Raw genomic sequence first — 72,089 nt, forward strand, 5'->3', positions numbered from 1 at the left:
TGTTTCATTATCATATGTTAGAACAAAGTTTTAAAAAGATTTCAGTGTATGGGTGACATTTTAAGTTGACGCAACCCTTCTTTTTCAAAGGAACTTAACTAAATAGAACAAGAAAAATAAGATGCTGATGTCCTCTGAAAAATTTCTCTTTTGGGTACAAAAGAATGTAATTTTTTTCTTATTTACAGCAGCATTTTTCTGACCATGTGCCAGACTGTCAACAACCTAAACGTCAGTATTTGAACATTAAATAAATTGAGAAAGAATATAAGCGCCACGTGCCTTTAGAAGTAAAAAGGAATCATGCCTAGAAAGTAGTATTAGTGCGGAAAAACAAAGTACAAGACCCCACTCTTGTACAACTCCCTAAAATACATTAAAAAAAAAAAAACTGTCCACATTATGATAATGAGATTTCCTCTAAATTTTCTTTATTGTTGTTAGTGTCAAAAATTGAAAGACAAGTGAAATTTAAGAATCAAACAATACACCTTTACCTTACTGTGTATTGTATACTGACAAAGATTAAAAACCAGTATCAATAAGGCAAAGAGCTACCGTTACGATCCGCCTCCGGTCCTCTGTAGAGGTATGAAAACAAAAAAATCTACCCACGTTGCTCACCGCCCGCAAACTGAAGCGGACCTCCGCGGTGGAGGCAGACATGACTGGGCCGGCCCTGCCTCCAGAAACGCCTCCTGACGTTTGCGACGCGGCCGGAAGTGACGTCAAGGCTGCGACGCCGCGCCCGCCGCTCCGCGCTGCCGCAGACTTTCGGTGGATCCACATACGGCGGGCTTTCCCCGGATGGTTGCCGCAGAGGGATCATGACGGGGAAGAAGTCTTCCCGGGAGAAGCGGCGCAAACGGAGCGGTCAGGAGGCGGCGGCGGCGGCGGCGCTGGCGGCGCCGGACCTGGTCCCTGCCGTCGCCAGCAGCGGTAGTGGAAGCGCCAGCGGCTGCGGGAGCGCCAGCGGCTGCGGGAGCGTCACCTGCTGTGGGAACACTAGCTTGAGTGGAAGTGTCACCGGCGGCGGGAGCGGCGGCAGCTGCTGGGGTGGGAGCAGCGTGGAGCGCAGCGAACGCCGGAAGCGGAGGAGCACTGACTCATCCTCCAGCGTCTCTGGGTCCTTGCAGCAGGTGCGTGCGCGCCCTTCTCGCCGCTTCTCCGAGCGGCTGCGTTTTCGGAAGAAGGCGGGCGAGGAGCAGAATGTGGCAGCGGGGTGCGGAGCCGGCTGTAGCTCGTGTTAGCGCTGCGATCCTAAAGGGTCCCGTGTGTGAAGTTCATGTTCCTGAGTTCCCTTGAACCCCACACTCCCGCGTCCTGAACTTAAAGTTTCTGGATTTGCTGATCGTCTGACTCATTGCATTTGGCTTCTTGCACTGTTGCGGTCTCCTCAGTCTCCCTGCAAAGTATGGGTCAGGAACTAGCCTTCAGTGCCCTTGCGAGCCACGCTTTATTTCCCTCTTCACCCACGTTACGAGAAAATTGAGGCACAAAAAGGTTAAGGAAGTTCAGCCACAGTCATAGTTTGTTAATAACGCCTACATTCGAATCCAATATCTGATTATAAAAAGCCATGTTTTTTATGCTCCATCGACCTGGCAAGATATTGCCGTTTTTTAAAAAAAGTTTGTTTACATTATAAAACAAAAGCATGAATACATACTTTAAATATATACAACACAGAAATGAAGAGGAAAACGTGGAAATCTCTCTTTATGCTTCCCCATTAATAGTTTGATACGCAGCCTCTTCATTTACTCTTGTCAGCCCTGATATTTCTTATTGTTTTTTTGCATTATCTAAGACTTCTTTTTTCTTTTTCTTTCCTTTCTTTTTAATCTAAGGCTTTTAGTATAGTGTTGAACACAAGCATTCATAGTAGGCATTCTTTTTCCATTCCTTTTTGTAGTGGAAACATTTCTAATTTTATACCAGAAAGTGTATTTGCCATAGGTTCTGAAAAATACCTTTGATCAAGTTAAGGAAATTTTCTTTATTCCTGGTTTTCTGATGGTTGTAGAGTTTTATCAAATGCCTTTAGGGCATTCTGTTGAGGTGATCAAGTAGTTTTCCTTCTTTAATCTGATAATGTAATTTTATTGATAAATTAACTTGAATTGTTCTTGCATTCTTGGGATAAAAACTGATTTGTTAATTGGGTTGTTGTATTCAGCTCGTTTACTTTGGTGTCTGTGTTCTTAAGTTAAATCAGCTGATGGTTTTTATTTTTGTAGTTATCCTGTCTTGTTTTAACATCAAGGTTATGCTAGCCTTGTGGATGGAGCTGGGAAAGCTGCGCTTTTTTTTTTTTTTGGTGTGTTCCAGAGTAGGTTATATCTTTTTCTTAAAGATATGCCGGAACTTGACTGTTGGACCATACAGCTATCTTGGTCTGGTGGGTTTTCCTAGGGGTAGTTTTTTTCCCTTAAATGCCCCCGCACATCTCTCCCCCGCCAAATCTTTGATACTTATAGATCAGTTTTTCCACCCCTTCTGGATTCAGTTTTCTTATCTTAAATAGTTTCCATATCTTTAGTACTCTTTATTATTATGGGGAGACCAATGATAAGGATTGTGTGAGCATTTGCATACAGAACTAAACTGTACTTCTAATGAGAAGTGTGTTTGTGAAAGAAAAGAAGTCATTATATATTAGGCATATAGATAACATCTCAAAATTCCAATAGTACCATTATATCTGTTGTGTATTTCATTCCCTGTTGTTGTTAACAGCTTTATAGAGATATAATTCACATACCATACAGTTCACTGATTTCAGGTATACAGTTCACTGGGTTTTGAGTATATTGACAGAGGGGTGCAACCATCGCTCTAGCCAATTTTAAAATATTTTCATCATTCTGAAAAGAAACCCTGTGTGTAATTTTTAGCTATCATCCATACTACCCCTATCCCATTCCATCCCTAGGCAATCACTAATCTACTTTCTATCTATAGACTTATATATATCCCTAATTCTGGGCATTTTATGTGAATAGAATCATGTGTGATCTTTTGTGCCTGGCTTCTCTCACCTAACATCGTTTTTTTTTTTTCCAGAGTCTGCCCATGTTGTAACACATATCAGTACTTGATTTCTTTTTATAACTAAATAATATTTAATTGTATGGCTAATACTACAGTTGATTTTTTCATTTATCAATTGATGGACATTTGGATTGTTTCCAGCTTTTGGCTACTATGAATAACGCTGCTATGAGCATTTGTGTACAAGTTTTTGTGCATACATTATGGTTACATTTCTTTAGGATATATATCCAGGAATGAAATTTCTGGGTCATATGACAGCTTTATAAGAAACTGCCAAACAGTTTTCCAAAACATCTGCACTATTTTATATTCCTACTAGCATTGTATGAGAGTTCCAGTTTCTCTGATTCCTTGTTAACTCCAGAATTGTTTCGTGAGCCATTAGAACAAGAGCTAACCTTTACTTTTTCAGTTTAATTACCATAGTACTCTTTAAAATTAGCCTGTTTTTAAACTGCTTTTTAAACAATTGCATTAGAAAATATAAAAAGGAAACCTCGGATTATATAGTTAGGGAAGATTTTCCTGAGGAAATGACTTTTAAATTGATACCTGAGTTTGTTGATCTTCAGAGTATAGAGTGATAAGGGAAACGGGGAAGAAAGACTCTCCTAGACAGAACAGTGCGTGTAAAAGCCTGTATGAAATGAAGGGAGAACACCTTAAGTTCAAGTAGTTCAAACAAGGTCCTTGTTTTGGAACACAACGGGCATGAAGGACCTAATAGGCTATATCACCTTAAGAACAGTGGGAAGTCATTGAAAGCTTATATCAGTAAACAGGGAGGATGAGTATATGTGCATTTTATAAAATCCATTTTGGTGATAGTATACAAAACAGATTGGTGAGGCCTCAGATTAGATGTAGGGAGTCTAGTTAAGTGCTATTGAGGTAATCTAGGGAAAAAGAGGATGGTACCTTGGATCAGGATTATGGCAGTAGATTTGGAGAGACTAGATAGATTTGGGAGCTAGGAGGTAAAATTGATTGAAATGTCTTAAATTACTTGCCTACTTTGAATATTATTAGATATGTAACAGTTTTAAAAATGATAATAGCTCCTGGTTAGCAGTGATACTTTGTTATATAGTATTCATGATTTGCAGCATTTTTGCTACTGTCCCATTTCATTTTATGAATTAAGAAGAATGACAATGCATACATAAAATTCTTGGGTGAAGGGTCTACTGGAGGGATACCGTACTCTTCGGAAGTCTAAAATTGTAGGAAATCATTCAATATTGAGTATATTTTCATTTGTGTGTCCTAAGATATTATCTCTTTACTTTTTATCATTTTATTGATAGTCACAGCATGGAGAGTAACATCAAAGAATACTGAGCAATTAAATAGCCTTTCCTATGGTTTTAAATAAATAATTTATGTAAACAAAGAATTTGGAAATGTTTAATGGAGATTTTATTAAATGAAAATGAATGACATTGCAAACATATTTCTATTGTTTAATGGTTCTTTATCTCTCTTAATTTTAGGAAGTCAAATATCTTTTGCCAACTCTGGAAAAAGAGTTATTCTTGGCAGAGCACAGTGACCTTGAAGAAGGTGGATTAGACCTGACTGTGGCATTAAAACCAGTTAGTTTCTATATATCAGACAAAAAAGAAATGCTTCAGCAGTGTTTCTGTATCATAGGAGAGAAGAAGTTACAGAAGATGCTTCCTGATGTGTTAAAGGTACTTCATTACGTACATTATCAGGCTATCCACGTATGTAGAAATATACAAAAACTTTTTTTGTAGCAGTCATTTTACTTAATGGAAATTATAATTTGATGTTTTCAACTAAGACAAGCTACTTCAAAATAAAACAAAGGGATTTTGTAGCACCATAAATAGCTTTGTATATTGAAAAATTTGCCAGGAAGAAATGGGGCACTTTCCTATATTTAGGTGAGCAAGTTTTTGACCTTCTGGAAATAATTCTATTAAATACAGGCAATTTAAATAGCTAAATTAGAAGTATACTGATTCTTTCTGGTGCTTTAAGAAGTAGTGTATTGCTGTGTAACAATATGCAATGATAGTTGTTAATAGCCTGTATTTCATTTAATTCATAAATGTTTTCATATATTTATTTATGAGAATTATTCAGAGAAATACATGGTATTCTAATTTTACAGATGTGGAAAAAAGCCTTGGACAAGTTAAACCCAACATCATATATATCTAAGATGTATGGAGCCAGGACTTGAAAATTTAAGCCTTTAGAGGTATTACCCAACATAAATAGGCTGCTATTAAGAATATTTGGGTGCCTGACTTACTCTTTAGTTTGTTCTTTCATAATAAACATGACTTTATATATTCCAATTAAAACTATAAATTATAATGTTTACATGTTAACTGGCAGGTCTTCAGATTTTATCCCATAAAAAGGTTTATGTGGCTTTTAATTTATTTTACTCTAGGATTTTGTTAAGCAGACTTTTTTTTTTTAATGATTGCTCTTTTCTAGTTTACATTGGTGCTATTATGTAAATACATTTTTTTTTTAACATCATTTTCTTTAGAACTGTTCAATAGAAGAAATTAAAAAACTGTGCCAGGAACAGTTAGAGCTCCTGTCTGAAAAAAAAATCTTGAAGATTCTTGAGGGTAAGAATGAGTATTTCTACCTCTGGTAACTTAGTAGTTAATACTATATTTATCATAAATCCTGAGGGTTTTTTTTTTTTTTTAAACTTGGCTGTTACTTTAATTTTATTGTTGGGTAATCACTGAGTATTTTTACATCTATTTGTGCAGAAATATAGTTTACATATCAGAGTAGCATCTCAGGAATGGACTTTTTGATGTATGTGTGGTTTTTCCAAATCAACTGTGTAGGTAAGAACATTAAGTTTGTGCACAATAAAAAAATGAAATAAAAAATGTTTACCCAAAGTGGTGTAAAAAATTAATTATTGAGAAGGCAAAGACTTCTCTTAAAATATTTTTAAAATTTCTGCTTTATATTCTTTCTGCTTTTAATTATCTGTTGAATACCATTTCTGCTCTAATAAGACCCAAATGCAGAGTTTGAAGAATTTCTTGCAAATTGCCAATATTTATCTGTCTGCCTGAAGTAAGACTCTTTTTTGTGATACATTACTTGTAGAATTTTGGATTTTTAAGCTTTTTTTTTTTTCCTTGTTTGGGACTCCAAGGATTTTAGCATTAGCATTACAAGAGAAGGAATTAAAAAAATGGAGACTTTAAATTTCCAGAGATAACATCTTTTTAAAATATAAAGTGGTAATAGATGTATACATATGGGTGTAGTCTGTATTAGATATACACACATTTTTGCTTATATATGTTTTGTACTTTTATAAAATAGATAAGAGGAAGGCAATGACAAATGCCTAGTAAGGCATTTTAAATATAAGCAATTAAAAATGTCATCTTTCAACAACTGAAGTTTTTTAATCTGTCACTTTATAGATGACACTTTCTGTCTAATGATTAAATCATTCTGACATTTTATGAGCGTGCTTTCAGTTTTTTTTATGTCATTCATAAGGTGACAATGGTATGGACTCTGATATGGAAGAAGAGGCAGATGATGGCTCTAAGATGGGATCTGATTTAGTTAGTCAGTAAGTTAAAAACTTTCTTATTTTTATTTCAGAATTTCTTTGTTATCTCTTTGGTGATTTCTTACCTCAAGAGTATGATTGTTCTTCTGTATTATATTTATATAAAGTGATTGAACAATGTTGAATTGATTTTTTACTTAATGATTGGTCCTTTTGGTATGGATGGACGGAGTTAATTGCTTTCAGGATTAAGATGATTTTCTTAAACTACTACTCAGATATAGGACTGCAGCAATGCCAACCTGAAGCAGAATCACATCTCTCATTTGGAATTTGCACATATACATACTACTAATGATACCCACTATTTATTAAGTACTATACTTACTCTATCAAACATTATGATAGTAGTTTAGAAGACTTTATCTCATTGAATTCTTCTACATATCTATTAATGTTTGGTAATAATAGCTTCTTTTCACAGATGAGATAGTAAGGTGGTTCATTTTATATAGGTACATTTAATTTGATTATTGTGATGATGAAAAATACCTGCTGTTTTGGGATGCTGACTAATCAAGAAGCAACATGCTAATTTCTTTTTCTATATTATTCTGCTCTGTCATGGGCTCATCAAATTTTCACCCACTAATTTTATCATCTATTGGTGATTTTTGACTAAAACAATTTTTTTTGGTAGTTGCCAAAGACTAACTTGTATCTCTGTTTGCAAAGTTTGGCTGTAGGCAGTAGCACAAATAAAAACAGATAACCAGAGGCAGTAGTGTAAATAAGTAGCACATATTTAACCTGAAACCTTGAGTATATTTTCATTTCTAATACAATGCTGTTGGGTAAGTATCACTGAAAAAAGACAATTTAATTTCATGTTATAACGATAGAGAGCATCAGGTAATCTACTTGTACTGAAGCATTGAAGAACTCATTATATCTTGGCTGCCTCATAATCAGTAGATTTTTGGTCATCACATACATCTTGCCTAGGAATGTCACAGGATGATTTATACTTACCCACAGAGTAGAAAATGTACACATTTCTAAAGTCTTGCTGTTGACTTTCCTTCAAAATACTTAGCTTTAAGTCTACGTAGTGTGCTAATCAAGTTTAGATAGTTTAAGCTTTTACAAGGCTTGTTCCTCTTTAGTACTTTTTAGTTTCTTAAATTACCTAAATTAACCATCTTGCTTTTTTTTTTTTTAATTATTTTTGGCTGCTTTGGGTCTTCATTGCTGCACGTGGGCTTTCTCTAGTTGTGGCGAGTGGGGGCTTCTCTTGTTGTGGAGCACAGGCTCTAGGCACGCGGGCTTCAGTAGTTGTGGCACAAGGGCTCTAGAGCGCAGGCTCTGTAGTTGTGACTCACAGGCTTAGTTGCTCTACAGCATGTGGGCTCTTCCCAGACCAGGGATTGACAGGCAGACTCTTAACCACTGCGCCACCAGGGAAGTCCCACCATCTTGCTTCTTGATGCTTCTTACTGAGCATCAACTTTTGCTTGATTACATTTGTTTTGCCTCTGTTTAAATCTGTTTATTTTTCCCAGTTTTTGAGGTGTAGTCAAGGTTAAGTCCTTTATTGTTCACACCTGAACACTAATGCTACCTTTTTTAAAATTAAAAAAAATTTTTGTAAGCTCTTTATTGGAATATAATTGCTTTACACTGTTGTGCCAGTTTCCAGTGTACAACAAAGTGAATCAGCTATATTTACACGTACATCCCCATATCCCTTCCCTTCCCTGACTCCTTCCCACCCTCCCTATCCCAGCCCTCTAAGTCATCACCCATCATCAAGTTGATCTCCCTGTGTTATGCAGCAGCTTCCCACTAGCTATCTCTATTACATTTGGTAGTGTATACATGTCAGTGCTACTCTCACTTCCTCGCAGCTTCCCCCCTCCACCCCCGTGTCCTCAAGTCCGTTCTCTACATCTACATCTCCATTCTTGCCCTGTCACTGGGTTCATCGGTACCATTTCTTTAGATTCCATATGTATGAGTTTAATGCTACCTTTTCTACTGTAAGAAGCCATTTAATGGATAGCCAATTAGATTAGAAATTTAATTCTTTTAAAAAAATACAATAAAAATACATATTTGACTTCTGAACTTTTCTAATGAAAAAAATGGTGATTGGATTCAAAGTGACCATTGTGAAAAACCCTCTTTTACAGTGTTACTGTAAGACAGGTCATGTTAGCTTTTAAATGCTGCAGTGAGCAGGTTAAGCAATCACAAATATTACCTAAAACTGTCATAGTAGCCACTTGTGGACCTGATGAGTGCCAGATTATTGGGATTCTTTTGAATTATTTGAGAATATAGGCTTTAAAAAAAAAAATCACATTTCTAAGCTACAAGATGCCAAATAAATAATACTACTAAAGTTAACACTTACTGAGCACTGTATGCCAGACACTATTCTAATCACTTTATATGCCTCATTCTCTCATTGGGTTTGTACAACAACCTTGTGAGGTAGATGGTACTAGCGTCATCATATTACAAATGGAAAGATAAGGCCCAGAACTATTTGTGTGCCTGAGGTCACACAAATGAACATGGAAGTAGGAGGAGTGTTAGTTCTGAAGAGACTGTATAAGCATGCACATAAATGGACCTGGCTCTAAAACACTTAACCTTCCCTAAAATCACTGTATACATTTGTGAAATGTGGGTTATCCTTGCTTCAATAGGATTATTGGGATTAAATGAGCTAATGTGACTTGTTTGTTATTTTTTTTTTACTATTTTATTATTAATAATCTTAGTTATGAATAGGGAGGTATACTGCAATGTGAAACAATCAAGGTGGGACAGGGAGATAATGTGGGAAAATATCGGCCCTTGTTCCTGACATGACACCTTCCTATTTGTGCTTAAAGGGGCAATTCAGTCCTATTAATCTCTATAAAGGAGAACTGAACCTGGTGGGCAGACTCATAAAAACTTCATTCCCGTGCTTCAACAGAGGGTTAAGTGAGTTAACATGTTTGGCACTTGGTGCTGAAAATGTTTTTTATTACCTGCTGGTTTTTTACTCTCTAATAGACAACAGTAGTCTGACCTGTCTGGGTGCTGAGGGAACAGTTATAAGTAGGCAAGGACCGATTAAAGGAATTCAGTAATTTGAGAGAGGAAAATAAAGCTGAATAAGCTGAGTAGGTAGCTTCCGTGGAACACAGAATTAATAGACTATAGGAAAGAAAACTTTAGCAAAGTAAATAATGAAAACTCTCAAAGAAGTACAATTAGAGCACAAATGTACTTTCAGGAACTAAAATAAAAAATTCTGAATTCCTAAATTTGGGAGACAAACTGATAAAGAGATTAGCTATGAGTGGGAGTTACGTCATTGTCCTAAACTATCAAGTTGAATAAATAAATACAGAATAATAAAGAAAAACCACACACACAAAGTGTAAATCCTTATGTGTGGCTACCTGGCAGACAGTTTTAGACCTATCCTGAATGTATTAGAAATTCTAGAACGAGAAACAAACAGCTAGAAAAGTACTGAAGAAATGATAGAATTAAAATTTTTGGTTTAAAGACTTAAGACTGTAAGGACAAGGATAACTAAAAAAGACCTGGTTATGGGCTGAATTACATCCCTTCAAAATTCGTATGTGGAAGTCCCTAGCCCTTAGCATCTCAGAATGTAATCTCATTTGGAGATAAGGTCTTTAAAGAGGTGATTAAATTAATCCAATCTGGTTGGTGTCCTTATAAGAAAAGGAAATTTGAGTACACTGAGAAACACCAGGGCTGGGCACACACAGAGAAAAGGCATGTGAGGACACAGCCGTAAGGCAGGCATCTGCAAGACAAGGAGAAGCCTCAGAAGAAACCAAACCTGCAGACACCTCTTCGACTTCTGCCTTGTGGAACTGTGAGAAATACATTTTTGTCGTTCAAGCCAGGCAGTCTTTGGTATTTTGTTATGGCAGCTTTAGCAAACAAATACCAATTTATATGTAAATGTATATGTGTGTGTGTTTGTATAAATTTCCTGGTTTCCCCAAACTTTTTATTTTGAAAAACTTCAAACTTACATAAAAGTTGAAAGAGTGATATAATGAACATCCATATACCCCCTACCTAGATCCCAGCAACAGTAACATTTTGCCATTTTTGCTTTCTCTCTCCTTATATTTATCCTTTTTCCCCAAGAGCTAGAGCTCGAGCTGCCATAGCAGAATACCACAGAATGGCTGGCTTAACCAACAGAAATTAATTTTTTTACAGTTCTGGAGGCTGTAAGTCCAAGATGAGGGTACTGGCAGGGTTGTTTTCTCTGAGGCCTCTCTCCTTGGCTTGCATCTAGATGGCCACCCTCTTGCTGCCTTTTCACTTGGTTGTCTTTCTCTGTATGTGTCCCCCGTTGTCTCTCTCTGTGTCCTAATCTCCCCTTATAAGGACACTAGTCAGATTGGATCAGGACCCACCATAATAGCCTTATTTTAACTTGATTAGCTCTTTAAGAGGCCCTTTCTCCAAAACAGTCACGTTCGCAGGTACTGGGGAAACAGTTCAGCTCATAACCTATTAAAAAAGTTTCAGATGTCATAACATTTCATGCCTAAACAATTCAGTATGCACTTCCTAAAAATAAGATAAGTCTTACAGCCACAATACCATCATCACTCTTCAGAAATAAATAGTAATTCAAATAATATCATCTAATATATTGCACATATAAAATTTCCCCAATTACTAAAACAATTTATAGTTTATTTTTAATTAATTAACTGATTGATTCTGATCCAGGATCCAGTTGGAATTCATATGTTCTGTTTGATTGGCAGTATTACAAAACTGAATTTAAAGAGAAGATTTAGATATGAGCAATAAAAGCTTAATGAGTAGCCCAGGAATTTAGTTCACATCTTAAAGGAATTTAAAAAATAACAAAATAAACCAAAAGAAAGTTGGAAAAATGAAACAACAAAAAATTGAAACTAAAGAAATAGAAAACAAAAGCAGAAATAAATTTATAAACTTGATTTTTGTAAAGACAGGAAAATAAGATAAACTCTTCTTTGGTCTGATTAAGGAAATAAGCAGAGAGCAATTAAAATTGAGATTAGTGAGGAAGGAGGAGGCAGAAAGAATCATAGGGCATGTATGAGTTTAAAAGAATAATGGGAATCCACATGCAGCCTTGTATAAACAAACTTGAAGCAGCAAATGGATGGTATTCTATCAAAATACAAATTAACCAAATTAGCTTTTCCCAAAAGTGGAAAACTTGAAGAGATTAACAAAGAAGAAATTAGAAAGGTGATTAGAGATCTGTTGAAAAAGACAAGGTGAATTCACAACTGAATTATTACTTACATGAGTCGATACGTGTAATGTATTTACAGCTAATAAAACATTCAGTAATGCCATCTGTTATTATTTTCAAGCAGATTACACCTGTGTTATTTAAATTAGTCCAAGCCCTAGAAAAAGATGAAAAGATATGCAATTTACTTTGTGATTTCTGCATAGCTTTAATATCCCAAATTTCATAAATAGTGCCCAAAAAGTGTGTGGGGGATTATAGGCCTTCTCACCTGTGAATGTAGATGTAAAAATTATAAATACAACATTAGCATATAGAATCCAGCAGTGTATCAGTGAGTAATTATACTACTAACCAAGTAGGATTTACTCCAGGAATTTACAGAAGACTTAATTAGAAAGTCTGTTAGCATAATTCATTTCAACAAATTAAAGAAGAAAAATTACATGGTCAGATAAATAGATGCTAAAAAGGCCTTTGCTAATATTCAGCAGTCATTTCTTTTATTTATTTATTTATTTATTTATTATTTTTTGGGGGGGTACACCAAGTTAATCATGTTTTTATACCCATATCCCCATATTCCCTCCCTTCCTTGACTCCCCCCCCTCGAGTCCCCCCCACCCTCCCCGCCCCAGTCCTCTAAGGCATCTTCCATCCTCGAATTGGACTCCCTTTGTTATACAACAACTTCCCACTGACTATCTATTTTACAGTTGGTAGTATATATATGTCTCAGCAGTCATTTCTAATATAAGCTGTAGGTAAAAAAGATATAGTAGAAAACTATTCAGATATGATAATGACCATTTGACCAAACTTAACTACCCACTTGGGTAGTTAAAATGAGAATTAAAATGAGTCAGACAGGAGCATTAATTTTCAGTGTTTCTTGGAGGTTCTAGCAAACTCAGACCAAAAAACAAAAACAAAAAAACCCCACATGTGTGCATGCAACATGGGTGGTAGGGAGTAATTAACTAGTCAAAGGCAGCTAAAAGAGATGGGATGATGGAAGTAGAGATTGGAGTGACGTACTTTGAAGATGGAAAAAGGAGCCACAAGCTAAGGAATGCAGGTGATCTTTCAGAAGCTGGAAAAGGCAAGGAAATGGATTCTCCCCTGGAAACTCCAGAAGAAATGCAGCACTACCTACACCTTGATTCTAGTGTCCTAACACTGATTTGGGATTTCTGACCTCCAGAACTGTAAGATAATAAATTCGTTGTTTTAAGCCATTAAATTTGTGGTAATTTGTTACAGTGGCAATAGAAAACTAATGCAAGGTATTTGATTAAAACCTAGACATAAGCCAGAGTTACACATTGTTGCCTGTAGCTATAGAGATGTTTTGCTCAATTTAAATTCTTTAAAAATTTTCAAATGGTTCCAGCAGTTCAAAATCAAGTGATAGCATACCAAAATTTGGATTTCTGAGTTGCTTGAAAATCAGATCAAGCAACCTTTCCTGAGAGGGCAAAAAAAGAGTTTGGAGCTGAGTGTAAGTACTCTCTTTTTTTGTGGCATGTATATGTTCCACTTTGCACGTATTACTTATTTGCCTATATGCTTAATGTACAGAACGTCTAGAAAATGAAACTGATTCAAGGGAAAATACGTAAAGGCCGAAGGTTTGCCTTAGAACCAGTTCTATCAGTTTGTCAGTGTCTTATCAACAGGGACATACACCTTTACCTTTTTATTCCAATTTTGATGAACAAAAAGAATTTTAAATAGGTCTAGATAAAGCAATCTCTGTTATTAAAAACACATGAAAATTTTGATATTTTCTTTTAATGGGCAACCTGTGCACTTTTATTATAGTGTTTATGGGAACGGACATAACATTAATAGCTTCTTAGAATTGTCTAAGAATCTGTAAAGTGACAACTTTCAATATGAGGTATATGTATGTGTATCTGTATATATATGGTATTTAATATGCCCTATGTAAATTAATTTTCTCATAAACCATTAAAGGTTTGAAAATACAGAAGTACACACAAATGTTTATGCACAGGTAAAAAATCTAAAATTATATTTTCAGTTTTGTAGGCTCTCCTCACATTGCCAGCTTTATAGGTTTAAGTTACATTTATCTTCTAAGGTCAGCTTTCAAATACATGTTTTTTTCCCCAAACTCTTTTGATTTCTACTGCTTTTTAAAATTTTGATTGCTTACTCGTACTTACTGTACAACAGTTCTTTTTTTTACTACCAAAGTAACAAGAAAGTAGTAGTTATAAGAAATTTTTGACAGTGTACTACTTTGAAACTTGAAATTAGTGCGTTGTTAACTTATAACAGTTTTAATAGGAATGAGATATAGGGACTATGACCATTCGTAGTTTCTAAATGCCTTCATTTTTAAAAAGTTGAGGGATGGGATTGACACTTTAGTTCACCTAGGTAAGTAAATGAGCAACTTTATATTGTATTGAGATAGTCTAAAATCTTTAGCATTTATAATTTTGCAGTGTCTTAAAACTTAGATATTGTGACAAGATTTGCACGTTACAGGTTACAAGTTGCTTAACAAGAACAACAATTTTAAGTAAATAAGGTAATATGCCTGGAATCAGAACACTCTCTTCATTTGGAAAAGCTTTATTGTAGCTAAAGTTGCACTAAAATTGAGAACAGGTATTAGCTTGGCCTATAATGTGAGATGATTACACTCTAAAGAATATGTTTTTAATGAAATTTAAGTCTTAAATAGTGCAATAAAATAATCAGGATTGAGGTTTTAAATGAAGAATAAAAATACAAACACTAGGGAAATCTTAGCAATGTTTTAAAATTGCTCTAATGAATACCTTTATGAATTTCAAATTAATATGCTTTTAGTGAATGATATTGAGGGAGATGTCAGTGGAAATGAAGCTGTATTTCTCCTATGGATAATAAGCAGTGTTGAGATAATATTAATCCCAGTTCTAGGAGGCAAAGAAATTTAAAAATCCAGATTCTCAAACTAAGGTATACTGCAAAGTAGGTTCTTTGGGCCTATTCTTGAACTATTGTTCCTAGTCATTGCTCCTTAACAGAGGATGCACATGTTCTTAAGTTAGTTATTATGAAATTCTGGTTTTGGATGATTAACTTTTTGAAAAAGTAAGATTTTCCTGAACAGGCATTGAAACTTTTAGGTAATACATATAATTTGAACAACAACTAGAATTGTGTTTATGAACACTTTATATTGCTGAACCCTGATAGTGATATGTGGTAGAACTCTGATGCTGTTTATTAGTGGAAAGTGTTAGTTTTTCTTTTGTTTTTAGTAAGGGAAAAGCATCCATGTCCTTTTTGATGAATTATAGCTGTCTTGGTGGGTTCAGCTTAACTGTCATTAGAGTACTAAGAGTTTGATTTGTTCCAGTTCAGGTAACACATTCCTTGAATGTGTATGTATAAAGTAACTTTCAAAGGGGCAGTAGTACTCAGCAAAATGCTGAACTCTCGATAAGTGTCAATAAAACTAAACTTGTTGGAAATAAAAGAGTCCTTCATAAACTGCTGTTATAAAGCTTCAATGGAATAAAGCATTTGAGTAAAATTTACAGTTCTCTGGAGCATTGAGTTAATGGGCAGCATAAATCTACAGTACATAATTAGGCATTTTTATCAATGGATACAAAAATGGGCCTCCAGTAGACCCTAGACCCAGACTTCTTAGGAATAATACCTTCAGAAATTGACCTGTGATTCATCCAACTCACATAACCCACTCTGGAATGTATGAGGTTGTTTTGTAACAGTTATTTGTTTGTTTAATTCTGTTATGGAAAATGTCAGTGTACAATGAACCCTTGAATACCTGCCACCCACTATGTTCCCTCCCATATTATTTTAAACCCCCTCCATTTAACTTCTTCCAACTGGGTAACTTTGAAGCAAATCTTGACCCACTTCTTTTTAAATATTTAGCAGATAGGCACCTCTCTAGAGAGGGCCTGAGCTTCTCAGAGTTCTCAGATAGGCTCTTCATTTGAATTGCAACTGTGTTTTCTGTTGGGGAATTTTGAGGGTCTTAGGAAACATTTTCTGGTTTTGTAACTGTGTACACAGAAAAAATTTGTTTCTTTGTGTTACAGAAACCTGATTTTTAAACTGTATCTGTTGTTGTTTTCCGGTCAGTCATTTTAATGCCTTATCTTGCTGCTCAAGCACTGGATTAGATGTAAGCTGGTAGTTTTCCTTTTCTCTGGTCTTCCCTTATCACTTTTTTAAAAATATAAGACTTTCTTAATCACTTACCTGATTCTTTGTATTAATTATCTTTTCCATTTCACTTGAAAAATAAATTAACTAATGTTCAGTGGACTAAACTGGTTATTAATGACTATTCTTTAATATGCTGGTGCACTTCTCCCACCATTTGAAGTTTTTGCTTACCAAAAGTCACTGTTTGTTTCCAGTGCAGTTACTGTAGTTTTATATATAGTTAAATACAGAAACAGATGAAATATCAGTATGAAAAGATTAGTTGATCACGTTGAATGCTTTGGAAAAGCTCGAAGTGCGCTTGTTAGCTGTGGGGTAACAACAGTAAAAGTTTGGGCAACATTGTATAAATATAAAGGGTTATTTTTTTCTGCACTCAAATTTTTGTTTTAAATAAGCCAAAAGTAGAGATGTAGACAGTGGCTTATGTGAGTAGGATGAGCCTGAACTCTTTTCCATGGATTCATATCAAAGATAAGGCCTCATTGGTGAATGAAGATTGATGAATGAAGATACATTTTTGTTTTATGTTAACCTAAAATGCTTAAATTATATATGTAAGTTTTAAAAGTGTTTCCCTGTGTTATTGAAATATTTTTTTCTTTTTTGGTTAAGTGATACCATCTGTCTGAGTTAGGTAAAAGGGATTTCACAGAATTAGGTTGTTTTTGTTTTTATTTTTTTATTATGAAAAGTGTCAAGTATATAGAAGAGTAGAGAGAATAGTATGATGAAACCCCCAATAACTATTGCCTAGACCTAACAATTATTACAGTTTTCCATATTTGTTTCACTTATTTTCTTGAAGTATTTTAAATTGATTCTAAATGTTTGTTTGAATTTTCAGAAAATAACGACATTTTCCCACATGGCCATGTAACTTGTGTCTGTTATTTAACAGCTTATTTATTTGAATGGTAGATACATGCACATAGTATAAAGTTTTTAAAAGTATATAGTGAAGATAAGTCTCACTCTTTTTACTGTTTCCCATTCTGAATCCCCTCCTCTAGGCAACCACAGTAAACCAGTTTCTTGCGTATCCTCTCAGAGATATTCTATACCTTATCAAATGTATAAGTGTGTGTATATTTTTTTCTTCTCACACTAATGGTAGCATACTGTGCAAACTGTTCTGTACCTTTTTTGTTTAATTTTTTCCATTTAATAGTAAATGGAAAAGAAATAGTCTCTTCTTGGATTTTGTTCTACCTAGAGCACATAAGGCTTCATATCCACATACCTGTAATCCTACCTGTATACTATGTTGAATATAGCAAAAGTCTGTTGATGGACATTTAAGTGATTACTATCTTTTGTTACTACATATGATATGAATGTCTCTGTATATAAGTAATCTTGTTCTTCTGTGATTATATAAATACTTATAAGTTAATCATTGGATCAGATGTTTGGGCATTTGAAATTTTAATAGATACTGCCATAATTGACTTCCACAGAGTTTAAACCAATTTATACCCCCTCCCCAAATGTGGAGTACATATTTTCATATATTTTAGCTAATATAATGTTATCTAACATTTTGATCTTTGCTTATCTGATAGGTAAGAAAGGATATCTCACTGGAATTTTAATTTATATTCTCTTTCTTTGAGTGAAATTGACTGTCTTTCCATATATTGTAGAGCTATTTGAATTTCCTTTTTTCTGTGAGCTCTTTGTTGTCTTTTTAACCTTTTGTGTGTATGTAGGTAGAGATTTTTTTAATCCATTGTTTGTGATGTGGGTTGCAATTTCTCTTTTTTTTTTGCTTGTTACTTTTTTTCCTTTGTTTATATAAGGCTTTTATTTATTTATTTTTTTGTACATGCATAAATATTTTATCTAGCCTGATTTTATCAATCTTTTATGAGTTCTGGGTTGTATATTTAGAAAAGGCCTTCTCTATTGTGAAATTATAAAGTATTTTTCATACTTTAGTACCTTATGGCTTTTTATAAATGTTTACATTTTTGATTCATTTGGAATTTATTTTGGTTACCAGTTGTTTTTGTTCATGTCTGTCTTTTCATTGAAATTTTCCACTGTAAAATAATAATTCTGTCCTGATGATTTAATAGCATATCTTAGTTTTTCCAATAGAAAGTATTTTCCTGTGAGGTCTTGGGGTCAAATTTTGAATGAAAAATGACTTGATACTTTGAGATATAGATAATGGCTACATATAATTTTCAGTATTACCACTTAGAGAACTATTTCTTGAAGTAGGAGAAAGTCTACATAAATGTAAAGAATGAAGGTTCTAGAGTTTAAACTGCTTGCATTTTTAACAGCATGTAACTCCACAGCTCACTATCTCTCTGACCTTAAGCAAGTTACTTAACCTTTCTGGGCTTTAATTTCCTTGTTTGGAGAACAGGGGTGATATCAGTACCTACTCATAGGATATTGGTGATGATTAAATGAGAAAAGATTGTAAAGTGCTTAGAATAGTACTTGTTGAAAAGCGTTGAAGCAATGTTGCTGTATTTGCTCTAAAATTTTTGCTTTGTATCTGTAACAATCACTACTCTTAAAATTCCACTTTACATTGATGAGTATTGAGGATTCCCTTCCCCAAATTCCTTTTATGAAAGCCTAAAGAAAACAAAATAATTCATTGTGATTTTTAATTATTACTCTTTATTGTTATTGCATTTAAAAAAACAATTTATTGCTTACAAGTGTCTAACTTTTTCATTTATTACAAAAATAGTTTAAATTAAGAGAAAACTATTGTACACATATTTTAAAGCATAAATGGATTTTTTTCACAAATGAGATCAATTTGTTAAATTGCCATTACTCTATATGCGCAATTCTTTTAGACATAGTATATGTATTATAAAGAGATTGTGTGCTTTTTGGCGGGTAAAGGATAATAAATTGGTTATCTGTACCCCACTTATGTTCTTGTGTCCTTTTAAATTAGCTATAGTACTTAGGCAGACTATTCTATATGATAAGCTTATCAGAAATAACAGGATAAGTTTTTCAGAAAACGTTTGCAGAAAGTACTGCTAATCGTTGACAGTATTGCCATTTAATGCTTAGATAGTAGTAAGTACTCCTCCACAATCAGAGTAGTAAGATGTTTGCACATCCTACTTGTGCATCTTTAAGTAAAGCACTTATAAAGTGATCTTACACAATTTTTAAAACTGGAAAAGGCTTGAAAGCAGGAATATAGAGATAGAACAAAGAGGAGAACCTCTGTGATTCCCTTTAGTCACTTTTATATAGAATAGAGCCCCCCATTTAGAGAATTGCCTTATTTACAAAAGCTTGGAGTTGTAGAAGGGCAATTTATAGAATGAATTCTTAGTGGATCATGGATCAGAGAAACAGGAGTATGGCACCTGATTTTTGGAATTATATTATTTGGGGAAAGGAAACAGAAAAAAAGGTTAAATTTTGCTGTTTTGAGGAAAGAGCTTGCTGATGGAAACATTAGAGATGTGAATTTATTTGCTGTTTGGAAAGGCCCTTTGAGAAAAATTGTTTTGCTCCATTCCATATGTTGGAGGGTTACATTGGATCACTGTGTGATTTTATTTTCCTGAACTTGTTCTAAGACTTTGTGGTGCCCCAATTTAAAAATATTATGAGTGTAATTTAGATACAACAAAATTCACCTTTTTTTTTTTACACTGTATATTAATGTGGGTTTGGATAAACTTATCTACTATCACAGCCACAATATAGATCCATTCCATCATACTCAGAATTTCCCCCATTGCTCTTTGTAGTCCACTCCTTCTCCTGTCTCCAACCTTTGACAACCTGATTTATGTCCTTATACTTTTTCTAGAATGTCATAGATAAATACAATATATGGGCTTTTTTTACTTAGCATAATGAATTTGAGATTCGTTTATGTTGCTGTGTACATAAGTAGTTCCTTCCTTTTCCTTGCTAAGTAGTTGATATTCCGTTGTGTGGGTGTACCGTAGTTTGTTTATCCATTCTCGGGTTGAGGTAATATAGTAGACAGATAAATGACCCTCTGATCACCAGAAGCTGAGAATGTGTTACTTTATGTATTGGCAAAAGGGATTTTGTGGATTTGGTTAAGGTAAAGGACTTTGAGATGGGGAGATTATCCTGGATCATCCAGGTTATCGCAGTCTCAGCACATTGAGTTATTAAAAGTGGAAGAGGAAGACAGAAGAGTAGAGAGAGAGAGATGTGACATGAGAAGACCTTGACTGGAAGCTGGGCAGCCAGCAAGGCAACAGGGATTTTGGTCCTCCCATCTCAGGGAACTGATTTATGCCAACAACCCAGATGAGCGGGAAATGAATTCTCCCCTAGAGTCTCCAGAACGGAATACAGCCTGTGGCACCTTGATTTTAGTCCAGTGAGACCCCTCCCAGACTTCTGACCTACAGAACTGTGAATATAAATTTATGTTGTTGTTTTAGACTGTTGACCGTATATGTGTTAGATCTGTTTCTGGACTCTGTTCTGTGTTATTAATCCAGATGTTTATCCTTTCTCTAATACCATCAATATCTTGATTACTGTAGTTTTTTAGTCTTGAAATGTGATAGTGTGCAACCTTAAACTTTGTCATTTTTGTTCAGAATTGTTTTGGCTACTCTAGTTTCTTTGTCTCTTATTTTTAATGGTAGAAATGATAGATAATAGGCTGGCGTCATTCAGCTTCTAGTTTTACTCCGAGGATAGTGGAGAGAACCAAGGGTTATATCAATTCTAAGGCCAGTTTGCCTGATTCTTTGTTAGCTGACTTTTTCCAAAATGGGGAGAATCCTTCTGGTTTCGTTCTCTTTCTTTATCCTTCTGTTGAGGTCTCTTCCTAGTATATTTATTTTGGACAAGAAATTGATTTTTTTTTTCTATTTAGCAACATATTTTAAACCTTAGTAATTCACATGTGTGGTTGTTCTTGATTAAGTCCTATAGATCTCCCCAGTGTATTACTCTGATTTTAAAAAACAAATTCATTGGAGTTATAAGAAAGGATCAAGCATAGAAATATATTTGGGGTAAAAGAAGGAAAGTTGGACTGATGTTGGTTTGAGAACTTAAATCCCAAGGATAGATACAGGGCTTTCTTATAATTCAAGGCCAAGATTATAAATTAAGCTGCTTTAAGGAGCATTGCAGTTAGGAGAAGATAATTGGGAAAATAAAAACTGGCTATTTTTTTTTCCTTAATGGAAAAGAATACAAAAAGCATTTTCAGTTATTAACCCAAGCCAGATTACCAGTGTGTTCCTTCTCTCCCTTCTTTTTTCTCTTCACCTCTTCTCTCTCTAGTTGTTATAAAATTCTTGTATGGTTTTAAAGCATTTGATAGAAATATTTAAATATCATTTAAATATAAATTGGAATTCCTTTAGTTTTCCTAACTCTGATACTTAGTGTGTTTTATCATCTGGGGGGAGACATAATTTTCTTACACTTAGAGGCATTTCCTTTTTTGTTTCTATCTTGCCTTTTATTATGCTCTTTAGTGAAAATCTTTAAATTGTATTACAGAACTCTGTGTATGATCATTTTAGTTGCAAATCTATGTCTTGGAAAAATTAAAATTCCTAACTATTTTCTGGAATTTTTTTTCAACTTCAGATGATACTGATGTAAAAGCATCCAGCTTTTCACTTTTCAGCCACAAGGCGGGGTACTACCTCTGCTGTCTGAAGGTTTTTTTGGTGACTTTCTTCAATAGCCTGATCAAATCCAACTTAAGAGAAAATAGGACATTATAAAAGTTCACTTTGGGCAGTAAAAGAAATTGTTTATGACAGCAGATAGTCTTTATAGAGGGGTCCAGTTTATTTGAAGGGAATTCAAGGAGCTTTCACAGAGAAAATCAAATAATGCATAAAATAATGCATTTCACTATGTTATTATTAATTAAACATTTTTATTTGGAAATAATTTCAGAATTATTAAAATGTTGCAGGAATAAGAATAGTACAAGAAACATACATCTATCCTTTACCTGAATTTATCTATTAACATTTTATCCCATTTACACACCTTCTCTTTATGTACTTGTATATTTTCTTCTGAAATATTTGAGGCTAAGTTACATACATCATGACAATTTACCTCTAAATACTACGTTGCATTTTTCCTAAGAATAGTGATATTCTTTTTCATATAACCACAATACATTGTTAACTTCAGTAAATTCAACTTTAGTAAATTTAACATTGATACAATGCTTTTATCCAATCTGCCATCAGTATTTCAGTGTGTCACTTGACTCAGTAATATCCTTTATAATGTTTTCACCCTCCAGTTGAGCAGTCTTAAGTTGGTTATACCATTTAATTGTCATGGCTCTTTAGCCTCCTTTAACCACAGCCTTTCTTTGTCTTTTATAACATTGACTTTAACTCCCCTCCCCCTTTTAATAGAATGTTACTTATTTCCACTTTGGGTTTGTCTGATGATTCCTCATGATATATTCTCAGCTGTAACATTGCCTGAGTGATGTTGTGTCTTTATTAAGGTATTGCATGTGCCCGTGGTCCTTTTAATGGTGATGTTACATTATGTTTTTGTTCAAGTCATTTTCTAAAAATTAGCTGTGTGTGTTTAGAAGAGAAGTAAGTGCCATTCAAGTGTATGAGCAAACAGACATTTTCTCTAAAGGAATATACTTAGAAATAGATTAATGTTCCCAGTAGGTAAAATCTAATTTGATGTAAGCCTCGTGGTGGTAAGAATAAAGCTTTATTCTTTGCAAAGCTTTTAATGTAGTATATTGGTATTTTATCTGTCCCTAGGTTACCAGGGAGTGTTGTTGATATTTTCCTTGGGATCTGCTAGTCATTCTGGTGAAAGAATAAAATCTGAGTAGGTGACATCAGACAGAAGTATAAAAAATGGAGCTATCTCAATTATAAATCTTTTAAGATGTCATAATTAATACCAGATTGAAGTATTTTTATAGTCTCTATTTGAGTTTGTGCTTGTATTAGTGAAGTTTTAATACAAAACAAACTTACACGTGCCAAATGTGTTGATTGGAAAGAAAATTGTAAACTTCTCAAAGAAATGATCACAAGTTTTTATTCTTTAGTTATTTGAGGGATTTGTTATTAAGTGGATATAAAAAGTTTTGTGAATAGGAAAATTTCCCAAATATTTCTAATCTTAAGGTGTATGTAAAAATTCTCAGAAGGTAATAAATACATATTTTAAAGAAAATAATCATTTTGAATATTTACAATAGTTAATTTCTTGACTTTTGCTGAAAAGTATTTGTAACATCAATATTAAGATGGTATAATGCTTTCTAAGAAAGAGTATTAGTTTAGGTCTCGGCCCTTTTGCAGAACATAGTGAATCAAGAACTTTTTTATGGTGTAATCTTATATATAATCCATTTACTTTGATTATATATGTGTATTACAAATAAAATGTGTATTTCCCACATACTGTAGACATCAAAGCATTTGAAGCATGAAATTAGATGAATATAAAATAATTCGAATGCCAAAGTGCCCATTAAATTTAACAGTTGAACTTAAAAAATTTGTGGATTCTGTTGTGAGTTATGATTTCTCCCATCAGCTACCCTGCAGAGTGTTGGAAGGGAGAGAAAATTACCTTGGTATTCTTTCCAGGTTTGCCCCTTGAGTTTACGCAGAAGTATACTGCTTAAATTGGTAGTAGTTTATAGCCGCTGCTTCTGACACTTGTATACGTGTTTCTGAATTTCTAGAGTGTACTGAATGGTACCCTGAGGGCTGAGAAGAATTCAGTGTGTCTTCTCAAGTGTATATTATTTCACTGAATATTGTTTAAAAAATTGTTTTTATTTATTTTCATTCCTCAGACAAGACATCTGTATAGATTCTACTTCATCCCTGAGAGAGAACAAGCAGCCTGAAGGTTTGGAATTAAAACAAGGTATGGATCATGTACTTAACTTTTTCTATAACTTTTGCCTAAAAATTGTAAGCATTTTGCCAATAATAAATTTTCACAGTCTTCCAGTTTGCCCCCTCTTTATAGATAGGGAAACAAAATAATTTATTTGGTCTAAGCTCAAAAGTAAGGAATACATCCTTTATTTTATGACTCCTTTAGCCATTGGAGTGGTTCTGCCTTAGTGATATATAACTATAGATGCCACCAGAAAGGTATCATTTTGAATAGTTTTAATTCAGTAATCTATTATATATTCTCAACTGCAAGATACTCTAGATACATTAACTAGATAGCTTTGGGTTGTATGTGGAGAAAAAAAAGTTTTATAGGATAACTTTTTGTCTCTTTTCTTTTTGCTAGATATTTTGTTCTTGTTTACTTTCTTCCTCATATATTATTTTCTATAAATCAGTAATTTTTGGTATTACCAGCTAACAGAAGTAAAGTGGTATTTGTTATTTATTCAAGCCAGGTTGATCGATAGGGCTAATCCTTCAGATGTCTTTTGTTTTCTCTCATGCCTAGTAGGGAAAATTGAATGTAAAAATAAATTTTTATTAGTTACTCAGACTACCTCACATTTTTCCATTTTCCTGATAAAATTACTTCACAGCAGTAAAAATCTGTTGCAGCTGAGAGGGTTATGTTGTTTATTTTGTAGGCGACAAATCTTTGATTGCTTAGAACAGTTTCCCTAAAACTTGACTCATAAGAACTTATTTGGTAGAGGGAAATAGGTCATCTGTTTAGGCAGAATGGCTTTTTTTAAAGCTGTGGCCTGTATTACTAATCTTAATTAAGTAAGGGAAAAAAAGTTGATTAATTAATTTTGTGATCCCTTCAGTTTATATGTAGAGAGAACAAAATCTAGGTTTTCTGTAATTCTAACTTATGTACTCTGGTGTTTATAAATATTTCTGATGATTTGGGGAATTCTGGTGCTTTTCAGAAGTTGTATTGTGTTAACTTCTTAAATAGCCAAAATTAAATCTTTGTATTCTTTCTTCTTCTCAGCACCCCCACAGACATGAACTCAGACTCATAGTTTTATTTACATTTGTTTGTCATGTATAAATACATGCTAAGCACACATCATTTCCTTATAATGTAGTCATAGTCATTTAACTCTTGCACCCCACGTGTAATTTGACAGCATTGCTATTGTTTCTGCCTTTATTTCTGTTCCTTGCATTTAATGAGCAGCAGGTGTAGAGCCTGTGCTGTTAGATTACCTGTGGAGAGAAGAATGCCATATGAAGGATAGAAAAGTCTAGAATGGGCAGGTTGATTTCACTTCCCAGGGAAAAAGGAGTGGAGACCTCATTGTGCGAATTAGCCATGCCGCCCTCTAAGGGAAGGGGTTTTTCTGCTCCTGTGTTCAGGCACCTGAAGCTCTCTTCACAGTTCTCTTCCTGGGGCCAATAGCCTATTTTGTTGTGATTTTTAAAATTTTTTTTATGGTAACTTCAGTCATTTGAAAATTAGTGATGGAATAGCCAGATGTCACAAAGCCTAGTTTCTTATGCTCAGGAGCCTTTATAGACACTCTTAGGTTCTCACCTCAGCATGAGAAACATCAGGAATGCACTGTCATCAGTAAGTGACAGCAAGCAGAGGTGAGAAAATAGGAGATCCAAGCACAGCAGTTCCATTGTACAGGACAGTTCATGTTCATACTGTGACTAAATTTGTAGAAAGTGGTTAAATTGTTTCAGCCCTTTTTAGAAAGCAGGGAGATATATAGAAAATGCCTCTGAACTGGTTAAAATTTAAAATTTTGTTGCATAATGGGATAAACGTAAGTTATTTAGAAGATTCAATTATGTGGAACATTTTACAGACAAATATTAGTATAGCTGAAATCTGAACCAGAGAGTGAGTAACTTGCTTGGAGTTACCCAAGAAGCTGAGGTACCCCAGGAAATAGAAATCCTGATAGGCTCAGTAAAGATTATTGCTTTTTTTCTAAATGAACTAATAATGTCTATTTTTAATATTACAGAACTTTCAAAATTGATTTAATGTTATCTCTTTCTATTTTTACTCACAGCTCAGTAAAAACAGAACATAATTCTCCTCGTGAATGCACTGTCATTTTATTTAATGGCTTAACCATTTAAGAAAATTCATTGAAGCTTATTTTAGTACTAAAGTAACCCTTTGCTCAGTCGACCAAAATATTAAGCAGCATTGAATTTTCTCTTTGCTCTTTCAAGATAAAATAAATCTTATTATATGCCCTATTAATGGTATATGATATTGACAAGTCATTTAAATTATATTTTCAGTTTTTTCAGCTTCTAAAATACTCAGTATTGAGAAATAGTGACGAGAAATTAAGTAAATTGAAGTTGGCATTTCTTTGTCTAGTACTGGTATTATCTTGTTGGTAGGGAATTCATTTATGAAACTGTGCTGAAGGTGAGTATCAGATTGTACACTAACTTCTTTCTACCTTCACTCTGCAAACATTTGTATGTAAATATAATCTACTAGTTGATTGGTACTGTAGTAAAATAGGATTAGAATTAGTGTCCTAAGTCATTCAATTTTAGCAGGAGGGTAGTTGTATAAGAATCGTTTATATAAATTTTCTGAAATGGTCATTTGTGCTACAGTTAAACAAAAATGAAACTGCTTGTTTGTCAAAGGTATTAAATATATAGAAAATATTTTAAAAATATCAAATGCATCTTTGCTAATATTAATGAATTCTCTTCTATATATTTATCTATAAATAAATTTAAGACTTTCAGTAATATTAAAACAGTTTAAATTGTTGCTTTAAAGTTTACAACTGGGGTATGTGTAATTTTGCATATTACTCTCCTGTGGAACTTCAAGAATTAAGCTCTTATGTTTGCATTCCTTCTAGGAAGTTGTGATGAGAAATTTTTTTTTTTTTTTTTTTTTTTTTTTTTACTATACGTGGTTAAATAGCCAAGTTAAAATTGTGTATTTAGGTTGAAGAGAAGAGTTGAGGTTTATAGTAGTTCCTTTAAAATATTTGAAGGGCTGTTAAATAGAAGACTGATTAGGCTTGTTCTGTATTGCATCTGAGAATAAAAGTTGGGCCAATAGATAAGATTATCATTAGACATGTTTTGGTTCAATTTATTTATTTCAAACAATCAGATGTGTCAGAAAATGCATTGGGCTGCCTTCTGAGATATGTCCCTATTGCTGAAGGTGTTTGAACGCAGGTTACATAAATGGCCACTTGGTGGTGCTGTTGTAGAGCAGATTCATACAAAGTTTAACTATTCGGATGTTTGGCCTTGATCTTGAAGTTCCTTTCCTACAGATTTTCTAAAGACCAGTGCCTAGTGCAATGTCTGCACTTGTGAAGAGTGCTTCTTAATAACTGTTTTATTAAATTGTTTAATGGAAGAAGAATAAGATATACAATTTTTTCTATCTATATTTTTCTATTAGGGAAAAAATGCTTGATTTTTAGTCTTTTAAGCTGTATTATGGTTCCTTGAAATACATTCATTTGAATATAGTTATAAAAATAAGTAATGTAACCACACAGTATATAAAATGATTAAAATTAATAAGACATCGACTACATTTTACTCTGAATCTTTTACATTAACTTTCTGATGTGAAAATTATTCCTCTGTTCTATTAGAGAAAGATGGATGTAAAAACAAGCACAAAAAATGCACACAGACTTGCTGTGGTTAGACTCAAATCTTGTCACTTTTTTTAAAAAAGTAGTGTAGTTGCCTCATGCAATTACATTTTGGCCTTCTAATTCAAGAGTTAGTAAATGATAGCCAGCTTTAAGAATTACTTTGTTGAGAACTTCAAGAATTTGAAAATTAGACTTTAATAGGGGAAGATTGTTTTTAGTGGTTAAACCATGTGATGAAAGTTTAGAATAGATATTTTCTTTGGGCTTCTTTCAGCCTTTGAGACCACTGGTCCCCAAAGTGTAATTATACACTTTCCCTGAGAATGCAAGATGAAAATACTAGAGCTTCTAAAGTAAATAAATACATATAAACTTAAATATTTAGATCTCTTCCTTTTAAAATTTTCAATTACATATGTGTAATTGTAATGGTTCATATTAATTGTGTATTAATTTATAAGTAAATAAAAAATATGTAGTGGGACAGGTACTTAAAAATGTTTTCACTGGTTGGTTTATGTAAGTAATGAAGTTGAGAGACCACTCTTCTAGACTATTATAAAGGATTGATGATGGCTGTAATGGGTTCATTTATTACTTCTAAAAAATTAAATGTGATATGAGATGTTTCCATCATTTAGCAAAGATGTTAAACATAAGACTGTATGAGACTCTGAATCCTTAAGATGAGAGAGAAATGGAAAAGCTCAACTAATTTTTGTTCTCATTGCTTTTGTTGTTATTGTTGTTCTGAGGTAGTACTGTGCTAGGAGAAGCAAAGGTAGGTACAGAGAGGGGCTAGAATCAAAAAGAATGAAGAAATGAATTTGCAGTGACAAAGGGGGTGAGTTTTGCTGAAAAGAACTTCGCAACCATGAAGGAATAAGTACAAGTTTAAAAAAAATTGAAAAGGTGATGAGAAAAATCAGAGACTTTTATTGAGCTGTAGAGGAAGAGAGAAAGAAGATCATCAGCTAATTAAGTAGCATTTGTAGGCCAGAGTTTTACATGAAGAAATCTCTGTATTGGCAAATGAACTCTGTGCTGCCTCTTCCTTTGAAGACCAAAACTGCAGACAGGAGTTGAGAGAGCTGAAGGGGGACTGGAAAGAAAATATTACAAGGCTGCTCTGGAGTTGGAAGCTGAGAAGCATGTGTACTACTGATTTGTTGTCAAAGTTTGAGTTTTATTCCTTTCCTCCTAGCCCTTGATTATCTCCTTGACTGGCTCTATCAAATAGGTTTTCACAGAATGCAGCTTCTCAACACGAGTTAACTTCTTTAAAGGATTTTTAAAAACTTGTTCTGAGAAAATGATATCCAATTCAGCAACTGGTGAAGTAAAAAGAGATTGTAGTGTAACCATCAGTGTGGCTTAAGAATTTACATTTCTTTTCTCATTCCTTTGAGCTTTTTCACAAGTTATTACCAGCAGTGACACCAAACATGATCCTCCCTGCTTTTTAATTTGTCTCTTTCTATGACTAGTAGTTGAATGAAAGGGTGAAAATTACATTTTATGTGGCAAATTAGCCCATACTGTTCCCGTACCTTTTGAAGACCCCTTCGTTAAATGTGAGACTTTTCTGGGCTTTAAAAAAACAAAAAAGTAAACCGACGAGGTTTTTGGATGCATGATGCTCTGTGTGTGTTTTATCAAGAACGAAATTATGAAGAATTTGATTCATTATTTTGAGAGAAATGTTTATTTCTGTGTTTCTTTAAATTGTACTCATTTTAAACGTTCTATCTTGTGATGCATTTCACAGGATCGTAGGCACTCTTTGGGCAGCTGTGTTGGAGGTTACATATGCCAAACCTTCCTCAGATGTTTGAATCCCCTTTGGATCCTCTGTGCTTTCAGTCATTGTGTTCTCCTCCAGTTTCCTGGGAAAAGTACCTCCTTATATAGAAGTGCTCCTACCAAAGGAAAGATAGTAAATACTAGGCTTGAAATCAATTTGTTACTTGAACTTTTTATATACCTCACACCATAGCCTGTGATTTAATTAGCAGTTTTGGTTGCCACATCATATAGTTGATACATATTGAGCTTGTAGTTAACAAGCTTTATTTTTATTTTTAAAAACTAATACTTAAAAATTTTTTGAGCAGTTTTAAATTAGGTGTACAAAAAAATTTAGTGGGAAGTACAGAGCTCCTGTATACCCACTTAGCACCACTTCTCCCAGTTTCCCATATTATCATGTTACATTGGTGTGGTAAATTTGTAACAATTGATGAGGCAATATTAATACATTATTACTAACTAAAGTCCATAGTTTATATTAGGGCTCATTCTTTATGCTGTACATGCTACGGGTTTTGATATCTATAACAACATGTATCCACTGTGATAGTGTCATACAGTATAGTTTCACCTATTCATCCCTTTCTTTTCTCTCTCCCCAGACTCCTGGCAGCCAGTGACCTTTTTACTGTCTCTATAGTTTTGTCTTTTCTGTAATGTCATTCAGCTGGACTCTCAATATGATACGTAGTCTTTGCAGATTGGCTTCTTTCACTTAGCAATATGCATTTGAGATTCTTCTGTGTCTTTTTATGGTTTGAGAAGTCATTTCTTTTATTGCTGGATAATCTTCCATTGTATGGATGTACTGCAGTTTGCTTTTCCTTTCACCTATTGAAGGACATCTTGGTTGCTTCCAAGTTTTGGCAGTCATGACTCAAGCTTCTATACTCACTTGTGTGCAGGTTTTTGTGTGGACATAAGTTTTCAACTTGGGGTGGATGCCAAGTTTAGTTTTGTAAGAAACAGCCAAAGTGGCTTTCAAAGCTCCGTACCATTTTACATTCCCGTGAATGAGAGTTCCTGGTGTTCCATATCCTTGCTAGCATTTCCTGCTGCCAGTGTTTTGGATTTTGACCATTGTAGTGGGCAACTGGTTTCGCTTTGCAATACCCTAATGGTATGTGACATTGAGCGTCTTTTCATATGCTTCTTTGCCATCTATATCTCTTCTTTGGTGACTTGTCTCTTCAGATCTTTTGCCCATTTTAAAATTTGGTTGTTTGTTTTTTTAATAGTTGAGTTTTAAGAGTTCTCTATATATTTTGGATACCAGTCCTTTATCAGATGTGGTTTGCAAATACTTTCTCCCCATCTAGGGCTTATCTTTTTATTCTCTTCATATTTATTCACATTTAATAAATAATTTTTGGGTTTTTGTCTCCCTCATATTATATTTATTTAGGTGGGATTAAGGGACCTACAAGAAGAAGATATGAACCAGCATCTAATCAGTGAAGGTTTTATAGTCATTCTGAGTTTAAGATCTGCAAGGCAATACAGAAGGTTTAAATGCATAGATTTTCAAAATATACTTGGGTTTGAATTTTGGTTCTGCCACTTTAGTTGTATAAACTGGGGCAAGTTACTTAAATTCTCTGTTCCTCAGTTTGCTCATTTGTGAAATGGTGATAAATGAATGCCTGTTCCATTAGGTTGGCGTAAGGATTAAATGGGTTAATACATGTCAAGTGCTTTAGAGAAATGCTTAGTACACAGTAAGTGCTCAGTAAATATCAGCCCTTGTTACAATTATTTCTTCCATTACTATTGTCATTAATATTTTCTACTTTATCCCCTCAGTACCATCCTGGCTGTCTCTAGTTGGTAAAAGTGTCTCTATATCATACCATAGTCTGCCTTTACGTAACTTCTACCCATTTGGTCCTCTGTATCCTTTGAGTTATAGAAAATGAATTTAATACCTCTTCTAAATGATCTCTCTTCAGATTTTGAAACCGATCTCCTCTTCCAACAAACTAATTGTTGTTTTGTGCTGGGAACCAGGGATAGAAATATAAATAAAATGTGGTCTGGCTTGGAAAGAACCTGTCTAGTCAAGAAAAACAGATGCGTAAATTAAAATTTCATATCCACTTGTACCTGAACTTGTATATTCCCCTTCTTCCCATTAACGTGGATGAACTCTTTATGTTGATGGGACCAGCCCCTCTGTTTGTGCCGTGATCATATTCCCTTTTGGTACTCGTAGTTGTTAACTCTCCTGCCCTGCTCTCTAGTGAACCCTTGCCTGCAGCTTTTTCCCTGGTCATTGCTGAGTCCTCCTCTTGACCTACCAGCCATGTCTGACACCACTGATTATTTCCTGTTCCCTGAACCTGTCTTTATTCTCAGTCACCTTTGCAGTATACTCCCCTCTCCTTGACTTCTGAAGGGTGTGTCCCAGGACTTACTCTTGGTACTTTTTCTCTTTTTTGCCTTCCCAGGTAGTGATCTTACGGAGTTTCAACATTGGCAACTACAAATTTATTTCTGCAATTCAGACCTCTTTCCAATATTTGTATATCCAGCTTACTTACTAGATGTTGAATAAGCATCTTAAAAATTAATATGTCCAAGAATAAATTCTAGATCCTTCCCTGACCCTCGCACCCGCAAAGCAACAAGCAAATAAACAAAACACAGACCTGAAACCTTGCTTCTACAGTCTTCTCCATCTCCATAAATAGCAGTTCTGAGTGTTCAGGCCAAGAACCTTGAACTCATTCTTATTTTTTGGCCGCGCCACATGGCTTGAAGGATCTTAGTTCCCCAACCATGGATTGAACCCCTGCAGTGGAAGCTCGGAGGCCTAACCACTGGACCGCCAGGGAATTCCTGAACTCATTCTTGAGTCTTGTCTTCTCCGTCAACAAAACTTGTCAACCCTACTTTCAGAATATTCAGAATCCAATCCAAAGGCCTCTTCTTAGCTGCGTCATTCTGATGTTGATCCTTAGAGCATCCTGATCCCTGTATTGCTGTCTGTGCCCTCCTATAGTTTTTTTCCACATAGCAGTGTTAACGATTATTTTAAACTGTGAGAATGGTCATCACTTTTCTTATCAAAGCCTTCCAATAGCTTCCCATCTCAAAATCTTCCTTTCCTATGGCTAGTACCGTGTAGTATGGTATTGTATGATAGCGCCAGGTGATATGATCTGTCACTCCCCCCTGACTCCCTCTATTCCTTTATCTTTGCTTTCCTCTCCAGTCTAAGCACTCTTGTGTCAAGGACTTTGCTTTTGCTCTTCCTTATACCTGTGTGCTCCTCCCCAAGGTAACCGTGTGCGTCTCCTCACAGCATTTAGATCGCTGATCTAGTGCTGCCTGATCTGTCCAAACTGATTAGCACTGCTTTTTTCAGAGCTCATAAATCTCTTAATAAATCTAGAGTTTTACTGAGAATTGAAGTCAGGCTAACTGTACTGTAGTCTCAGAGAAGTCACCTTCTTTTGAAAACCAGAACTGTGTTGCTCAGTCATGTGTCTGATTCACAGCATATCTCACAATATGAGTGCAATTCTATCACTTGTGACTGCAAGTTTTAATACCTGTCTTGCAGTTTGTTCAAATCTGAGATTTATGCTTATTCACACCAGTGATGTGCCCTTATTTAGGTCAAACTACTTGTTTAAGATCGGACATCTGCAAATTGGTAAGGCCTTCCCTAACCTACTTATGCTCACCTCACCTTTTCTCTCAATGCCCTTACTGTAGAATTGATTATCACTTCATTCATACCACTGTTACCTGTTGATTTACTTCAGTTATAACACTGCCCAATAATTAATAATTGTTTTCAATTCAGGAAACATAAGTACCTAAATTTAGGCACTGTAAGGTAAAGGATTAAGTCTTAGGATTCTTTTAAGTCCTCACTGCTTGTCTGTAGTGGGTTCTCATATTCTTTTGAATGAATAAATGGATGGATAGGTAACTGAAAGAATTCCTTCTTTCTCTTCTGCCCTGTTAGAAAGAAGATAAAAGTGAAATAGAATATTAGTCATATTTACCCATTAATATTCTACCACCTACCCCAAAGAGTGAGTTGCTTTATAAGATTGTTTTTCTTTCTGGTCTTAACAAAACTGCGTCATGTTTTGGTTTGTTTCCCATAGCCTTTAGCTTTGTTTATATTGCTTGTATGGATTCATACCAGTCTTTTATGTTAAGCATTGATCATGTGCCCTTTGTAACATATGTGATCATAATAGAGATTCTTTTGTAGCTTATATTTCTTTGGATATTTCCTCATTTGGATAATTAATGTTTGGATAGAGTTTTATTTTTGAGCATCTTTCTTCACTCTTGAACTATCCTTCCCCATGAGATTATACCTTTTCTCCAACCATTCAGAAAGCGTACAGGACACTTTTTATTGCATTTTCCACCTTCAGTACCATACATTCTAAGGTGACGTAGTTATTTTTTCCAGACTCTCACTGCTTCCACATATTTTCTTTTATGGAAAGAATTAGGGTGAAACTGACAGCTTTGATTATTTTTTCTTACTTTTTTAATGAAAATGTTTTTAGTTTTAGGGTAGGATTTCTATGTTTTATGAAGCATACTACTACTTTTTTCGGCATACTGGCTAATGACGCTGCATTTCGGTAATGATTGGCTGCTTTCTATATGAGTATGTAAAAGATACCTTTACATTATCTAAAATTAGAATCAAGTCTTTAGTATCTCTTTCTACGCTTATATTTATATTTTAACAAACTAAAGCAGTGCTGCAGGAAACATGGCAGGTTGTAAAGTAGACGAGCTTGAGCACACCTTCCACCTTCCTTGGATGGGTAGATTGTGGAGCCCTGAGATGTTAACTAGCAGAGAATATTTGAGTGTGATGCCCTTTTAAATTCATAAGTTGCAACAAGTCTTTGGGGAGACGAGTTGCCTGATTTTTAACATCGGAGCTTGTAAATATGCTATTCTGTCTTCATTTTTAACCCCTTTGTATGTTTTCATATTTCTTCCTAGATTTTGATATCAAACTTCTATTAGAAGCCTGTTTAATCAAATGGTAGGAGAAATGATGAATGACAGTCTTCCTGTTTACTTTCAGATTACTAGAGGAAAGATAGGAATCTCTCATGTGTTAGCCTGTTATTGTACCCCAGTGCCACCCCAAAATATTCACTTGCCTGATCCATTGTGAAGGGCTGGCAGGAGGTCCCTGTTGTGCTTTTTGTCCTGGAATGGTGATATCTTCAGAGGCAATAATTTTGGATACTACCCTTTTCTCTGTTCTCACGTGTGCTGTTAGGCTTACATATTGTACTGAGTTTGGATCTAACACTCTGCCTTTGTCCGTTCTGCCCCTCACTCTTGGAGTTTCCTCACCTATCAATATCACCTGTTAGATTCTAAGACCTACTTTATAATACGTGTCTGTATTATAGATCTCCTTGACTTTTCACTGTTATCTTATATACTGCAAAATTCTATTGTACTTTATATTTAAATTTAGCACTTTAAAATATGATGTTTATATTTTAAGCATACGCAGGCACCATGAAGGCAAAACCTATGTCTTAAATTCTGTCACACATATTTAGTCTATACTACCTGTGGCATTTTGTAAGGCCTATTTCTATGGCCTTTACAGCTCATGTGAAGTAGATGCTGAGTGAGTATTAATTGATTCTTGGACTAATCTCTGGATTTGTGGTTCTTAAAAGTTAGGTTTATAGGCCAGCAGACAATCACTTATCCAGAAGTTCAATGGATAATTCAAGGGGTTTGGTAGAATACTAGACATTTTTCTGTATTAAATTGTTTGCATTTTATTCTTGATGAGTAATAATTGGTAAATGCCATGATTAAATTTTGAATGTGATGGTTACCATCATGCACTTAAATCAAATCAGTAGTTTAAAACAGTGCATGAAAAAAACAATAGCCAAGATCTGTTAGTTTTGCTGAGAGGTAGACTGAAGGCTTCTCCAAAAAAGATTATTCTTATATGCTAAAAGAACAGTTTTGTTTCTTTTTCATAAAATAAAGTTTTGGCTTCTTGGAAAGGCTGGAACTCACTAAAAATGTTAAAAGTTATCAAACTGACTTTCTATAGTTAGAATACATTAAAAAGTGTGTTCTTTATAACTTAAAATTTTTTAAAACCAAAATCATCTGAGTCTTAGAAAAGAAATCCTATGGAGGCGTAGCATTGCTGTCCAGTATATCACAGGCTTTGTTACTAATGAGATTCCGACAGATTGATAACGCCGGAGGCCTGGAAGAGTTAAGATTCTAGAGGGAAGGGTAGTGAAATGTGTTGTTCTGAATGGCATAACCATGGAACGTGAATAACTTAAAATCAGATGAGAAAAACTAATTAAAAGAGAAAACAAAGTAAAATAGTTTAACCCTTCTAATAACCAACTCTGTTTGCTCGATAGGAATATTGGATTTCGATTTTCTCATTTTCTTCTCCAGGATATGTATATATGTTTTAAAACCTGTTGTTTCAGGTTTCTAAATAAAAATCAACTTTAGAAAAACTTTTTTTATTTTGAAAATTTTCAAGCAAAAATAGGAAAGAAAATAGGAATATTAATTCCCATGTACTCAGCTACATCTTCAATAATTATGCACCTGTGCCTAATCTTTTCTATCTATATTCCTACCTGCTTCCTACCCACTATATTATCTTAAAGCAAATCCTACATCTTTTCAGTTTCCATAAGGATACTAAGTAGACTCCCCAACCCCTCATTCTCCTCCAGTAGAATATCTTCCAGTCCCTAAATTTTCTTTATGTCTTCCGTTGTTCATCTTGATCGTTCGTGTATTGCAGTTTTTCTGGTACTTGGCTTGGGCTTCTTCAGTAGCTGTGTTGTTATATTTCTCCACCAGATCTCTTTAATGTAAGTGGGTGGGGTAGACCTCAACAGAGCGCTTGGGTGTGTGGCAGGGAAGGGGAGGGAAAAAAAGGAAGGGTTCAGTTGTCTCAACTGTTTTGAATGAGTTTAATTATCTTGCTATTTGTTCCAAAGCCAACTCTTCCTTGCTTCCAAGGCTCCCCAAGAAAGAATTACACTTATCTGTGGAGTCTTTGGCTGTGATTTTGCTTTGCTATTTTTCTGTCAATTTCATCCTGCCTACTTACGTTTTGTAAAAATCCAGCAAAAGTTCTTTTTAGATGATATCCTTTCTTGTTATCTAATGTTATAATTTCTTTCTTTTTTTTTTTTAACTTTCTACAAGGTTATATTCTTAGAAATGGTTGAAGAAATACATATGCTCATGGAGCAAAACTGGAAAACTCATTTTCTTCTCTTCCTCTTCTACTTTTACTCCCCTCCCCAGAAGTCAGCCACTATTAATAATGTTATTTTTAACACAAGTATGATTATTACTGTTTAGCTTACTCTTTTGACTTAACAATATGTCTTGATCATTTTTGCATCTTTCCAGTTTATTTTTTTCTCCAGATGGCTGAAATTCCTATTTTTTACTAATGAGTAAAAAAGTAATACCTTAATGTTTTAATTTGTATTTCCCTGATTAGAAATTGTTGATCATTTTTCATATATTTATTGATCCTTTGTATTTCATATTTTGTGAAATGCTTAACCTGTTTCTATCCTTTGCCCATGTTTTTAGTTATTTCTAACAACAGTACCCAGACACTGTATGTATTCTTACATTTATCCTCTTAGAAAATGTATTTTGCTAATATTTTCTTAAAGGTTTGCCCTGTCATGTAATTTTATTTATAGTCTGTTTTCTTTCTCAGAAGTCTTACTTTTTTTAGCTTTGTTGATTTTTTTTTCCTTTGTGGATTCTCCATTTTGTGTTTTACTTAGGAAGGACAGATGTTTGTTAGTTTCATCCTCAGATACCTTGCAGTTTTTATGCTATTATTTTTAAGTATCTCCCTTCTGTTACTTCAGTGGACCCTTTTTTTTTTTTAGCTCTTTATTGGAATATAATTGCTTTACACTGTTGTGCCAGTTTCTGCTGTACAACAAAGTGAATCAGCTGTATTTACACATACATCCCCATATCCCCTCCCTCCCATGACTCCTTCCCACCCTCCTTACCCCAGCCCTCTAAGTCATCACCCATCATTGAGCTGATCTCCCTGTGTTATGCAGCAACTTCCCACTAGCCATCTATTTTACATTTGGTAGTGTATATATGTCAGTGCTACTCTCTCATTCAGTGGATTCTTGATAGGGAGAGGAATTAGATATGTTTGCTCAATTTGCTGTCTTTAGCAGGAATTCAGACAGCTACTTAATTATTCCGTATACTACGGTTTGTCTCTTGGCTTAATTTAATAACTCACTATCAAGAAGTTTCACAAGCATGTAGTCACTCAGAACATTAGATATGTTTTCATTTTTTGCATTAAAAGGGTTCTGATACATTGAAATTATTTGCAAGTGGAATATTATAGGCCCTATCAAGATTTAAATATGTTAGTACAACTTAAAAATCCTTTTTAATTTTTATTAATCAAAATGTTTAATAATTCTGTTTGTTTACTTTTCATTGGGTAATTGAAACTTTTATTTTAACAAAAAGCAAACGTAAAACATAAATATTTTCCTTTATCTAGCTTAGGGAATCTCTGGCTTTCAAGCATTGAGGTTTGTTATAGATTATAATAAAAATACAGGTATTGCATTTTAGCTTTTCCTGTTATGTATTACACTCCCTTTTTTAAATACTGAAACTATATAAATTTTGAAGTGATTCTTTTGTAGTAATAATTTTTCTCATTGACAATAAGATATTTAAAGTATGTTGGGTGTTCTGCTTAGTTGCCAGATATTTTCCCTTTATGGTTTTATCCCATGTTTATAACTATGCCTCATTAAATAATACAAACAAATATTTTCTCTGATAAATTATTCTGTTTACTCATCTGTGTTAGTGATGAATTTAGATAGTGATTGATTTATTGTACTGTCTAGATTCTGAATCTAGATGGATTGATTTGTTATGTAAAAAATCTTTGGTACGTACGTACAGAGTTTGACTATGAAGGAATCTAAAGTTATTTATTTTGTTTTATTTTTATATTTTTAAATTTTATTTATTAATTTTAATTTTATTGGAGTATAGTTAATTTACAATGTTGTGTTAGTTTCAGGTGTACAGCAGAGTGATTGTTACACATACACGTATACATATATTCATTCTTTTTTAGATTCTTTTCACACATAGCTTATCACAGAATATTGAGTAGAGTTTCCTGTGCTATACACTAGGTCCTTGTTGGTTATCTGTCTTATCTATAGTGGCGTGTGTGTTCATCCCAAGCTCCTGATTTGTCCTTCCCCACCACCTTTCCCCTTTGGTAACCGTAAGTTTGTTTTTGATATCTGTAAGTCTGTTTCTGTTTTGCAAATCGGTTCATTTGTATACTTTTTTTAAAATTAGATTCCATATATGCATGGTATTATATGATATTTGTCTTTCTCTGACTTACTTCACTTAGTATGGTAGTCTCTAGTTCCATCCATGTTGCTGCAAATGGCATTATTTCATTCTTTTTTATGGTTGAGCAATATTCCATTGTGTATATGTACCACACCTAAGTTACTTTAGTTATTTTGCTGCCTTATGACATCAGTAATTTGGGTCTAATTTTATGCTTGCTCTCTTCCCTGAGCCATTTTTGATTGTAATGTCTTTTTTTTTTTTTTTTTTTTGATTGTTATGTCTTTAACAGTTAAGTCTGAATTCTTATTCTTAATATTTTTAATTACATTTGTATTATTTTACCTCAGACCCACCTTTTATTTATTTATTTTTTGTTGTATTTCAATAGCATTACTTTAACGTCATGCATACATTGAAACTGTTTTTATTTATTTTAGGGGAGTACACATAATTTCCCTGAGATTGATTTGTTACTCTCAGACTCCTACACCTGTGTAAAAGCTTGAAGATGCTCCTTTGCAGAATTCTCTTATAATTTAAATGGGTACTCACTTCCCCCTGAACACACACACACTTTCGCATATGCAGAATGGGGGTGTGGAAGGACAGAACATGACCACACTGGTATTTTGAGGACTTAGAATGAGGCATTTTAGGTTAAAGTTATTTTTTTTGAGAAAGAGTATACAAGTTTTACCCCTTCCAATTTGAGGATCATAATTGGTAGCAAAAACTCTACAGTTTTCTAATACTGAGGATGAGAGTAAATTATCTTTGAAAATGTATTCATATGTTTGCAAACTGTACTTTAAAAATGAGTCAGTAGAATGAAGAAAATTAAGGAATAGTGAAATGACTTGAAAGTATGATCCTAGATCTTTACATAGTTTGTCACGTTACATTGTACAAGTCACTTAACCTTGTTTTCACATTTGTGAAGTGAAGTGCTTATGCTAAATTATTTCAGGTACAAATTCTACAAAGGTTTGGCATCCTTGGTGCAGATATAATGGGCAGATGGAACTTGTGAATGTTTTTACCAATACTGTGCTACAGAGAACTTGATCACTTGGATTTGGATAATTTTTAATGTAAACAGAGAATACCAAATTTATAGAGCACCATATCTTCAGTGAATAATGTGTATAACTGTTTGTGATTAAAAAAATAAAGCAGACTCCACCTCTGCCCTCTAAAAATGTTTGAAACAAACCCATAGAAAGTGTAATTGAAAAAATTTTTTTCATCGAGTTTTCTCCTTTGAAACATTGAGGGGGTGTATAGGAGAATCAATCAAGGTCAGTAAATCATTTATCTTAAAATCCATGGAGTAGAATTGTTTATATATTCTATTATCAGAATTTTCCATCTGTCAATCTATGTTTTGTAAATAAGTTTTCCCTACTACAAGAAAATTAACAGAGCTAACAATTGGGGGATTATTATTTTCTTTTTAAAAGACATATTAGGAATTTAAAAGATAAATAAATTGGAGGTATAAGGGAGCACTCAAAGTTGTAAATAACTCATGGACTTTAGTAATGGTGCAAGGCCAAGATGGTTGAGGGCTACAATCTGTGTTTATGTGCAAGTTCTTAGAATCAGGTATAGAAGTTTTATAACAAATGCATTTTAAAAAATTATGGCATACTAACTTTATTAATTAAAATCCTCTCGATGAAAACTTATTTTACCTTAGAAAGTGGGCTTAGGCATTCTCCTTTAATTTGTTGATTTAGAACAAAGTGTTTGAAAAAGCATATGGAAAGCTTTGGAATAATTGCAGTGCACATGGTGTGCAGCTTGCCAGTGATATTTTTCCTTTTTTGTAATTTATAAGACAAAGTATTTTAAACTACTTCTTGAATGGAATTTTACTTCTTCAGTAATAAGCAATACTCTATGCAAAGGGTGTCAACATTTTGTACTGTGGAGGCTTCACTGTGGTCTAAAATGTTATGGCATTTTAATTAGGAAAATTGATCAGGAACATCCATGTGATGGTATACGTTTCCCAATGCTTCCATGTTCTACTAAATTGGAATGAAAAATACATTATAGTTTACATGAAATTAGATCTGTTTTCAAAGTTAATGGGGAAATTCCCTGGAGGTCCAGTGGTTAGTACTCGGTTCTTTCACTGCTGGGGCCCGTGTTCAGTCACTGGTTGGGGAACTAAGATCCCTTAAGCCATTCGGACAAAAAAAAAAAAAAGAGAGAAAGGAAGAAAGAAAAAAAAGTTGAGTCAGGGGAAAGGGGTCGGGGGGTGGGTAGGATGGGGTTTATGGAATGTGTTTGGGGACTCCATGTTGGGAGGTGGAGGTCAAAGCAGCCCTTTCATCATAAATAGAAAGAAAATTTTGATCAGGGCATTTAGGTTACATGGTTCTTTCCCTTTTTTTGTTTGTTACAGGCAAAGGGGAAGATAGTGATGTACTCAGTATAAATGCAGATGCTTATGACAGCGACATAGAAGGCCCATGCAATGAAGAAGCAGCTGCTCCTGAGGTGCCAGAAAATACAGTCCAGAGTGAAGCTGGTCAGATAGATGACCTGGAGAAAGACATTGAGAAAAGTGTGAATGAGATTCTGGGACTGGCAGAGTCTAGCCCGAAGGAACCCAAAGCCGCCACCCTGACTGTTCCTCCACCGGAAGATGTTCAGCCTTCTGCACAGCAGCTGGAGCTGCTAGAACTTGAGATGAGGGCAAGAGCTATTAAAGCCCTTATGAAAGCTGGTGATATAAAAAAGCCAGCCTAGTTTATTTAAATTGTATCTGAATATTAGATGTGTTTGAACAAAGCTACATCATATAATTTTGTATCTAAAGTTTATTTGGGGTCTTACATGATGTTTCTCATGTAACCCTTATTAGATAAACTCATCTTAGGCCTAGAATACATGTTTTTGTTGTTATTTTTGTATTATATATGTTGCTTTCTGAATTCATGGCAAATATCATTGGATAACCTGGATACTTTGTTAGATGAGTATTTAGCTATATCTGCAAATTAATACCTGAAAACCATTAGCAAAGAGTCATTGTGTTTTTTTCTTTATTTTGAAATGTTTTGGCATCAAACCAAAAAGTTTGTGAAAGATTGACCAAGCATGTTGCCTTTAGGCTACCTATATTTTGCGATAGAATTTTAAATTATTGCTCCTAGGTTTGTTAACAGTTTAAGAAATTTAGTTATGCTTATATGCACTTTTAAAATATATACTGTCTTGAAGATGCCTTCTCTGGGTGTGGATTTACTAGTAAAAACTGAGTAACATTTTTGTTACAAGACTTAGAGATCCAGAATGGCTGAGAAAAGCTTTTTTTATAAAAGAAAAAATTTAATTTAAAGCATTTTTTTAACAATGTAGAAGTAATTGCCCAACTTTAATTCTAGCAGACAAGCCATTCTAACAGGTATTTGATATTACTGGACATTTAGCTCAGTTTTTTTCCTTCAATAAAAAGGGAACACATTTTCATTTACATTCCAAGCTATTAGGAAAAGGAGACTGTTTTATCATACAGGCTTTTTAGCTGATGTTTTTGCTTGAAGATCTGATATGCTGTAATTCCATGAATTAAAAATAATAAGACTATCATTCTAGATCTGAGGACTTTTGATACATTTCCAAAAATGAAATTAATTTCAGGAAGCTTTGATAAATTGATGTAATAATAAATCTAATTTTGTATAGTTTTTGTAAATAAATGAACGTCTTGCCACAATTATGGATGCTTTTTGCCCCATCACTAATTGTAGTTGTTTGATACCAAAATAAATTTAGGTGGAGACTCTTAACTTAAAATAAATTAATTTTTTTTCTAAAATATAAATCTGCAACTGTTGTTTTTATATTTGCTAACAAATATAGTATATTTTATTTATAAGCCATGTTCTGTTAATGTATAAGGATTTTCCTTTCACACAAAACTTACAGGGATTGTCTTATTACTTATTAGCTGGCTTAATTATATGTAAATTTTAGAGGGTTTCTTATGGAAATAGTATTTATGAAACACCGGAGTTGCAGTTACAAATTCATTTTTCTTGTTCCTGAACATGCCTTTAAATAATCCTGTCATTTCTTTTTCTTGTGGAATCTTTCTAAGGAAGCACAGAGGGCGTATATCATTTGAAATGCTTCTCTTAAGCTGATAAACATGGATATGATTTAAATAGTTCTCATAGTTACTGCTTCAAGATGAAAAAATCAGTTTCTATTTCAACTTAAACTAAAAGTTAAAATAATAACAAAGTAGTGCAGAATAAACTTTATTGCTGCTTACTAATTATAAAATGCAGTAGATGACATTTGTGTGATCAAACATATAGGAGTAAAAAAAGGTCTGTGTGCTTTGTAGCTGATTTAAGTCACCACCTTCGTGAAGCATTGTGTGTCTGCTGTATTCACTGTGCGGAATGGTTTAGAGAACATCTGACTAGAGTGGGTGTGTGTGAGGTAGAATGAACTGAACATATTAGAGGCTAGATTCCTACCTTGGAAAATCAACTTTTTTTCTCTATCTTGCTCTTTTTTTTTTTTTTTTTTTTGTAATGTTGAAAGACATGAGAGCTTTTTGCAAATGAATGGCTTTATAGAATAGGAATGGGGTTGTTTTAGAAATGCCTAAGTAATGGGAAAATACAGTATATTGAGCTGATGCTGTCATTTAAATCATCAGCTCACAGGTATTTATTGACTACTTCTAAGGTGTTTAGTCTTGTTCAGAATCTTAGATGTTATGGTGTAGGAATGTTATGGTGTAGATTTTAGCATGAAATAGACTGATTAATAAACATATGAGTGCTGTTTTGTTTTATGCCTAATTCTTCCCTTTTGCCAAGGTAAAGGAAAATTTTAGGCAATATTTAGTGATTAAGAGGAAAAAAAATTGGCAGCCTAATTTTCCATCCAAAGTCAGGTAATTCTGATATTTGACTAGGACCTTGACCCAAATTTTGAATGATGGGTGGCATCTGGTAATAATGGGTCCTCTGCGTTAGGCCCCAGCCGGCTTTTTTGATGTTCCTACTAATCCACACGCTCCAGATACATCCTAAAAACCTATCGCTAGGTTACCAGAGTAATATATTAATTATGAAAAATCACCTAAGCCTCCCAGGTCCCTTTGTTGAACACCATCAATTCCTTAAAACTATCTTTTAAGTATATCTTTTCCTTATAAATCTTGTTGCCAAAACCTCCTTTCAGCAAGTCATTGGATCCTAGGACACGATTAGCTATCTGAATAAAGGTGTTCTGAGTCATTTGAACAGTAATACAAATTGCAATAAAATATGCATTTTCAATGCCATTTTCAAGGTAGATAAAGCAGGAGTGAACCCTCAATTTAGGCAAAATATAGATGGCAGCCTGAAAGTTTTAGAACTTCTCAGTTCTATTTCATCACAGAAAGTAGGAAAAGCGAGTTTAATAATAGATACTTTTCCTTTATGGTATCTATTTAATTATTTAAAAGTAAAAGACCAATATGTTTTAAAACTAACAGATATTTTTACATTTTTTATCTTCAAGTACACTCCCTTTTTAAATTAAAAAAATGCTAATGTATCAGTAGGAACTCAATTTCCTTGATATTTAATTATTATTTTAAAATGCATTGTGATAAAATGAAAGCAGTGTGAGAGTTAGGAACCGGAGGGTTCTGATGCTGTCCAAACCAGCTGTGTAACTTTGGACAAGTAACTATAAAATGGGAGAGATGAATCATTAGCCAATATATAAGGTTTCTTTCTGCTGTAACATCCTGTGATTCCAGTAGAAAATACCATAAAATTTGCAAAACTTAGGGAACTCTTTTGAGTTCAGGTATTTCTTAGAGCTTCCCCTTCACTTCCCCGTGTTCAAAATGAAGCAATCTTTCTTTGTCCCATAGGTTGGTTGCTAGATACGAACAATAAGCCAGTTTGGGGTTTTGTTTGTTTGTTTTTCCTATCAGTCTTTATTGTCAGGGTCACTTGGTAAGTATACTGTCTAGAATTATTCACTTCGGCCTATAAAGTTAGGTTGCTATCTCTAACTTATTGCTTTATTTATTTCAAAATAATATGTAGATAGTTTTAAGTCAAAAAACTTTTTCCAAGGCTTATAATGAAAAACAGTACTCTCCTTCACAATTCTTTTGTACCAGGTCTTGCTAATGAGAGGTAACCACTTTCAAATATTTTAGCCTTCTTAAAAATATCTTTGATTTTTTGCTATTCCTTGATATTTCAGTCTTAGATTTTATTTATTGATCTATTTTGGAATGTAAAAATTAAGCTCTGTTCCTTCTCCCTGCTCCCTAAAACTGTAGCTTCTCTTATCCTCCCAATACAGTGCGGTTACATCACAGTTTCGGTTAAATTAGCATTCAATTTTTTATAGTATTTTGACTATGTAAATGTTATTCACAACTGGGCTGTGTGGTATCTGTAATTAGATTTGCTTTTTTGTTGGAATTTTTGTTTTAAGCTTTTTGGAATTAACTTATAATGACCTTATTCTTTCATTTGCTTCGTGTTCTCTGTAGTAGCCATTAAATTACACCCTAACTACCCTCCAGGAGCTTAATGTTCTTAGTAGGTTCAAACACATAGTCTCTTTTTTCTTTTTTTTTTTTAAAGACATTCCTCTTGGAGCTCTGTGTCCTATGCTAATCTGGATTGGTTGCTCTTCTCCTCTTTCATGCTGGGTATCCCATTTCCTGAACCCTGTCTTCCTCTTTTAGTTTATTCCCTCATTTTGGTGGTGTACCTCTTCCAACAGCTTCCTGTGAAAAACTCATAAAGAGTAAATTGTTTTGATTCATTGGTGTGACTCAGCATGGCTCCATTCTATTACTGCAACATTATATGAGTGTTGACATTAGGCTGGAAATCATTGTCCTTTTCAATTTTACAGCATTGCACCAGTGCCTTTTAACTTCCACAGAAGCTATTGCCAAGTCATTTGTCATTTTGATTCTTGATACTTACGTGTGTCCTGTTTGTTTCTCTTTGGAAGCTGTTTAGGGTCTTTATTCCCAATATTCTGAAATTTCTTGATGATATGTGTTAGAGGATGGATCTTTTTTCATCCTTGAGTTAATCATTGATGGACTCTTAAAAGGGAAATTCATGTTATTCGGTTCTGGGGAGTTTTTTTAATATTACTTCTTGGATAAGTTCCTTCCCTCTAATTTTTTTTTCTCGAAGTCCTTTTATTAAGATGTGGATATCTAGACCTAATTTTTACATTTCTCATTTCTCATTGTCTCTTTTCCATCCTCTGCTTTCTCATGTATTTTCTCAGTGTTCCTTCTGGTTCTTCCAATGATTAAAATTGTTTTTCTCCTATCATATTTTTATAAATTTATTTTATTTTGGCTGTGCTGGGTCTTCGTTGCTGCGTGTGGGCTTTCTCTAGTTGTGGCAAGTAAGGGCTCCTCTGTTGCAGTGCACGGGCTTTTCATTGCAGAGGCTTCTCTTCTAGAGCATGGGCTCTAGGTGAGCGTGCTTTAATAGTTGTGGCACGTGGGCTCAGTAGTTGTGGCTTGCGGGCTCTAGAGTGTAGGCTCGGTAGTTGTAGCACATGGGCTTAGTTGCTCTGTGGCATGTGAAATCTTCCCAGACCAGGGATCAAACCTGTGTCCCCTGCTGGCGGATTCTTAACAACCGCACCACCAGGGAAGCCCTCTTGTATCATATTTTTAATATCCAAAAGCCTTTAATTCTCTGAATATTCTCTTTTAAAAGTAGCGGTGTGTTGTGTCTGTACAGCCGTGGCTCCACCCTGGTGTCCTGGTGACCTCGCACACATCCTGGTAGGCCATGAAGGCAGAGCTTGAACGTCCTGGTCGAAGTCTTGGTGCAACACCCTGTGATCTTCCCAGGAACGTGGTCAAGTCAGTCTCGTGAGGAGCTGTCACAAGAACATTTTCTAGTCTGCATTTTTTTCTTCCTTGAGGGAAGCTCTCTATTTTGCAGAAGGATGTCTTGAGGCAGTTTTCCCATCTGCTTCCCTGGTTCCTTGGAGACTTGAGACTCTGTCTTGCCCCACTCAGGGCACAGCTGCAGGCTATAAAATTGCTTAGCTGCAGCCTGGCGCCTCAGCAACAGGGTGTCCTGTCAGTCTGGTTCCTTTTACTTTGGTGTCGCCCTACCCAAGGACCATGGGGATTTGGCACCTTTGACTACTGTTTTTTCACTGTGTAAGTAATAAGCTGCCTGCATCTAAAAAGAGCTTATTCTTGTTCTTTAATGGCTAAGTCTGTCCGGCCTTGCTTGACCCTTGCCTTGGCCTTGTGCTTGATAGTTTCATGGGTGTAACATTTTTACCTCTCTGAGGATGTTAATTTTAGCGGTTGTTTTCAAGTTTTCTCCGGCTTTTTGCCTTCTAGTTCCTTCACTTTCATTTTTTTCTTGTTTGTTTTGCTATCTGATGTTTTCTCAAATTTCCTTAAATCTGCGGTGCTGTTTAGCTGCTTTCATAAGTAGGACACTAAAAAGCTGATTGGAAGCCCTGCTACTGGATGAGGCTCGCTAATTGGTGGAATTTGCTTTTCTTCAGGGCTGCCTGAGGATCTCCACAGTTGGCTCTGAAGGCTTTTTCCTCAATGCCCCTGTTTCAATAGGCTAACCCTGCCCTTAGCTCTGCTTGGTATGTCTGAGTTTAGGAACTCATGCTTCAACTTTGCCAGAGTTTTCTGTGGAGTTGGTGAATGAAGGTTGCTTACTTGTGAAACCAACTTTTACGTTTTCTCCTCTGCACTGTCTTTGGAGGAAACTGGGCTCTTCATTACTCGGGTTTGTGTTTAGAATCAAGTTGCTTCTTAGTTTCCTACAGGCATTTAGGTTGCAACCTTCTTCATCTGCCAAGTCAGTTCCACTCATTTATTTGTGCTTAAGCTTCCAAAATTTTTCTTGTCATTTCAGTGGACTTTCATGAGAGAGCAGTGGCAAATGTGGTGTTTAGTATACTTGTAAGCAGATGTTACTTGAATTTTTAACTTGTTTTTTGCTTTGGTCAGTTCTAAGTTTTTTTGCTGTTGTTGTTAAATCCAAGTTTAGATTAATTGATTTCAAGTGGAAAGGTGTGAGAGAAAAAGAGTAGACAAAGATAAGGGCAGACTAGAATCAGTGAAACCTGAGGCTGGCTTATATAGGTCACCATGTGTTTTTCTTGCGTCTTTCACTCCAGTAATTTTTACTAGAATATGTGTTGGTGTTAGTTATTGTGCTGATATTTTAAAATATGCCGTGTGCTCTTTCATTATGTAATTTCACATTCTTTTTTAATTTCACAAATATTTACTTGAGTTCTTCTTGTAGTATTTGTTCTTTTGCCCTTGCTTCGGTTTTCTTCTGGGTTTCCTGTTATTTGCCATGTGTCTTTGCTTATCGTCAATACATGTCACTTTCTTGTGAATCTTTTTTATCCTCGTTTTGAGTTAAAATTTTTTCCCTTTTCACCTATTTCTCTTAAGGCACTATCTGTTATGTGTATTCACGCCTATGTTTCTTCTAGTTTTGTTTTCATTTCTGGAGTGATATTTTTCTTTCATTTCTAAGTCTTCCCTGAATTCTGTCCCCTCATATCTAATTCTGATTCATATTTCATTCTTTTATGGCTTGTATTATTTTCTTAATAACTAATCTCATTTTAAAATACAAGGTAATAGTTTTGATATGTTCTGTGGGTCTTTCTGGTGTACTTTTATTGTCTGGAGGGATGTTATTCTGTTCCTTATTCTCTGTTTTATTTATAACAACATAGCATAGGATTTGACCTTAATATTTTTGTTCTCATTTTTAGTGAAGCTCATTTTTCTGAACTTTTAGAAGGAACCTGGTTCAGATTAGCTTTTCTACCTTCATACTCCTTTGCCTGTTTTTCTCTAACGTTCGAAATTATGATGCCTTGCTTTCAGAGATTTCCGAGCTCTGTTCCCCTCTCCCACCTTTACTTGAACTTCTTGTTCCATCTGTTGATTTTCTCTATCCTGGTCAGTTTTGATTCTACAACCAAGTGATTCTTCTTAGTGGGACTCCCTCTTAGAAGGGAGCCCTGGCTGGTCTGTTTCAGAAGTGCTTAGTGTCTAGACTGCGCCTGCTCCTTGAAGACATTATTATCCTCACATTTACACGCTGTTAGAGGCAAAACCTGCCCCACCTTCAGTTGCTGTCTCAAACAGCCTCACCTGATTTCTACTTATTATCAGGTCTGTTAGATGCCCACTTGGCTTCTCTTTGTTTTCTCCTACAGAAGTGCTGATATTATGAAGGTCTTAGGACTTGTTAGTGGTTTCTTCTACCTACTTATATTTTGAGGTGGTAGCATACCTGTACTTAGCCTTGTATTAAACGTTGTCCATGGTTTTTGGTTTTTCTTACCATTGCTCTGCCTGGTTTTATGTAGAGACTCAAAACTCTTGCTTTTGCTACCACTGTCTTCCCAGGTTACTGCTGTGTTTTTGTTTTAAGATATGTAGGTAGTCTTCCTTGTATACAAATAAAAGTATTTTATATCAAGGAGAGCTGATATATATGTAAAATAGCTTACCGAATGATTTCAAAGTATTCTTAAAATTATTTTGTTAATTTTGACGAAGTTATTTTTTATTTTAAAGCCAAACCTTGGTTGTTATCTTATTTGGTAGAAGCAGTTCTTAGCCTGAATGTAAAGCATGTTAGCACTGCTCCTTAATAGATGGGAATTAGCTTTATTAGGTATGTTCTTAGGGTAGTTATTATCAGTTGAAAGATTTCTTTTACTCTTTTAAAAGTCATTTGTATAAAAAAGGATACAACATTAAAGATTCAGAGAATCAATAGTTTAATGTTTTAAAATTTGAGGGGAAAGAGAATTGAATTCGGTGTCACTTTTTTTTTCTTTTTTAATCTTTTTTTACTTTCACTGTGTCACTTTTAAAAGATAGTTTTTTATTCTTTGAATAATTTATATTTATTCATTACTCTCCTGTTTTAGTATATCTTCTCTGCCTAGAGTGTATTTTCTCAGAGTTGAAAAGAGAGCTACAAGTTTTGGTAACTGATTTTTTCCCCTCTAAATACATTTGGTGTAGGATTTTAAATAAGATTCTATCTTTAGTGTGATATTTAAAATCACTATATTAATGAAAAATTGGTATTATCGTATATCATGTTTATCAATCTCTTATAACATAGTCACACAAAACAAAAAAAATTCTCTGCCTGAAAAGAGATTCATAAAGTGTCTATACTATTATCATATAAAGTTTTTCTCTCTCTTTTAGTTTAAAAGATAGCTTGAAAAAAAAAAGATAGCTTGGTATGGTTGATTAATAAAACACATTTGTTTTGGTCTGTGTAATAGCTTATTTGTGGAATTTTTCTATTAGTAAACATGGAAGAAGAGAGTATATCAAGAACACAAGATATCAAATTAAAATCTGATTATGCCTTTGGCTTATTCGCGATTATATAAATCATCATGTTTATGTCTACGTCAAATTTGAGACATGCAAAAAAAGAAAAATGCTTATTATGTTTATCTTATTTACAGACAGATTTAAAGGTTAAAATACTGCATTTTTCTATCAGGTTTTATGTATTATAGCTCTTGCCATTAGCATTTAAATGCAGAAGTGGAATGCTTACACATTCTGAAGCCTGCAAAAAAAAGATTGTTGCTGCACTAGGTAATCAAGCTGCTGCTGTAGTCATGTGAGAAAGAACCAAAGATGATAACTGTAAATACTGTATGTTTATGAAACTGTGGAGGACAGGTAACCATCCCTCTTTTAAAAAAAAAATATACATTCATACAATTGACTATTCTCTTTTAAATATACTTCAGATATGATCTTTTTCTACTTAATCTTTAGACTTTTTTGTCAGAACTTAATGTGAATTTTAACCTATGGTAAAAATAAGTCTTATAGAAATACTTTTTGTTTTCTGTGTTGAGTAAATGAAATAATCCCCCCCAGTTCTGGAACACGTTTTTTGTTTGTTTTTGTTTTGTTTTTGGTTGCGTTGGGTCTTTGTTGCTGTGCGCGGGCTTTCTCTGGCTGCGGTGAGTGGGGGCTACTCTTTGTTGTGGTGCGCTGGCTTCTCATTGAGGTGGCTTCTCGTTGCAGAGCATGGGCTCTAGGTGCAGCAGGCTTCAGTAGTTGCAGCATGCAGGCTCAGTAGTTGTGGCACATGGCCTTAGTTGCTCCACGGCATGTGGGATCTTCCCGGACCAGGGATCTAACCTGTGGCCCCTACACTGGCAGGTGGATTCTTAACCACTGTGCCACCAGGGAAATCCCAAGAATGTGTTTACATCAATATGTGACAACTATAAGAACTTTGTTTTCATATTTCCACTTATGTATTAATTTATTTGATTTTTAAAAAAGCCTGTTAGTCTTTAGTGGAGGGTGGGAATTTCATTGGTGGGTTTTTTTTTTTTTTTTGGAAACTCCAAAATGAAACTTTATTAGGTGCATTGATTTGGAATTCAGAAACTTTTAAATTGTAGTTCTTCCTCGAAATATTTAAACATAGTGAGTTGTCAATCTTGAGCACATTTTATTGTGAATTAGGTTGAAATTGTGTATATTATCAGATAATAGTTTTGATTGGTAAGAAAATAAACTTTATATTTAGAGTTTATGGGTCTAACAAATGGTTAGGAGACTGAGGGGTACAGCTACCCACATGAACTTGGTTTGTGTATCTGTTTTGAACCAGCCCTACCTGACCAACATTTTTAGTAGATCTTTTTTGTCTGTTCTTCTTTGCTTTTTCCTTCCACCTCACTAATAATATTATTTCTTCCTTAACTGATCATTATTTGAGACAATTTTTAGAAATTCTTTGTTGTGTTCTCAACTTATATATTAAAAAATATACATGTCAAAAACTTTATGTTTAGAAAACTGTTTTTCTTTAAAGTCGATAGTTGAGAATTTTATAATCAGAGAATCAGAGAAACAGAATTTTTGATTGGATGAGATATTAAAGGTCTAGTTCAAAATACCAACAAATTGAATGTCTATTTTTGTATATGATGATCAAAAACTTCATTTTTGTTTTTTTGGGGTTTTTTTAAGCTCCTTATTGGAATATAATTGCTTTACACTCTTGTACCAGTTTTTGAGGTACACCAAAGTCAATCAGCTACATATCCCCATATTCCCTCCCTCCTGCAACTCCCCCCCACCCTCCCTGTCCCGGCCCTCTAAGGCATCACCCATCATGGAGTTGATCTCCCTTTGCAAAAACTTCATTTTTGAATTAGTGTTTTGCCATTACAAGAAAAGCTTAAAGCTTTTGGTCATGCCACTTCCTTCCCCCATCCCCCATAATCATTTCAGTGCATATGTCACTCAAATATTAATTCTCTTCTGCCTATATTTTTCCACAGCTTCAGTTTAAATTATCAAAAGTACATGAACACTAGGTGATTTTCAGTTCAAAGTTTTCTTTCTTTCTTTTAAAGCTCTATTTCCTAATTTCTCATTTGCAGCATTAGAGCTTTATTGCAGATAATTTGGACAAAAGAGAAAAGTATAGAGAGGAACCTCACTGTCTAGATGTAATCTGTTGAGTGTTTTCCCTTGTTCTCCAACATTTAAAATAATCATCTGTTGATCAAATTAGCAATACACACACACACGATACTCAGTGTTGTCAAGAGGACAGAGCTTCCTCTGCTTACAGTGGGGTTATGTCCTGATAAACTCATTATAAGCTGAAAATACTGTAATCTGAAAGTGCATTTAATGCACCTAACCTGCTGAACCTCAGAGCCCACCTTAAACATACTCAGAACACTTACATTAGCCTACAGTTGGGCAAAACCATCTCATACAAAGCCTTTTTTTTAAAACCAAGTGTTGACTATCTTATATGATTTACTGAATACTGCACAGAAAGTGAAACACAGAATGGCTGTCTGGGTGTGGGATGGTTGTAAAGGCATCGGTTGTTTACCCTCGTGATGTTGTAACGGACGGGGGTTGCACCTCCCCACCACGGCCTGGCATCGTGAGAGAGTATCATACTGCACATCACTAGCCGGGGAAAAAGTCAAAACTCAAAGACAGTTTCTAGGGAACATGTATATTGCTTTCCCACCATCATAAAATAGAAAAATCCCAAGTTGAACCATCATAAGTTGGGGACATCCGTGTAAGGAGTAAAAAAATAAAAGGCAAACGGTCTGGAAGAAAAAGAGCATGTGTATGCATGAAAGCCATGGGGTTGATATTCTTAAGATATTAAGATCTAATGCATGTAATCAAGAAATTACAAAGTGTTACTACCATAGAATTGTGTGTTAACTGTTGTTGCTGATTCTTCAAGCTCAGAGAGTATTGGAGGGGTGGGAGAGAGCCCTGGGAGGTGTGCGGAGGAAGCACGTCCCGTAGGAGAAATGACAGCCCGCAATGAAAGAAATGAAAGCGCTCTGGTTATGTGGTCCTTGGAGACCATTTCGTGCAGGGGCAAACAGTTTCACACTCAGGAGGTTTTGTTTGCTCTAAGTATCACAGTCCAGTGTGATCACTGATGTTTCGGATGATGAATCTGAGTCTGTAAGAAATGGAGTTCACGTGGAATTGTTTGCAAATTTAAGTTTTGTTGTAAAAATGTGTAAAAAGCAGATGTTTGGGTATAAGAAGACTATACACATGGGCAGCTTCTTTTCTTGATTTCCTGGATAAATGAGACATCATCTTTAGGCAGCTATTTGAAAACACCCTGTTATAATCTCTTAAATCCGCTTTGAGTCCTACTTGCAGTCAAACTCTAAGTTTGTCGGATTTCTATTCGCTGAAACAATAGAATAAAGAAAATGGACTTGTGTGCTCCTTGGTAGATGGCCACATAATGTCATTTGAAGCATAAGACATGTTTATCACTGAAAGCTGAAATTAGCCCCAGAACTAGTGGGCTGTGTTTGACACTTTAAAGGTATAAACTCAATGAGGAACATAATTAGGGATAACAGGCTTTTATGCTTGGCAGGGGTAGGCGGTGCATTTACTTAACATATAAGTGCTTAATATTACTCTCTTGACAGATTCTCCAAATATCATTTTTTTCCATGGCAACATGTGCCCCCCATGTGATGTGAACAAGATTTTTTAAAAAATGTTTGATTGCAGTTAAATGATGAGAATACTGTGGTGTGGTCAAAATGAAATTTTGTATGCTTTGTATGTAACAAATATGAATATTATAGCTTATCTGAAAGTTAAGAAATCAAGTCCAGATATACAACTTTTTAAGAGCTGTGAGTATGCTCTCTCTAGCTTCCTCGCAATTCAGTGCAGTGCTGCAACAAACACTTTCTCTGAGTGCCTTGCTTTAAATTTTTGTGTTTGTATTATCTTGAAAGGAGAGCCTCTAAATTATGTTTCCATATCCAGTCTCTGTAAACATTTAAATTTAACTAGTCAAAGCAATGAAAAAGTCTTCCCTTTGTTGCAGGATGTTTAATAAACAATGCCTAAGTAAAATAATAGAAACACAATAAATTTAAAATGTTCTTTTAATGTTTTAAATTTGTGTCTTTTTTTAAAAAATGGGGATGGGGAAGAAAAGAGAACTTAAGGTTTTTGTATTTAATTGAACTAACAGTATGTGCTGACAAGTAATAAATAACGGCCGTCCGAAGTGACTAAATAAATTGGTTTGCACAAGCAATGATTCATCTTCTGTCTTTCATTGCCATCAGGCTAAGAGACAGCTTCTTTTTGTCAGCTTACAGGAGAAATATTTGATAGTATAACAATCCTGTTTCTAGACCTGTGATAGAAGCTCATTATCCTCTATACTAGTTGCCTGTTAAAATATTTAAAATACAATAATTAAGTCTACATTTAGTTGTTCATTTACCTAAAACTTTGTGATGCTCAGTCTCTGTGGTGATTTGCAACATTCTGATAGGATCATTCCCTCTTAATTTTTTCTTTGATTCATAGGTTATTTATCACTAGAAATGTGTTACTTAGTTTCCTAGTATTGGGAGATTTTCTAAATCTTTCTGTTACTGATTTTTAACTTAATTCTATTGTGGTCATAGAACATATTTTGTATAACTTGGATCCTTTTAAATTTATTGAGATTTGTGGCATGGCCTAAAATAGGCCATATTGGTAGGCTATGTTGGTAAGTATTCCTTGACCACTTAAAAAGAATGCATATTCTGCTGTTGTCTGGTTGGGTGTTATATAAGTGTCAATTGGATCAGCTTGGTTAAAAGTGTTGTTCAAATCTTCTGTGTTCTTACTGATTTTCTGTGTATACTTTTTTTCTTATTGAGAGAGGGCCATATTAGTTTTATATTGCCACATAACAAATTACCACAAATTGGGCTTAAGACTGCACACATTTATTATCTCATGGTTTCTATGAGTCCGGAATTTGGGGATGGCTTAGCTGGGTCCTCTGTTCAGGGTCCCAGAAGATTGCAGTGAAGGTGTCAGCTAGAGCTTCAGTCTCATCTGAGATTTGGTGGTATCTTACAAGCTCGTGTAGTTGGCAAAATTGACTTCCTTGTAGCTGCAGAACTCACAATGGCTTGTTTTTTCTTAAAGCCAATAGGACAGAGTCTCTGACTTCTTCCATCTCTAATCTCTAGACCCTACTTTAAAGGACCCACCTAAGTAAGTCAGACCCACCCAGGATAATTCTCTTTTAATCAACTCAAAGTCAACTAATAAGTGACCTTAATTACATCTGCAAAATCACCTTACTTTTGCCATATTACATAACTTAATCATGGGAGTGAAATTCCATCAGATTTACAGGTCTTGGTAAAGAATTATACAGGGCATGTATAGCAGGGGGGTGAGAATTTGGGGGGTATTCTTAGAATTCTGCCCACTACAGAGGATTAGTACAATCTCTACAAGAATTGTGGATTTGCCTATTTCTCCTTGTAATGCTGTCATTTTTATTTTAAGTATTTTGAAGCTCTGTTATTAGGTGTATAAATGTTTAGGATTATTATAACCTCTGTAAAAATTGATCCCTTTACCATTATGGAATAACATTATTATCCCTGGTAATGTTCTTTGCTCTGAAATCTACTTTTTTTTCCTATTAGTATTATAACTACTGCTTTTTATAAAAATTAGTTAATTTATTTGGTTGCACTGGGTCTTAGTTGCGGCAAGCAGTTTCCTTAGTTGTGGCATGTGAACTCTTAGATGCAGCATGCATGTGGGATCTAGTTCCCTGACCAGAGATCAAACCCAGGCCCCCTGCATCGGGAGCACAGAGTTTTATCCACTGCGTCACCAGGGAAGTCCCTGCTTTCTTTTGATTAGTGTTAGTATGGTATATCTTATCCTACCTTTTAATCTATTTGTGTCTTTGTATTTAAATTGTGATTCTTGTAGTTAACATAGGGTTGGCTCTTACTTTTTTATCCAATATTACAATCTCTGCCTTTATTTTTTTAAATTTCTTTGCAGTTTATTTTTTATGCATAGTATTTATACATAGTGTATCTTATGTAACATCTCTCACCTTTTAGATATCTTCCATAATATATTTCTATCATTTCTTTTATTTTGATGATTTTGTTGATATATAATTCACATACCATAAAGTTTACCCCGCACCCCCACCCTTTTTTTTTTGGCTGTGCTGTAGGGCTTGCAGGATCTTTGTTCCCTGACCAGGGATCAAACCCAGGCCCCTGGCATTGAGAGCACCAAGTCCTAACCAGTGGACCTCCAGGGAATTCTAAAGTTTACCCTTTTAAAGTGTACAGTTCAAAAGTTTTTACAGAGCTATTCATCCATCAATACAATCTAGTTCCAGAATATTTTCATCGCCCCACAAAGAAACTTTATACCTATTAGCAGTCACTTCCCATGCCCACCTTCTCCCAGCCCCTGGCAAACATTAAGATACTTTTCTGTGTATGGATTTATTATTCTGGACATTTCATACAAATGGAATCTTACCATAGGTGGCTTTTTGTACCTGGCTTGTTTTCAAGATCCATCCATGTTGTAGCATCTGTCAGTACTTCATTCCTTTTTTATGGCTAAATAATTTTGCATTGTATTAGTATATCACATTTTGTTTATGCATTCATTAGTTGGTTAATTATTGGGTTATTTGCACCTTTTGACTCTCGTGAATAATTCTGCTATGAACATTCATGTACAAGTTTTTGTGTGGACAAATGTTTTCACTTCTTTTGGATACATTCATAGGAGTGGAATTACTAGGTCATATAGTAACTCTATGTTTAACTTTTTGAGGAATTCCCCAATTTTTTTCCAAATGACTGTACCATTTGACTTTCCTACCAGCAGTGTATCAGGTTTCCAGTTTCCTTGTCAGTACTTGTAATTGTCTGTCTTTTTTAGTACTTTAAAAGTGTTGCTTCACTGTGGTCTCATTTGCTTGTTTCCAATGAGATATCTCCTGTCATTATTATTCCTCTGTGTACAACATCTCTTTCTCTGGCTGCTTTTACAATTGTCTTTATTACTAGTTTTAAACAATTTGATTACAATGTGGATTTATGTATTTTCTTCATGTTTCCTTGTGCTTGGGGTTCATTGGTATTCTTGGATTTGTGAGTTTATTTTTATCACATCTGGACAATTTTCAGCCATTATTACTTCAGATAATTTTTATTGCCCTCTTTTTGGGGGGAGACTCCCATTACATATATATATAGAGTACTTTAAGTTTTTATCATAGCTCACTGCTGCTCTGTTCATTTTTTAAAACTCTTTCTCTTTCTCTCTCAAATTCACAATCTTTTCTTCTGTAATATCTAACCTGCTGTTAATCCCATCTAATGCAGTTGTCGTATTTTACATTGTAATTTTCAATTTAAGAAGTTTGACTTGCAACTTTTTCATATCATTGCTTAACATTTTGAAAATATAAAAAATAGATATAGTAACTTTTTTAAAAGTCCCTTTCTGCTTATTCTGTGTCAGTTCTCAGTTAGTCTCAACTGATGAATCTTTCTCCTAATGATGGGTCACATTTTCCAGTTTCTATATAGGCCTGGCAATTTTTGATTGAATGCCTGACATATGACTTACTTTGTTGGGTACTGGATATTTTTATTCATACAAATGCTCCTGAGCCTTTTTACTGGGACATAGTTAAGTTACTTGTAAACAGTTTGATCCTTTTCATTCTTGCTTTTAAGATTTGTTAGGCCCAACTGGAACATGCTTATTCTAGGTGTAATTCGTCCCCATTACTGAAGAAAAGCCCTCTGTGTACTTAGCCTAGTGCCCCGTGAGTCATGAGGTTTTCCAGTCTGGCTGTTGGGAACAGGCACTGCTCCTAGCTTCGTGTGAATGCTGGGCACTATTACCTCCTGTCCTCATGGTGGTTCTTCTCCTGGCCTTGGCCTTGGCACTTTCCTCACCCGCATTCCCTGTTCAATCTCAGCTGAGTACTTGAGGAGGCTTCTGCACCTATGCAGAGTTCTTTCTGTGTTGCTCTCTTGTCTCCAGTTTAGAGTGCACATCAGAGCTTGTCTTCAATGCAGATTTGTCTTTGGCTAGTTTATTCGGACTTCTGTTCCTTAGGGTGTTTCTCTAATCTTAATAAATCTGTGTTTATCATTCTCCCTTCAGGAGATCTTAAGCCTTATCTTTCCGCCTCTCTTTACCCCTATTTTCCTCTATTCCCTCACCCTACATAGCAAAGAACTGACTTTCTATTTATCTTATATAATGTGTTGTCTGATTCTGGAGGCCTGCTCATTTCTGTGTTTCGTAGAAGCAGAGAACTAAAATGTTAATTTGTTTATCCATGTTATTATACAATAGGATACTTGCCTATGTAAGAGTATCAGCACAGTTGTCAACTGGTAGTTATTTGTATCACCCTCATTTCCTTTAACAGTGTGAGTTATAATTTAGATTTGTCAGTTTTCCCTCTTAATTTTAGAGATAATTGATACTACTAGTGAATTAAAAAAATCTCTTTTAGGCCTTCTTCATTTGCAATGAAATAACTGTATTGTTGTCTGTTTTTCTTAGTATTATAGGTAATGAATTTTAAAGAGAGTTGAAATCATGGTAACTTTAAGCCCTTATTAAAGTGGCAAAGAAGACTTATTGGGGAATGTATGTATAATTCTATGAATAACTGTTTTCTGGTTGTAAAATAATGTTTATTTGTATAATGTTTAAATAATACAAAGGCAGATGGTTAATAACTCCTATCTACAGCCATAAAAGTAAAATAAGTTTGTTTTTGAAATTTTTTTTAATCAAGTGGACATGTGGGCAATTAATCTGTTGCTATATTTCCATTGAGAACAAATTTAAAGTGGCATAAAAATATTCAGGAACAATTTCTCAGTCATTGAACATAGTTTCTTATTTTGCTTCTCATCGGTACTTCTCTGTTCTTGTTGAAAATGCTGAAGTATTGAAATACTTCAGTCAAAAGGGGGTGGGCCTCTCTTTTATCCAGGAATAGATTTTGTGGCAGATCATTGAGTCAGCACTTATTTTGACTTTCCCTGAAAGAGATAAAGTTCCTAAGAATTTATTATATATGTGTTTTGTCACTAAGTGAGCAAGAAAAGTACATACCCATCTGTGCTGACTGGTTGGTAATTTCTAAAACATGATACCACTGTCGTCATAAATAACAGTGTAACAGAATCCCAGAGAAGCTGGCAGAGATCAATCTCTAGATGGATGAGTTAGTCTGTAAGCAAAGAGCTACTCAACTTCTCTTGACTTTTAAGAATGCTCTATGGGGTTTCTAATCCAGACCCTTGATTTCAGTGAATCCCTGGAGATCGAGAAATTTTTACAGACTAACGAAGACTAACAGGTCAACCACTGAGTGTTGGTGGGTGGAGGTATATTGTAATTTCAGGGGGAGATGCCCCTTGCTGCTTCTAGAAACTTGAGTCCTTCACTTGCTATCATGGAAAATTGCCATGACTGTTTAGTGAGTTGAATCTGACCCTGGTGTCATGGGATGAGCATGTATAGATTTCATCAGTGAAAACGTCATCAGATCTGTGAAAATCTGCCAATAAAATATTTGTGTGGCCTAGTAGTTTTATTTTTGATGTATTTATGAGGCTGCATTATGAAGTGTCTTTGAGATATCCATCTATCTATCTAGCTATCTATATGTCAATTACCTTATATAAAAGTATAACCTTGGTAGCCAAAAACATTTCCTGCCCTTGCCATGTTTCTCTATAAACATCCTGAAGGGACTATAAACTTGTCATTGTTTGATAGGTATGTTGCCTAACAGCCCGTTTCCCTGTTTGGAACCTAACAACATTCCCGGGCTCTGTAAATGAACAAAGAGATGATTGAAAAACAAGTGAATATGGGGACTTCCCTGGTAACTCAGTGGTTAAGAATCTGCCTGCCAATGCAGGGGACACGGGTTCAATCCCTGGTCCGGGAAGATCCCACATGCCGCGGAACAACTAAGATCATGCAGCACAACTACTGAGCCCGTGCACCACAACTACTCAGCCGTGAACCACAACTACCGAAGCCCACGGTCCTAGAGCCCGTGCTCCACAACAAGAGAAGCCACTGCAATGAGAAGGCCGAGCACCCCAATGAAAAGTAGCCCCTGCTTGCTACAACTAGAGAAATCCTGCACGCAGGAATGAAGACCCAACGCAACCAAAAAAATAACAATAATAAAAAATAAAGTAATAAAAAAAGGAATTTCCTTCCTTAAAAAAACAACAAAGTGAATATGATTTGAACTTTCAAGTGAGATATGGACCCAAGCAATCCTTTATGCATCTCTGCAGACAAGGAATGAAGAGGCGGAGATGCCTGGAAATGGATCCTAAGGTGCCAGCAGCTATTATCTCGGGCTTTTGGCAGGTGCAGGCAGGCAGGGTGGTTAGAAGTTTGAAAACAAAGTTTAAAAAATTATGTCACATTTTTAATAACCTTCATACAGTGTTTGCCACATGTTGCACTGATTTTTTTTTTTTTACTGCCTTTTTACATCTGGACAAACTGAGGTATTTTTTATAAAAGAGTTTTGTTTCAGTATGGCACTTGGCAGAGGCAAAGCTACTGTATGGGGAATGTTAATGAATTTGGAATGGACGGCCTTAGACAGAGCTGTGAAATAGGCCAAGTGCCTTTCTGGCAACCCATTGCTGCTTTTCAAGTGTCCTTCCCGCTGAAGGGATTTGTGCCATCCGTGCTGCCTGGGCCCCAAAGAGGGAAGAAACCCCATCAAACAAAGACAGTGGGGACTTAATGCGTTACCTATACCAAGCGCAGTGACATTTAAAGAGAGAACCCAGGGAAGTGGCAATGCTAGCAGTAAAGGTAGTGGTAAAAATAATAATGGTTCTGAGTTAGCTGTGTGTCAGGCACTGTGCCAGGGACGTTCTATGCACTGTCTTCCATCATGAAAACAGGGGCGAGGGATGGTTCTCCCCATTTCTTAGATGCCGTGCCCACAATCACACAGGGACATAGCAGAGCCAAGGTTCATTTGTCTGATGCCAAAGCCGGGCTCTTTCCTTTGTGCTATGATTTTCCACTATGAATGGCTGATAATTGGAATTTTGGACATCACAAGGGGACATCATTTTAGGGTAGGGACCTTCTTAACTTCCTCCAGTTATGGAGAGACAGAGTTAATTCCGGAACCAGAGACTCTTTTGCACCCCATACAAATGTTTTTCTGGCTCCGGGGACCTGAATAGTTTGAAATGTATGATGGAGTTATGAGCCAAGAAAATAAAGTGCGTTGGTGGTGACAGGAGGTTTTGTCCGAACACTGGAATACCAGCCGGGAAAGCATGGTACCCACGGACCATCAGCCGCTTTGCCCCTGTTTGTTCCTGAATGCCACGGTACCCTTCTGTGAATGTCAGGGGAAGGGGCATCTCCCCACCTGAGTAGCCGCATGCAATGGGTCAGAGCATCATTAATCATTGATAGAGGCATTTTACATTTTCTAGCTGTGCTCTAATAGCATAGGAGTCACTAACGTAGATGGTGCATGAGAGACTGCCAAGTGGGTATTTTCATTTAACGGGAAAGTAAAGTAAGGGCAGACAATTGGTAGGTGTATATACACCTCTTTTTTAGTCAGTGTTCTATTTTATATGAGGGATAGTAGGTTTCTCACATGCCAACTCCAAATGACAGGCCTGCTCTGAGCTCTACGTTACAAACGATTCTGGGAGGCCACTTGGAGGCCCTGATCTACCAATGACGTCTGCCAAAGGTGCAAGAAGAGCTAGTGAGTCATGAGTTTGCCACCTCTTGTCAGATTAGAAAAGTGTATTCCAGAAAGACCCTCAAGTACTGGGTAGTTTTCTCAGAATATAACCAAATATGAATTCTGCTCTGAGGTCGGACTTCTTGGTTCTAATCCTGGCTCTGCCACCTTTGTGACCTTTGGCCTCAAGTTTCTCTGTGCCTCAGTTTTCCTCATCTATGAGATGGGGCATAAAATAGTATTTACCTCAAACAGTTGTTAGTTTAAATACATTAATGTACGTAAATTTCTTAGACTAGTGCCTGGCACAGAGTGTTCAGTAAATGTTTATTATGATTAATACAGAAACGGTCTGAGTGCATATTATGTCTAAGCACATTCTGAGTTTTTTGCAACCCCTCTAAGCTAACATCCTGCCCAATTCAGGCTAGTATTTATTGAAAGTGCACCTTGATTTTCACTTGGTATCACCCTTTCTAAGGACCAGGTGAATGAGAACCCTCTCCAAACCAACCAATCCTGTTTTGTTCTAATACCAAAACTTTATAACTGGAAGGTATCATAGAGATCATGGAATGTACTTCCTTATTTTATATAGCTGAAGAATCTGAAGCTCAGGAAGGTTGAAAAACATCTATTTTTGTGACTTAGGTGTTTATCCTATTTTCTAATGAAAGAATCATAGGCTGTTATAGCGGATTAGGGTTTATGTTCCTCTCATGTATCATATGAAGTCATTACCTGCACAGTAATGCCTCCTTAAAAGGAGATACTTAGGATAAAAGAGGAAAGTTGGGCACTAAAAAGGAATTGGACCCAGGCAGGCTTGATCTTCTCTGACAGTAGAGCGTGCCTGGCTCAGTCAGTGCTCCTCTGAAAGGGATGAGCACAGCAGGATGTCCTGAGCCCCTGCAGGGAGAATAGCACCAAGACTCAGAACACCCCTGCTGTGAAACCACATAATGAAGGATGGGATTTTTAAATCCCCCACACCTGACTCCTGATGTCAGCTGTCCCTGAGAAAAGACCCTGACTTATAATGTGCAACACAATATGGAAATCTTAAAAACGTGTGTGTGTGTAGCTATATTGTCTGTAATTAGATTGTCGCTAAACCTGGAAACAGCATAAGAAAACTAAAGCCCAGTCACTTCAGCAATCTAGGAAGGTGGTAGCAATTTACTGTTGACCTTGACCAAGAATTTTTTATTCTAGCAGTGAGGCAGATGACAGTTTGCCTAAGATATGTTTAAACAATGGAGAGCTAAAGACTATTGTTTTTTTGTGTGAGAGAGAGGAAAAAGCAATATTTAATTTGGGACATTTACTTGGAGAACTCTGAGGATGTGAAGTAGAGCAATGTAGTAGAGAAAGAATTGAAGAATAAAAAGCTAGAGCTCTCACTCTTTCCTTCCCTTCTTCCCTCCCGCCCTCCCTCCAAGGCTCTTCTGGAAGCTGTATATAAAGGGTCACATCAGCTGCTCTTTTCCATTGATACTCAAACAAGACAGAGGCTGAGATTATACCAACAGGCATTTAAGTAATAAATTAAGAACTTGCTGCATGATATAACAGTTACTAATGCCAGAAGAGAAACTAACTTTTCTAGGAACTTTTCCCCTTATATTTTTTGGAAAGGTTTGTTCTTGTGTGGTAGCTTTGTAGACCCATCTAGCTTCAAATCTTGGGTCCTCTACGGTTAGCTGTAATGAATTGAGTCAAAGTTACTTAACATTGCCTAGTCTCAATCTTCCAAACTGTAAAGTGGACTTAATAATTCTCACCTGGAGGGGTCACTGTGTGATCTAAATGGCATAACATGCATGAACAGCACCTGGCATGGGATAACACGCATGAAGCAGCTAAATAAAAGTTACTTCTTTTGCCATTTTTTTGGAAGATATATTCGAAGTAGTTGAAAAGAAATGAACAAGGTCATTGATTAGCAAACCTAGATATGCTCTGAAATTACATGAGGACTTTTTAAAAACTACTTAACTACTGAATCAGAATCTCCAAAGTGTAGCCTAGAAAACAGTAATTTTTATAGAACTCTCAGATAATTCTGATGCCAAACAGTTTTAGATCAATGGACTATACGAACTCTTGAAATTCTTTGTATTTTATTATCTCGCATCATCATTTAAAAATCAATTTAGTTAGGTAACTAATATTAACCAGTGTTAGAATCCTCTATACTGAGTTTAGGAATACTTCTGGTCATGGTTGTAGAAGACACTTGAATTGCTTTGATCACATCTCACTTTCTGAAAGCCCTGAAATAGTCTGATTAAGAATTACATATGAAAAAGTTCATTCCACAAATACTTATTTAGCAACTACTATACACCAGACACCATGCTAGGTGCTTCTAATCAGGTAAACAGGCAAAACTCCCTGCTTTGTGGAGCTTAATAAAGTTATGCTTATTTGTGTGTTCTTTAAGACCTGAACAAATAAGCCTTTGCTATAATTATAATTTGAAACTTAATAAATGATGCAACAGGAAGTTTACTGCATGCATGTTGTACTTCATATTGATTTTGTTCATGTTTTCTAACATTTTGTTATGAAAACTTTCAAACAAGTAGCAACATTGTAAGAATTTTACAGTGGACACCCACATACCCAGCACCTAGATTCTGCTATTAACATTTTACTGGACTTGCCTTATTACATAGCTGTCAATCCATTAACCCATCTTATTATTTGTGATGTACTTCAAAGTACATTGAAGACATCAATATAGTTTCCCTAAATACTTGAGAGGCATATCATTACTATTAGAGTTTAATATTTGTTGACATTTTTCTTTTGATGTAAAATTTACAATGAAATGCACCATCTTAAGAGTACGCTTGCTGCATTTTGACAAACATATATACATGTATAAGCTATCAAGACACAGAACACAGAAAGTTCTCTCACCGCCCTTCCTAGTAAATCCCTTCCCCAAACCCCAGTGGCAACCCCTGTTCTGAATTTTTTCCAATATAGATTAGTTTATTATCTTCTGGCATCATGACAATGAAATCATACAATACACTCTTTTGTATAAGACTTCTTTCACACTGCATAATATTTGGGAGATTTGTCCATGCTTTTTCACGTATCAGTCATTTGTTCTCTTGTGCTCCTAGTTTCATAGCTTGCTACCATGTATTCATCTGTTTTTCTGTTGATGGACATTATGACTGTTGCTGGTTATTGACTATATGAATAAAGCCACTATAACCATCGCAAGTCTTTTTTGTGAAATATTCATTTATATCGGGTAAATACCTCTGTGTGGAAATGCTGGTCATAGGGTACAGGTATGTTTCATTTTGGAAGAAACTGCCAGACCTTTTCCCAGCGTGGTTGTGTCACTTACCCCACCATGGACAAGGCTGATCCAAGTGCTGCGTCCCTGCTTCCATGGACGGCTGGTGTCAGTCTCTTTGACTATAGCCATTCTGCTGGGTGTCGTAGTCGTGTCTCCTTGTGGTTTTAATTTGCATTTTTCGATAACAAGTGATGTTGAGCACTTTTTTCATGTGCTTATTGGCCATTCAGGTATATATATATTTGATTCTTGAAATCTTTTGCCCATTTTTAGTTGGTTGTTTGTCTTTCTATTGTTCAAGTGCCACAGTTCTTTGTATATCCTGGATAACAGTCCTTTGTCGAATATATGCTTTGCCAGTGTTTCCTCCGATTCGTGGAGTGCCTATTTCTTTTCTTCATGGTGTCTTTTGATGAGCAAAAGTTTTAAATTTTGATGAAACCTGTTTTTGTTTTCTTTTATGGTTATTGCTTTCTGTGACCTAAGAAATTATGATTGACTCATGATTCATGAAGCTTCTCCTATACTCTCTTGTCAAAGCCTTATAATATTAGTTTCTCTCTTTTTGCCAATGCTGTTCATTCTTTTATTTATTTATACATCTTTATTGGAGTATAATTGCTTTACAGTGTTGTGCTAGTTTATGCTGTACAACAAAGTGAATCAGCTGTATGTATGCATATATCCCCATATCCCCTCCCTCTTGAGCCTCCCTCCCACCCTCCTTATCCCACCTCTCTAGGTCATCACAAAGGACTGAGCTTACCTCCCTGTGTCTGTAGCAGATTCCCACTAGATATCCATTTTACATTTGGTAGTATATATATGTCAGTGCTACTGTCTCACTACGTCCCACCCTCCCCTTCCCCCTGTGTTCTCTAGTCTGTTCTCTACATCTGTGTCTTTATTCCTTCTCTGCCACTATGTTCGTCAGTACAATTTTTCTAGATTCCATGTATATTTGTATTAGCATACAGTATTTGTTTTTCTCTGACTTACTTCACTCTGTACAACACTCTCTAGGTCCAGCCACCTCACTACAAATAACTCAATTTCATTCCTTTTTGTGAATAATATTCCATTGTATATATATATCACATCTTCTTTATCCATCATACGTCAATGGACATTTAGGTTGTTTCCATGTCCTGGCTATTGTAAATAGTGCTGCAATGAATATTGTGGTATGTGTATCTTTTTGAATTGTGGTTTTCTTGGGGTATATGCCCAGTAGTGGGATTGCTGGGTCGTATGGTAGTTCTATTTTTAGTTTTTTAAGGAATTTCCATACTGTTCTCCATAGTGGCTGTACCAATTTACATTCCTACTAACAGTGCAGGAGGGTTCCCTTTTCTCCACACCCTCTCCAGCATTTATTGTTCCTAGATTTTTTGATAGTGGCCATTCTGACTGGTGTGAGGTGATGCCTCATTTTGGTTTTGACTTGCATTTTTCTAATAATTAGTGATGAGCATCTTTTCATGGTTTGTTGGCCATCTGTTTTGTCTTCTTTAGAGAAATGTCTATTTAGATCTTCTGCCCATTTTTGGATGTGGTTGTTTATTTTTTTGATATTGAGCTGCATGAGCTGCTTGTATATATTGGAGATTAAACCTTTGTCAGTTGCTTCATTTGCAAATATTTTCTCCCATTCTGAGGGTTGTCTTTTCGTCTTATTTATGGTTTCCTTTGCTGTGCAAAAGCTTTGAAGTTTCATTAGGTCCCATTTGTTTATTTTTGTTTTTATTTCCATTGCTCTAGGAGGTGGGTCAAAAAGAATCTTGCTGTCATTTATGTCATAGAGTGTTCTGCCTATGTTTTCCTCTAAGAGTTTTCTAGTGTCTGGCCTTACATTCAGCTCTTTATGGTGTTAGGGAGTGTTCTAATTTCATTCTTTTACGTGTAGCTGTCCAGTTTTCCCGGCACCACTTATTTTTCTTTTTTTTTCCCAGCACCACTTATTGAAGACACTGTCTTTTCTCCATTGTATATTTTTGCCTCATTTGTCAAAGATAAGGTGACCATCTGTACACAGGTTTATCTCTGGGCTTTCTATCCTGTTCCATTGATCTATATTTCTGTTTTTGTGCCAATACCATACTGTCTTGATTACTATATCTTTGTAGTATTGTCTGAAGTCAGGGAGCCTAATTCCTCCAGCTCCATTTTTCTTTCTCAAGATTGCTTTGGCTATATGGGGTCTTTTGTGTTTCCACATAAATTGTATAATTTTTTGTTCTAGTTCTATGAAAATTGCTATTGGTAATTTGATAGGGATTGCATTGAATCTGTAGATTGCTTTGGGTAGTATAGTCATTTTCACAATGTTGATTCTTCCAATCCAAGAACATGGTATATCTCTCCATCTGTTTGTATCATCTTTGATTTCTTTCATCCATGTTTTATAGTTTTCTGCATATAGGTCTTTTGCCTCCTTAGGTAGGTTTATTTCTAGGTATTTTATTCTTTTTGTTGCAATGGTAAATGGGAGTGTTTCCTTAATTTCTCTTTCTGATTTTTTGTTGTTAGTGTATAGAAATGCAAGAGATTTCTGTGCATTAATTTTGTATCCTGCTACTTTACCAAATTCTTTGATTACCTCTAATAGTTTTCTGGTGGTTTCTTTAGGATTTTCTATGTATAATATCATGTCATCTGCAAACAATGACAGTTTTACTTCTTCTTTTCCAATTTGGATTCCTTTTATTTCTTTTTCTTCTCTGATTGCATAAATTTAGTTTTTATGTTTAAGATATTTATTTCACTTTTTCACTAATTTTCACAGTTTTCAAGAATGGATCTCCTAACCTATGTAAAATAATATCCAGTTAAAATTTCTTTTACATATAAACAAATAAATGAATTTTATTCACTGTCAGGGAGAGGGAAATTTCCCTCTCTACCCCTTCTTGAGTTCTTGTGGCTGGACTAATAATAAAATTGACAGAAGACAGATTAACAGGAAATTTTAATTCATGCACACAGAGACCTAAGAAGTGGCCAAAGCAAGCAGCTTTTATACTTTTTAGACAAAGAAACAATATTTTTAAAAAAAACGAAGTATAGTTGATTTACAGTATTGTGTTAGTGTCAAGTGTACAGAAAAGTAATTAAGATATATATATGAAACATATCTTCTCTATCCATTCATTTTTTGATGGACACTTAGGTTGCTTCCATGTCTTGGCTATTATAAATAACGTTGCTATGAACATTGATATCTTTTTGAATTTGAGTTTTCATCTTTTCCAGATATATGCCCAGGAGTGGGATTGCTGGATCATATGGCAACTCTATTTTTAATTTTTTAAGGAACCTCCGTACTGTTCTGCATAGTGGCTACAGCAATTTACACTGCCACCAACAATGTAGGAGGGTTCCCTTTTCTCCACACCCTCTCCAGCATTTATTATGTGCAGACTATTTGATGATGGCTATTCTGACCTGTATGAGGTGATACCTCATTGTGGTTTTGATTTGTATTTCTCTAATAATTAGTGATGTTGAGTATCTTTTCATGTGCCTGTTGACCATCTGTATGTTTTCTTTGGAGAAATGTTTATTTAGGTTTCCTGCCCATTTTTTGATTGGGTTGTTTGCTTTTTTGATATTGAGTTGTATAAGCTGTCAAAGAAACAATTTATGAGGAATTAATAGGACAAAGAAACTCAGGTATAAAAAAAAAGAAACGTAGGTTTTGGGTGCTTAATTAGTGAAGAATCTAAACAGAGTTTGGGCTTGGGGTAGTAAATTAAAGAAGTAACAAGGTTTGCTTATAGAGGCTTCTCGGCCCAAACTCCCTGGGCTCTGTGGTAAGGCTGTCTTACTTCCAGATGCAGGGAGTGCACTTTTCACATGAGAGATTTATTTCCTGCTTTCAGGGAGAGAGAAGTGGGTCAGAGTTTCCTCCTTGGGTCTGCTGCTTCTCAAGCAACTTCAATTCAAAATAATCAATGTCATTGTGGCATATTTTGGGGTGTCCTGCCCTGAGCCCCAACATCACATTACAAGAAACCTATTACAATGTCTTCCCAGAGAAAATATGTGTAAATATGGGATTATTGAAAAGATCAGACTATCTTCCATATTCATGCTTTGTTTTCAAGCATATCATTTAAGAATAATAAAGGATTCTATGATTAAAGGACAACCTTGACTTAAAGAGGTATTTTAAACATACATTTGTTTAGTTAAAAGAAAATAAACTGTTCTATGCATTTATAAATAACAGTGAGCAGCGAGGAGACAAAAATAGCACCTACATGCTGGCTTCCTTTGCTCCCACAGAATTTGGGAGGAAAGTAAGAGCAGGAGCCATATCCTCCTTGAAGACACAGGAGAGAGAAGCTTATGCCTCCTGTTTCAGTTGTCCTCATAACTTGTTCTTTTCTGTCCACGTTCAGATCTGATAGTCAGATAATGACTCTGGCCACCCTGCTTCAGGCAAAGTGTCACCTGTGTTCCTTTACAAGGCCTGGCTCCCAGCTGTTACATGCTAGAGGAATCTGACACTGATAAATGAACAGGCCATCCAATATTCTATCCAACAGAGGGCAGTGGCTCATTGAAACTCTCATGTAACGTTTGCTCCGAAAATGGATTTTGTGAAACTTTCCACTTAAATAGCTGTGGATTAACTTTTAGTGAGGCCAACGTAGTGGAAACTAAGCAGAGCGTATAACCCCAGACTGTTGGGCAGCCGCCCGTGGTCATGGTTCTGCCTTAATTTGCTGCTTATTACTTCCTTTGAAATTTGCAACCAGATTCTAAACTATTCACCTTTAAACGTCTGGAAATGCTGAAAGCATTTGGCCATTTGTTCATCTTGTTTAAGCTGTATGCCCAGGTAGGGAAAGACTGTATTTGCCAAAGCAGAGTATGTGTCTCTGAAAGATTAGATTGGTACTTCCAAAATGTCCTTGTCACCTAGGCGAGCCATAGAAGGTTAGTGATCATGTTTTTATGCAATCCTATTAGTGATAACATTCTATGTTATGAGGCCTTCCTCCTAAGCTTTTTTTAGGAAGTTAAAAAAGTTTCTAATATAAAGGTTGTGTTATCAACAAATGCTAGTTTGAAAGAACCAAATAGGGTTTTGAAGATTACCCTTCTTTAACAATGCCTTAAATTTTTATCTGCTTATCCATTCCTTGTTGCTTTCTTTCTCAAGACATTACGGTTTATTGTGTCTCCACTAGGTGCCTTGCATGTGATTTACACAGTGAATGGCCCTGCTTTCGGAGCAAGTTAATGATATAATATCCCCATTTATATTCAGAGCAGTCAACACTTTCTAGCGCTCAGAATAATAAAAGCACCTGCATTTAATATACATGGAAGAATGGGAAGGCGAATAGCAGATAAGGCACAATCAGGTAAGTGTAATCAGATGAAATATCACAATATTATAGTAGATCAGCATCTGGTAATGACTTGAATTTTGAAAGACTGACAAACAGCATGGCCTAAAGGAGTCAGGCAAATCGCATTCAGAGCAACTCTTCCCAGAGCTGATTGCTCCTCTCATGTGTTTTCTGGCAGATTAAGCAGGTAGGGTTTCTTATTTTAACTCTTCTAGGACTGCATTGTGCCACTGGAAAAACACTGGCAACGGTTCTTTATGAGCCCAGATCAGAAACAAAAACAAATGATGTCTCTAAAATAAAACCTGGCATCTCCCAGCAGTTATCTCAAATTGATCCAAATCAATTTTATTAAAAAAAATAAAGCTTGCGGTGATAGGCAGAGCTTTCATTTCCATCTCTGTACTTGCCTGCACGGCGCCGACATCTTATTTTTTTGCAAGCGGGGAAAACTTAGTTTATTAGAAACTTATTTGTCTCTGAGAGGTTTTTCACTTTTGACCCTTGGCAGCTAGTAAACCTAGCTATCTTGGCCTTGCACGAGTCCTGATGTAACAGAACCATAAGGAGTCAAATAGAAATCTTCAGATTTGCAAAAGTCAGAACTGAACAAATCTGGTTTGTGTAGAGGAATTTAGCAGTTTTCCTCTCCTTTTAAGTTACTTGTTTTTTTTTTTTAAATTTTTTAAATTGAAATTTAAGTTGATTTACAATGTGTTAATTACTGCTGTACAGCAAAGTGATTCAGTTATACATATACATACATATATATACATTTATACATATGTATGTATGTGTGTATATATATGTGTATATATATATACACACACACAAGTTCTTTTTTTAAAAGATTCTTTTCCTTAAGTTACTCTTTGTTGGTGGCCAGTGACCTCTTCAGTTAACTCACTTCAGCTTATCGGGTACCACAGAGGCAAGGAGGAACGCAAGGGAGGGTGGGAATGGAGGGGGCAGAAGGGCTCTTTAGCCCACAGTCTGCTCCAGCGCTGGCCTCTCCAGTGGGAGGTTCTGGAAATGTCCTTGCTGGTACCTGCTGCAACTGGACTAGACACAGAATGTAGAAAATGGCATCGACAGCTCCATCTTCTGAGAAGGGCTGTATTCATCCTCTTGTTCCTCAGTTCTTATGCTTTTGTTTGCTGTTCTAAGCGTGGTTGCCCTGGGCACTGGCCAAGGGATGTCTATTTCAGTGAAACCTTCATAAACTTGAGTACGAAGGAGATGAAATAACTGTCCATTGCATTTAGGATAACTCAATTTTTATGGCGATCACTGTTC

General features: G+C 35.3%; 1 protein-coding gene across 1 annotated transcript; it reads left to right on the forward strand.

Annotated features, from left to right (window-relative positions):
- The first annotated feature begins 738 nt into the window (after window positions 1–738).
- On the forward strand, window positions 739–41,671 carry CAAP1 (caspase activity and apoptosis inhibitor 1). The gene is made up of 6 exons (XM_057724158.1): window positions 739–1,139; window positions 4,551–4,751; window positions 5,588–5,672; window positions 6,580–6,655; window positions 23,950–24,023; window positions 41,315–41,671. Exons 1-6 carry the CDS (start codon window positions 828–830, stop codon window positions 41,659–41,661), a joined length of 1,095 nt encoding a protein of 364 aa, XP_057580141.1. The 5' UTR covers window positions 739–827; the 3' UTR covers window positions 41,662–41,671.
- Window positions 41,672–72,089: the final 30,418 nt, after the last annotated feature.

This window comes from Hippopotamus amphibius, chromosome 2, assembly GCF_030028045.1.
Source record: "Hippopotamus amphibius kiboko isolate mHipAmp2 chromosome 2, mHipAmp2.hap2, whole genome shotgun sequence".
In the NCBI taxonomy this organism is placed as follows: Eukaryota; Metazoa; Chordata; class Mammalia; order Artiodactyla; family Hippopotamidae; genus Hippopotamus; species Hippopotamus amphibius.

Bases quoted from the DNA above. Each gene is read 5' to 3' on its own strand.
- CAAP1 (XM_057724158.1), top strand. From the start codon at position 828: ATGACGGGGAAGAAGTCTTCCCGGGAGAAGCGGCGCAAACGGAGCGGT. The intron at 4,752-5,587 runs GTACTTCATTAC...CATTTTCTTTAG, and splicing joins TGCTTCCTGATGTGTTAAAG to AACTGTTCAATAGAAGAAAT. The intron at 24,024-41,314 runs GTATGGATCATG...TGTTTGTTACAG, and splicing joins AGGTTTGGAATTAAAACAAG to GCAAAGGGGAAGATAGTGAT.